Source organism: Ruditapes philippinarum, unplaced genomic scaffold (genome assembly GCF_026571515.1).
Source record: "Ruditapes philippinarum isolate M1 unplaced genomic scaffold, ASM2657151v2 ctg477_1_1_1_1, whole genome shotgun sequence".
Lineage (NCBI taxonomy): Eukaryota > Metazoa > Mollusca > Bivalvia > Venerida > Veneridae > Ruditapes > Ruditapes philippinarum.
Genome location: NW_026860213.1, coordinates 27,731 through 88,463, shown reverse-complemented (window position 1 = coordinate 88,463; position 60,733 = coordinate 27,731). Strand labels below are relative to the sequence as shown.

The 60,733-nt window shown below is 32.3% G+C and overlaps 3 protein-coding genes across 4 annotated transcripts; all 3 read right to left on the bottom strand.

Moving 5' to 3' along the window:
* Positions 1 to 4,921: 4,921 nt before the first annotated feature.
* On the bottom strand, positions 4,922 to 20,241 carry LOC132759262 (transmembrane channel-like protein 8). 2 transcript variants are annotated; one of them, XM_060751003.1, is made up of 8 exons: positions 20,137 to 20,241; positions 17,875 to 17,982; positions 17,480 to 17,555; positions 16,677 to 16,807; positions 11,388 to 11,543; positions 8,399 to 8,477; positions 7,777 to 7,980; positions 4,922 to 6,541 (listed from the first exon to the last, which is right to left on the bottom strand). In XM_060751003.1, exons 3-8 carry the CDS (start codon positions 17,480 to 17,482, stop codon positions 6,515 to 6,517), a joined length of 600 nt encoding a protein of 199 aa, XP_060606986.1. In that variant the 5' UTR covers positions 17,483 to 17,555; positions 17,875 to 17,982; positions 20,137 to 20,241; the 3' UTR covers positions 4,922 to 6,514. The 2 variants fall into 2 exon arrangements, with proteins under 2 accessions (XP_060606986.1, XP_060606987.1); XM_060751004.1 differs by lacking the exons at positions 17,875 to 17,982; positions 20,137 to 20,241 and having other exon boundaries at positions 17,480 to 17,868.
* Positions 17,871 to 26,736, bottom strand: LOC132759261 (transmembrane channel-like protein 7). The gene is made up of 5 exons (XM_060751002.1): positions 26,533 to 26,736; positions 25,631 to 25,787; positions 22,028 to 22,189; positions 21,491 to 21,663; positions 17,871 to 17,982 (listed from the first exon to the last, which is right to left on the bottom strand). The coding sequence occupies exons 1-5, from the start codon at positions 26,700 to 26,702 to the stop codon at positions 17,871 to 17,873; spliced, it is 774 nt and encodes a 257-aa protein (XP_060606985.1). The 5' UTR covers positions 26,703 to 26,736.
* A 3,430-nt stretch (positions 26,737 to 30,166) lies between these two features.
* Positions 30,167 to 36,369, bottom strand: LOC132759266 (uncharacterized). Its single transcript, XM_060751007.1, has 3 exons — positions 35,897 to 36,369; positions 30,954 to 31,023; positions 30,167 to 30,238 (listed from the first exon to the last, which is right to left on the bottom strand). The coding sequence occupies exons 1-3, from the start codon at positions 36,172 to 36,174 to the stop codon at positions 30,167 to 30,169; spliced, it is 420 nt and encodes a 139-aa protein (XP_060606990.1). The 5' UTR covers positions 36,175 to 36,369.
* Between the last annotated feature and the right edge of the window lie 24,364 nt (positions 36,370 to 60,733).

Genomic DNA, 60,733 nt, shown 5'->3' with positions numbered 1-60,733 from the left:
CAGAGTTATGCCCCTTTTACTTTGAAAATAATATGAAATTTTCAGTTTCCATTCATTAACTCCCCAATGGTACAACACATTCAACTCAAACTTGACATATGGATACGTCAAAGGAATGCGCAGGTCAAGTTCAAAATTGGTCATGGTTCAATGATTTTTTGCAGAGTTATGCCCCTTTTACTTTGAAAATAATATGAAATTTTCAGTTTCTGTTTATTATCTCCCCAACAGTATTAAACATTCAACTCAAATTTGACATATTGATACGCCAAAGGAATGCGCGTGTCAATTTCAAATTTGGTCATGGTTCGATGATTTTTGGCAGAGTAATGCCCCTTTCACTTTGAAAATGATATGAAATTTTCAGTTTCCGTTCATTATCTCCCCAATCGTACAACACATTTAGCTCAAACTTGACATATCGATACGTCAAAGGAATGCGCAGGTCAAGTTCAAATTTGGTCATGGTTCAATGATTTTTAGCAGAGTTATGCCCCTTTTACTTTGAAAATAATATGAAATTTTCAGTTTCTGTTTATTATCTCCCCAACAGTATTAAACATTCAACTCAAAATTGACATATGGATATGTCAAAGGAATGCGCAGGTCAAGTTGGAATTTGGTCATGGTTCGATGATTTTTTGGCAGAGTTATGTCCCTTTCACTTTGAAAATAATATAGATACATCTTAGGAATGAGCAGTTTAAGTTTGAATTTGGTCGTGGTTCAATGATTTTAGACAAACTTATCTTTCCTGAATGTTGGAAAAATTTTGAACTTTCAGTTTCAGCACTCATACTTTTGTGGAAATGTATATAGCCATTATGTTGGCTACAAATATGCAATATGCTATTTTTAAAAGGTTAAGACTGAATAATTTCAGTGCCTTGAACATTGTATAAAAATGGTTAAGACTGAATAATTTCAGTGCCTTGAACATTGTATAAAAATGGTTTGTGTTAACATTGAAAAGTTTAAAGGGCTTTGAACTTAGAATGAAAAAAATAATTTGTGCAAACAAATTTGGAACTAAATATTATAACATTTGAAATTTTGGCTGCATGCGGGGGCATCCGTGGCATGATGACACATTTCTAGTTCTATCATTATTTTACCGTTTAAGGTGACAAAAATTGATGTATTTGAAAATTATCAATATTCCTTTAATATCTTTTGCAAATTTTTCAAAAAAATTCTTTACAATGAAAATCAATAAAATTAAAACAGACGTAGTTGAATCTTCCATAATAAGGTTTTTTATTCTGTGTAAACTTGTGTATTTACTTTATTTTTTGTATGGAATTATTCATACAATGATATTTAATTTTTTTCTTATAAAGAAATAACTTTTTTTTTCCAATTTAATTTTAAAAAAGGCCGAAAACATCGAGTTCGCTATCACACTCCAGGGAAGGGCCCACGATAATGTTGTTAGAACTTTTGGCCCAACCCTTTTGTATGTACACTTGATTATGTCTGTAAAATTATGAAATTGTATATTGTGTGTATATTTATACAATAAAATATTATTAAACTAAACACTCCATTAGGTGAATTCCCCAGCGCTATGTACAGAAAGTACCGGAAAACGGCGTTTAGCTAGGTTTTCGAATTCGTGAAGTCTTTCATAACTGACATTCTGTCATAGATGTCCTTGACCTTCAATGTAAAATGTCGTTTTTGCTGATTTTTGCTATATATGGCTTTATCATATAAACCACGGCACAGGAATGTAATAAAGCCATTTAATAAAACGATATTACACTATAGTCTGTCCCATTAAAAATGGAAATGAACTTTTGCCTCGTGTGAATTAACAAAACGAGGTTGAATAAAAATTAAAATATTTTTGTAAACTAAAAAAAAGTCACCCTCGAGATTTTTCAGGATTTTTCTCTAAAGTGTCTAATTTTCTTGTGAAAGCAAATTTTGATTTCTCTATGGTAAATCTCTGTTGTTTATTTTCCGTAGCCATTGCCGAAGTACTCTTCATTTGAAGATAAACGGGAGAAAGCACGTGTTATGTTTCTAAAATATACATGAGGTTCTCGGGGTCGTTTCATGATTATTTTACAAAGCTGGATCTACAAGATTAACAGTTTAGTTGCAATGCATGATGGAAAACTTTAAAAAATGAAAAATAAGCAACAAGAACACCGAGTCACACGGAGTAGGAAAAGAAATTGCACTTACTTTTAAGCTGAATAGAATCCCTATGAATTTCGAAATAGATCTTTATATGCACGTCACCACAAATTCGCATTCTGAAGATTCCTTCATTGCAAGTTTCTATCCAGTTCCGTAGCTTCAAAACTCCTGCATGACATGACTCCTACACTTATGATGATCCAGATTTTTTTAACTGTTAATCCGTCTCTTTATCAAAACATTGTTAATTTTGTGGAGTTATCTGGGTTAGCAAATGAAATATGTAAATGAAACATATCATAATTCAGCATGTTCCAAATCCATAATTCAAGAACGGCCCATCAATTTTAGTTGTTAACATCACAATGTTTATAACTCTTGAAAATGGATTCCTGACGAAAAACATTATTACGTCAACAACAATTTACGAAATATATGACGTAACAAAAATGCCTCGCGCTTCCAGTTGCGGCATTGACAGAGGGCGGTTAGGCCAATGTAACCTCAAACAAATAATTTCAAGCGTTGAGATAAATATGCCTTGATTGCATTTCAAATAATTTTTGTAGACCCAAATGTTGCAACTTAACTATAAAAATGACACCTTCAATTCATATATTAATAATAAAATTTCGATAACATTTAAATACTTTAAACTCACTTAATGACATGAATCTTTAATTACATATAACATTCGTTTTCATTTTATGTTTTTAAACTATTTTATATATTTCTCAGAAATGATTTTCCTTATTATTAAAGACTTCTGTAAATCCTACTCTTTAATTTACAAAATATACAATACGCGTTTTTTTTTTCTGCCGCGAAAAATATGCTAGATCTATTGTTTTTCACTGAATCTTTTCAAAATTTAGGAAGGCTAAAATTATTGAGGTTCTCTTTGACTCGACCTTCCCTTCATATTAACATAATAATTATATGTAACACTTTGAGTCTGCAATAAAAACCGCACTTATTGTCGCTTATTGAACGCTCCAATTCAAACTTATTCTTAATAATGTCAAATCACTGCCGGTATTTCTGGACATTTTGTTGAATTGTGAGACGGCAAGTTAAATCTGAATTTACGAGCTTAAAGTGTATAGGCCCACGTTTGATTGCTCAAACTAGAAAGCATGATATCATATTCTTATAATTTACATTTTCCTCGGACGCGAATCTGTGTTCTCTCGTTAGCGAGGGGGTATGTTAAAGTAGACACTGTGGTAACAAGCAAACCAATGCTGAACGTAAAGTGAATCAGTTCTCTTTTCTATATATTTCTTGTCAGATTTGCATGATAATGCAGTATTTGTTGGCGATTTCTTGTGAAGGAAAGGTTTAGCACACGAACATCGCACCCGAAATAAGAAGGGTAACATATTTTTGTATCTCATCGAACCTGGTCAATTTTAATTATTTTTGAATAGACGTGACTCATACTAATGGACAGAATTCAGACAACTACAGAATTATGTAAATTAAACATTACTTAGCGAATAACCATTTTATAGTCTTCTTGCTAGTGTTCCCGCTCCCATTCGACGCGTCGCGGTATTCAAGATACGCGCTTGATTGAAAAGCTATCTAATCAAATCACTTCATTGTTCTTTTTCTCTTAAAAATAATATAAAAATACGACAGTATAAAATACGACAGTATATCATGGTAATTATAGAAATATTTGTGTGTTAGAATTAATAAAGCGGTAACTGATATTTTCACTTCAAATGATTTTGATTATTTTAAATAATGGTTTGCTAGTAAAATTGTCTATTTGACACCAACTTTGTTTTCATTTTAATGAGAACATTTAGCTATTGATCAGTAAGTAAATAAGAATAATCATTTTTTTATAATTACCGAGTACATTTCACGCTAATTGTGAGACGAACCCTAAATGACGTCTATATGGGCGCCGCCATTTTGAAATGGACGTCACGTCAGATTACAACGTAAGTCAACGGGGAAAAATATAATTTTAACATTTCGACCATAATAATAACTTTATGAAAAAAATGAAAAACATGCCTAGAGATATTGACATCAGGGTTAACATGACATTAATTTAAATGATTTTACTATTATATTAAACAAAAAATGGAGTATTCAAATTTGATGGGACAGACTATAGTGTAATAACAGTTTGACGTGACGTCATTTGCTTATATATAAACAGCGTTAAAACGTGCTAATGTTTGCGTTACACTATAGGCGCATCAACGAAAGATGAATCTTTTTAATTGTTGTAAGCTATTCTTATTTTGAATATGTGATAGATAGAATATTATATTTGTGTAGATTCAATACTTAATTTATTGAACTCGTTGAATTAAACAATTAACAAGAGGCTTGCACAATATAATTTTATTCAGCTCGTTAAATAGATTCAATATTAAGCCTACACTCCTTCAGTATCCTCTATTCTAACACGACCCGCATTTTTGTATTGAACATAGATACTCGGCCGAAGTAAAACTGGTTAACTTGCATATGTTAGTTTTTAGTTTTCCATGTAAAGAAATGTTAGCATAGCTTGCATAAGAAAGACATAATAATTTCTTGTCGGGTTCTTGAAAAATTGAAAAATGGAACACTTTAAGATGTGTGTCTAAATGAAACTGTTGTGGTTCGGTAAGTGAACTCAGTTTCTTACACCAACATCTAAGCAGTCGAGGTAGGCAATTATTTTTATTTATAATACTTGATTAATATGCAAAAATATATGAACATTATAAACATTATATCAGTTGACATATATAATATACTAGACACTCACTGAACATCATACACTTAGGGTACCTTATAATTTCTGCTTTTATTCTCCTTATTTTGGACAAAATTTATAACTCTTGTTAGTAATTTCTTACGTACAATAAACTGTTCACTCTAAATGTATTGAGATTGACTGTAAAATGTTTTGTGGGAGGAAGTATTTAACTAGAAAGTTAAAGGCCCATTGTGCCTCCGTTTTTTTACTCAAAATCCTTGTATTTCTAGTGCCCTGTTATGGTTCCCAAAAAGTTAAAAATTAGCCAATTACTTCAACCATATTTTGCTTCTATTGCTTTTCTAGCATTAATAAAGTTATATTGTTTTATTTTGTATGGAAGTCAAAATACTACTTTGTTTACAATTTGTTACTTTTATGACAAATAATTTTATATTCAGCACTACATTCTGCAGGTGATAAGCATGTATCATGCTCTTAAACCATTACTAGTATTTAAACATTATAAAACTCATTCCTGCCTTTTCTAAAGATAGAAAACCATATTTGTTTCTGAGAAATAATGTGACTTTAAAGAACCACTAGTATCCTGTACATTTTAGCAGACTTTATTTATCAGAGGGGTAGAATTGTTTAAAAAAATACACAAATAACGAGTTATTGGAAAGGTCATCAGATGAGAATGTTTGCTGGCGGCATCCATCCGTATCGAATTGCTACTTCTGGTATGACTAAATTACGCAACGGAGATCTTTTGGCGCAAACTTTTCTCAAGTTTAATTTTCTTGAAATATTGTGGTTGGAGGCATGCAGCTGAATATACAGTTTATTCCTTATACAATTATATTGTAAATCTGGGACTTAAAATTGTTTGATTAACATAATTTATGCCCGTTTTGGCAAATCTCTGGTTCCTTTTATGAAAAAAAATCTCCAAATATTTTCGAAATAAACCAATCGTCAACTGCTGCAAAAATACCTATCGCATGCTTCTTTTTAAAGAAGCAAATATGTCCATAAAACAGTGTGAAGATTTCCGTATTGACTGATATCCACCTGTGGCGTGGATTTCTTTAGAGGGAGTTCGTTGGTTCTGTTCAGGCACCCACTGATTTGATATAATGAGTATCACAAAGAGTCTTTCTTCACTATTAAAGCTGCCGGAAATTCTCCACTTGCCTTTATCAGCCTGATCAGTAACGTCTTTTTAACTTGTTATTGATAATTCAAACGTTTTGAAAAGCAATGGATTCCTTTTATTTGAAATATTTTTTTTATTACTCTCATTCATCCATCATGATCTCGAAGAAATTATAACATGTAACATATACTTTCAAAGGTTAAAAAATAACAGTTGTGCATGTTTCAATAAAAGATAAAGATTCATTGTCTCGTTATAACCAGGCGATAATCTACGACTCTGCATATCTTTCCTGTTATATTTAGTGTCATTTTCATTTTAATGATCAACTACTGTTGTTGTTGTTGTTTTTGTACTTAAAAATTCCGATATTTTGCATATTTACTGATTACCAACTAGATTACATTATAGCGAAACAATCTCTAACATAAATCATGTTGATGTAACAAAAGGTATTCTTTTGAAAGTGTTTTTGTTGACACTGTCATCATGTATCACCAGTCCGCATCTTGCGAGTTTACCTTAAAAACAAAGCAAATATCTCAATTAAAATGTGTCATATGAGTCTAATGTTGACTATAGTAAAACAATAAATAATAATTTAAGAAATAATATACCACAAACTGTGATTTTATCGCTCAATAAAATCACAGTTTGGAGTTCGGATGCGAAGAATTATATCAAGAGGGCGTAGTTTAAATTTACCGTTTGGCGGGAGGATCTGCAGACAACCGGAAACGAAAAAGATTTACTCGATTAATTTTTTTTGGATCACTGTAGACTTAAATTAGGTTATGCAGTTAGAAAAAACAAATAGTCGACGGTTCACAAATACCCGAAACCCGCTCTAGTTGGACTATATATTTGGTAGTTAAATTTGTTTTCGCCTCAGAGTTTCCAATAAAGGCTGTTCCAGGCAGTTGAAAAAGACTGTTGGTAAGTCTACTGTTCGAAGACACAGTTTGAGAATTATGAATTTTGAAAACGTTGTTAAAATTTGTGCGTGTTTATTTTATTTCATTCCATATTTTTCAAGCGAAATACAGAGTATCTATAGTGAAATAAATGTGAAATTTAACTGGTTGCGACATTGAAGTAGCGTTCTTGTTTTGACTGTTTTTGCTCGCGCTGTTTGACGCTACATTGTGACGTCACTGTATTGTACAGCTTACGGGACGTATTATGGGAACGCCCCTGGCGGGCGGGCGGGCGGCGTCCAATTTTGTCCGGAGCATATCTCCTACATGTATGGAGGGATTTTAATGAAACTTCATAGAAATGTTCACCGCTATGAGGAGCAGTGTCGCACCAGGTCTCTAGGTCAAAGGTCAAGATCACACTTAGAGCTCATTGAAAAATGCTTGTCCGGAGCAAAACTTCCACATGTATAGAGGGATTTCAATATTACTTGGCACAAATGTTCACCATTGTGAGGCAAAGTGTCGCGTGCAAGATTCAGGTCCTTGCGGCCAAGGTCAAGGTCACACATAGAGGTCAAAGTTCAGATAAAAATATGAAGATGTGTATATGGACCATTTAGTCATCATTTATTGAGGGATTGTAACACAAATGGTCATTATCAAGACTATGGCAATGTCTGAAGCATATGAAAGCATTATTATTCTATTGTAAGGCACTGGAAACTTCATGACTGATTTCTAATATAAGACAATTTATGAAACCTCGTGAAAACTTTATTATGGCTACTTTCCATTTAATTGTATGTTCTGTAGTGATTGATAAAACTTTGCATTACCTGTACAACAAACCCTTTTGGTGACCCAATTTTCTCCGGGACCTGTGGCAGCTCATTGCGTCTTTCCGATCTTACACCAACAGGTGTCGGTTCCGGTTTTAGATTGTAGTTTGGTGGCGGAAGCTTCTTTGTTTCTGGGATGTGCTTCGGGTTTCCAATGTATTTACTCAGTTGCAAAACCAAATATTGTTTGTCTTTTTCATCCTTTGAAATGATATCTTACATGAGAATTCACATATTACAGATTCAAAAGGATTTAAGATATAACGGGCTATTGTGACTGCAACCCAGAGTTTATTCAAATGAAATCATCCGGTCTGTGCTCTAGTTTACTGAGTGATAGGTTGAAAATAGGTAAATCAAGACATCATATATGATCTTATTATTCCAAGGTGTTGTTGGTGCAACATGTTTTCATCAAACTTATTGATTAAGACTTACCACGTTTCCCCAATGCATTTAATTATAAAATGATTAACTTGCACACCTTTGATTGAATATAGGATGTCCCCTAACTTATCTAATTTATAATTTGTTTTTCTGTCTAAGACAGCTGTAAGAAGTTGATTCTTGTTCAGTAAGGCTGTTTAAATTTGATATACATAATATTAATAGTACGTACCTGCAGGAGTTGAGCCTTCATTCTTTTTATAAGCTTCCAGTTAGATGTACGCTGTGCAGAACAATATGACAACGCCAGACTGGAGTTTAAAGTTAAATTACGTGATAAATAACGTAAAAATAGTTACCTATTCAAAAACAAAATTTCATTTTATGCTTACTAATGAATTATAGAAGTTTATCAGTGAATTTAAATTCAATATTTCATTGTCTCAAAACTACCACCTTGTTATGTTTTACTGTTTGACGGAACAACGTTTTCAATTAAAATTCCCCGTTACTTTATTTCATTTATTACTTCTCTTTGATATTCATATGAAATGGATTTTAAACTTAATCTAATCATATTCTGTGATAAGATTCATAAGAGCAGCTGTTTTACAATGTTTCATAATAGACATATAATCAAGTAATTTCAAAAATAAACAATATCAATATTAAATATAACAAGACCAAATTTATACATTGATTTACAGAGCATTTAATAATTCATTTCATTTCTTTGTAGCATAATTTAAATATTTACCTAAACCTATTATTTCAGACTTGTTTTCAGTACTTAATAATTCAATCAGTTTGAACATACTTGATCTTCTGTCATAGTATGGTTAAGTATAAAGAGAACGTACTCGTACTCGTATATTAGAGTAACTATTCTACCTGTTTCAATCCGAAATTTATCTGGCGATAATCTTAATCTTGCTAAGCCATTTTTATAAGTTTTGCTATGAAGAATTTTCAGGTAGTTTTCCATTACAAATTAGTAATACAAATGCACATATATAAGATTTTATGCTCACATAAAATTTTATGTCATTGGCCGCTGTTCTACTTACTGCACAGAATTTTACCCTTTACGTGTCTGGTTTTAGCTTAAGTACATGGATAAAGTCTAAGCCAATCAATGTCCAGACTTAAATCACGTGATCTCAATTAACCAATCATTACATTAGATCCATCTCAAAGAAACAATTTTACAATATTTGCAATAATGTTTGGCAGAATGTTGAACGGAAATGAAAATGAGTTTTCGGAGTTAATTATATAAAGAAGAACCTCTTATGCCAGTGGTGATAAGAGATGCAGCGGTTGTTATACTCGTTATAACCGTTAATAAAAAATAAATCAATGAATAAATAAGTGAATGTGAAAATAATTTTAAAAATTAATTAATTAATTAATTAATTAATCAATCAATCAATTAAGAAAGAAAGAAAGAATAGATAGATGAGAATGAAAGTATGAATAAGTTTATATAAGTCAATAATTTAATAAATATAACTTAATTTGTAAAATTTAATAAATAATCAGGAAGTATATACAATTTCATTTGTTTTCATCATTATGTTCATTCTTGTTTTGAGTGGAATGGAAAATGTGAACCATAGAAACATGTACCGCTAAACAGTCTGTAACTGTAATAGAAGCTAATCCGGGAAATAATTAATTTATTGAAGTAAAAAATGTGATAGGAATTCTTCACATATACATGTATATACGCCTTTCCCATTATATAATTGCGATGCAGATGTTGGAAACGTTTCTAATAAGACAAGTCATATCTGATTTTCTGGTATTCTATCCTTATTTGTGATGGACCTCTTTCTTTTAAAGGAACATATTAAGCCTAAGAAATAAATAAAATTTCCTTTCTTTAGAATGGACAAATATGCATTTTATAGCGAGCTCGAAGAGCAGGTCCGAAAGCCTGCTCGCAAAGCGAGCTTTACGGTATTGCGAGTACCTGCTTAGTGATGGTTTTGAAAACTTTCGTCCGAAGTACTGAATTGACAAATCGCAACTTTTCGAATTTAAAAATAATGATAAAAACTGAGGAATTCTGACTGAAAACGGATGTGTAGACTGGTCACCCGCGCACTTCTATGGGAACCATAATTGGACAGGGAACCAGAATAAACGGAAGCAGTGTATAAAATACCGAATGACAATTTTAAAATGGAAAATGTAAAATAAAAATGAACGATTATTTTATACTATTTCACGGTAAAAGTAAACCGAGCTCGCTTTGAGGCTTTGCCTTTTTCATATTACTGTTTTTATAATGTGTAAGTATGTTTCCATCTAAACCAACCTTTCAGAGCTCAGCCATAAAGCATTCCTGTACACAGAATCAAAGGTCTTCTTTATGTATATAAAAGCGCAATAAAGGCGTAAATTCTGTGATGAAAGATTATTTAAAACGAAAATCGCGTCAACTATACTAGCACCGTGACAAAAACCGAACTGAGCATCTGACGACACGTTAAAAGGACTATATACAGTAGATATTAGTGTCGTAAATGTAAAAAAAATAACAAAAAATTTGCCCAATCTCTAAATATTGTCTTACAATATCGACCTGGCACTTCATTAACTTTCGAAAGAGCATACCATGCAGTATCTATCGAATATAAAGAGGGTATTGAATGAGTGTAAGTTCAATACTAAATGTATTGAACGAGTTGAATAAAATCATATTATGCGAGCCTCTGGCGAGCATAAAATTGTTTTATTTAACGAGTTCTTGAATCTACACGAATATAATATTCTATTTATCACATACATGTATATAAAATAAGAACGGTAAACTGTTATAAAGAGTCTACGAAGACAAGGAAATGTATACTTTGTTTGATATATACGAAGATGTGCTGAATTAAAACAAAATTATAAGGTAGGATGTAGGGTGGCTTTACTTCATTTTTATCAGTGTGTATATTAATAGCATTTATTTTATTTACGATATACATGTGTTTTCATTCAATCAAAGCTGGTATTAGGTATTTTTCAGTTCGTATTGTGAATGTGTTAGTTAAAGGGTATACACTTTATATTATAATGTATAAATACCCTAAGTCTCGTATAAGATAAATGGAAATGTAAATTTTTTATGTTTTATTTATGTTATAAAAGTGGTGTTGTAGATTGATGAGACTATGATAAACTATACAGTATAGATGTACTACACGTACAATTTTTCATGTACTTACCCGAGGATAAGAATAATCACTGTTATGAAGGCAGAGGAAGTTATGATGACCCACGTGGTCCTAAACCAGTCTGACGACAGGTCTATCTGGATGTCAACAATTTCAGTCGGTTTTGAGTATATCCGAAAAGGTCCACATATTGGCGACGGCCGCAATCTAAAATGACATTTCGCATTATAATGTGATGCACTTGAATTTCAGTATCTCATTTTATTATGCTGTCTGACAAACGTTATAACCATGTTATTTTACTTTGCTGTCTGACTAACGTTATAACCATGTTATTTTACTATGCAGTTTGGCTAACGTTATAGCCATGTTACTTTACTATACTGTCTGGCTAACGTTATAACCATGTTATTTTACTATGCAGTCTGGCTAACGTTATAACCATGTTACTTTACTATGCTGTCTGACTAACGTTATAACCATGTTATTTTACTATATTAAACCTCATTTGCATACGCCCTTCTATATTTAATATGACGTCATCCGGTCCATAAACCGCATACAGACCGGGGGCGGTCCATAATTCTTATATGGACCGGATGACGTCATATTAAATATAGAAGGGCGCATGCAAATGAGGTATAATATTTTATTTTGTTGTTAAATGAGTCTTTTTACTTAATTTATTGTTTTGTTTCAAATAAATTTATTACATGTTGATCAAAAGTCATGATTTGTCTTTAAATTGATTATAAATTTTATTTATACAAGTTTGAGAAAATCTGAAAGTTCGGGAGTTTTTTTTTGCCTGTTTAATTTGATTAACAAAAATTGAATAACAAAAGAAGAACATGATTTGTTTTTTGCTGTATCGCTTGAAAATAATAATAAAAAATTCGACTAGTGTTTGAGATATTTCACACACTGAACAAATAACTTATTATTTGAAAGCAAATTATAGTAAAAATGACAGCAACAAAAGGGATGAAAGAATTTAGATTCGGTATAATATAACAAATAAAACATAGCCTTTCGGGCAAAATGCAAGTTTACGGACTGGTTGGTCAGACCTCGGAAGGTACTAGTATATGACCCTCAGCTGCGCTTCGGGCCATATACCTTCCTCAGTCTGACCAACCAGTCCGTAATCTTGCATATTGCCCACAAGGTCATGTTTTATTTTTTAAATGCTGTCTGGCTAACGTTATAACCATGTTATTTTACTATGCTGTCTGGCTAACGTTATAACCATGTTATTTTACTATGCTGTCTGACTAACGTTATAACCATGTTATTTTACTTTGCTGTCTGACTAACGTTATAACCATGTTATTTTACTATGCTGTCTGACTAACGTTATAACCATATTACTTTACTATGCTGTCTGACTAACGTTATAACCATGTTACTTTATTATGCTGTCTGGCTAACGTTATAACCATGTTATAATACTATGCTGTCTGGCTAACGTTATAACCATGTTATTTTACTTTGCTGTCTGACTAACGTTATAACCATGTTATTTTACTATGCTGTCTGACTAACGTTATAACCATGTTATTTTACTATGCTGTCTGGCTAACGTTATAACCATGTTACTTTACTATGCTGTCTGACTAACGTTATAACCATGTTATTTTTTACTATGCTGTCTGGCTAACGTTATAACCATGTTATTTTACTATGCTGTCTGGCTAACGTTATAACCATGTTATTTACTATGCTGTCTGACTAACGTTATAACCATGTTATTTTACTATGCTGTCTGGCTAACGTTATAACCATGTTATTTACTATGCTGTCTGGCTAACGTTATAACCATGTTATTTTACTATGCTGTCTGGCTAACGTTATAACCATGTTATTTTACTATGCTGTCTGGCTAGCAATGTTATTTTACTATCCTGTCTGACTATCGTTATAACCATGTTATTTACTATGCTGTCTGACTAACGTTATAACCATGTTATTTTACTATGCTGTCTGGCTAACGTTATAGCCATGTTATTTACTAAGCTGTCTGACTAACGTTATAACCATGTTATGCTGTCTGACTAACGTTATAACCATGTTATTTACTATGCTGTCTGACTAACGTTATAACCATGTTATTTTACTATGCTGTCTGACTAACGTTATAACCATGTTATAATACTATGCTGTCTGGCTAACGTTATAACCATGTTATTTTACTATGCTGTCTGACTAACGTTATAACCATGTTATTTTACTATGCTGTCTGACTAACGTTATAACCATGTTATTTTACTATGCTGTCTGACTAACGTTATAACCATGTTATTTTACTATGCTGTCTGACTAACGTTATAACCATGTTATTTTACTATGCTGTCTGGCTAACGTTATAACATACTATGCTGTCTGGCTAACGTTATAACCATGTTATTTTACTATGCTGTCTGGCTAACGTTATAACCATGTTATTTTACTATGCTGTCTGGCTAACGTTATAACCATGTTATTTTACTATGCTGTCTGACTAACGTTATAACCATGTTATTTTACTATGCTGTCTGACTAACGTTATAACCATGTTATTTACTATGCTGTCTGACTAACGTTATAACCATGTTATTTTACTTTGCTGTCTGACTAACGTTATAACCATGTTATTTTACTGTGCTGTCTGGCTAACGTTATAACCATGTTATTTTACTATGCTGTCTGACTAACGTTATAACCATGTTATTTTACTATGCTGTCTGGCTAACGTTATAACCATGTTATTTTACTATGCTGTCTGGCTAACGTTATAACCATGTTATTTTACTATGCTGTCTGGCTAACGTTATAACCATGTTATTTTACTATGCTGTCTGGCTAACGTTATAACCATGTTATTTTACTATGCTGTCTGGCTAACGTTATAACCATGTTATTTTACTATGCTGTCTGGCTAACGTTATAACCATGTTATTTTACTATGCTGTCTGACTAACGTTATAACCATGTTATTTTACTTTGCTGTCTGACTAACGTTAAAACCATGTTATTTTACTATGCTGTCTGACTAACGTTATAAACCATATTACTTTACTATGCTGTCTGACTAACGTTATAACCATGTTACTTTATTATGCTGTCTGGCTAACGTTATAACCATGTTATAATACTATGCTGTCTGGCTAACGATATAACCATGTTATTTTACTTTGCTGTCTGACTAACGTTATAACCATGTTATTTTACTATGCTGTCTGACTAACGTTATAACCATGTTATTTTACTATGCTGTCTGGCTAACGTTATAACCATGTTACTTTACTATGCTGTCTGACTAACGTTATAACCATGTTATTTTTTACTATGCTGTCTGGCTAACGTTATAACCATGTTATTTTACTTTGCTGTCTGACTAACGTTAAAACCATGTTATTTTACTATGCTGTCTGACTAACGTTATAACCATATTACTTTACTATGCTGTCTGCCTAACGTTATAACCATGTTACTTTATTATGCTGTCTGGCTAACGTTATAACCATGTTATAATACTATGCTGTCTGGCTAACGTTATAACCATGTTATTTTACTTTGCTGTCTGACTAACGTTATAACCATGTTATTTTACTATGCTGTCTGACTAACGTTATAACCATGTTATTTTACTATGCTGTCTGGCTAACGTTATAACCATGTTACTTTTACTATGCAGTCTGACTAACGTTATAACCATATTACTTTACTATGCTGTCTGGCTAACGTTATAACCATGTTATTTACTATGCTGTCTGACTAACGTTATAACCATGTTATTTTACTATGCTGTCTGGCTAACGTTATAACCATGTTATTTACTATGCTGTCTGGCTAACGTTATAACCATGTTATTTTACTATGCTGTCTGGCTAACGTTATAACCATGTTATTTTACTATGCTGTCTGGCTAGCAATGTTATTTTACTATCCTGTCTGACTAACGTTATAACCATGTTATTTACTATGCTGTCTGACTAACGTTATAACCATGTTATTTTACTATGCTGTCTGGCTAACGTTATAGCCATGTTATTTACTAAGCTGTCTGACTAACGTTATAACCATGTTATGCTGTCTGACTAACGTTATAACCATGTTATTTACTATGCTGTCTGACTAACGTTATAACCATGTTATTTTACTATGCTGTCTGACTATCGTTATAACCATGTTATAATACTATGCTGTCTGGCTAACGTTATAACCATGTTATTTTACTATGCTGTCTGACTAACGTTATAACCATGTTATTTTACTATGCTGTCTGACTAACGTTATAACCATGTTATTTACTATGCTGTCTGACTAACGTTATAACCATGTTATTTACTATGCTGTCTGACTAACGTTATAACCATGTTATTTTACTATGCTGTCTGACTAACGTTATAACCATGTTATTTTACTATGCTGTCTGACTAACTTTATAACCATGTTATTTTACTATGCTGTCTGGCTAACGTTATAACATACTATGCTGTCTGGCTAACGTTATAACCATGTTTTTTACTATGCTGTCTGGCTAACCTTATAACCATGTTATTTTACTATGCTGTCTGGCTAACGTTATAACCATGTTATTTTACTATGCTGTCTGACTAACGTTATAACCATGTTATTTTACTATGCTGTCTGACTAACGTTATAACCATGTTATTTACTATGCTGTCTGACTAACGTTATAACCATGTTATTTTACTTTGCTGTCTGACTAACGTTATAACCATGTTATTTTACTGTGCTGTCTGGCTAACGTTATAACCATGTTATTTACTATGCTGTCTGGCTAACGTTATAACCATGTTATTTTACTATGCTGTCTGGCTAACGTTATAACCATGTTATTTTACTATGCTGTCTGGCTAACGTTATAACCATGTTATTTTACTATGCTGTCTGGCTAACGTTATAACCATGTTATTTTACTATGCTGTCTGGCTAACGTTATAACCATGTTATTTTACTATGCTGTCTGGTTTACGTTATAACCATGTTATTTTACTATGCTGTCTGGCTAACGTTATAACCATGTTATTTTACTATGCTGTCTGACTATGTTATAACCATGTTATTTACTATGCTGTCTGACTAACGTTATAACCATGTTATTTTACTATGCTGTCTGACTAACGTTATAACCATGTTATTTTACTATGCTGTCTGACTAACGTTATAACCATGTTATTTTACTATGCTGTCTGGCTAGCAATGTTATTTTACTATGTTGTCTGGCTTACGTTTTATAGCCATGTTATTTTCAAATATGTAATTTCTAAAATTTCTTATATGCTTTAAAATATTTTTCAAAAAACAAATAACAACACTAAACAATGCACTTACTGAACAAGAACATATCCCATCGGTATTGCGACGAGAAAGAACGTGATAAGAAGTACAATCATGAAGAATGCGTTTGATCTTGCCGCCTGATACGGTTTCTGTGGAGGCACCGTGTTGTACAAGGCCGACAACTATAATTATCAATATCAGAATACTTATTTTCATTTAACTCTAACAATATCCGTTTTGTTGTAAAGTTTATTCAGACAATTTACTAGGCACAACCAGTGTCTTTCGAATAGATTTTTTTTAAAAACCCCTAGTGATAAACACAGCTTTTTTTCAGACATTTTTACTATTAAATAAAATTTTTAACGATGTTTTTAAAATACGGGTTAGCTTTTATAAAAAGGGTTTCAAAAATACTTTTTTTTGTATCATCTGAAAATATAATAAGCAGAAAATTTTTTAAAAAATATTGTACTTAAAATGCAAAAATTTTTATTCTACAGGGCGAGTTTTAGGTTTTAAAAAAACCTATCCAATCCCTTTTTAAACCAAACTAAAACCTTAACTTTTTTGAAAAATTTTGGGACGCTTTAAGGAAATGGGAACACATTCGCTTCGGGTTGACAGAATTTAGTTTTTTTAAATGGTTGACTACATAATTAGATAAGATATAGGAAATGTATTCCTTAAAGTACACTCAAAACTGCAAAACTGGAACTCTTGGACGGTAGTTGTAAGTGCAGACTACTGGTCATGCCCCCTAGCACCGGCTTAAGCAGTAGTCAATTTTATAAATATGAAATGATGAAAATATGGAAAGGGAAGCATATATATCTTATTTTATTTAAACTTGCCATTTTCAGGTAAAACAGGATGATGAGGCGGATCACAGTCAATGCTGGAAGAAGAGGGACAAAAAAGAACCCAAGCCTGAAAGAAGAAAAAGTTTATAAGCATTTTTCAGGCAATGTGTTAAGAATTGAGACATAATCACAAAATCTGGAAATATTGTAGCTTGTGAAAATTGTTCATAACAATCTTCTTGTGTTTCTTCTGTTATATACTCAAATATAGCACGCGACATTTACTTGTCTGATATTACACGATTTACTTGCTATAAAACTATCAAGTTGCCATTAACGTGTAGGCGCATATAATTATTTTGTAAATGAGAAAAGAAATGACGGGGAAAATTTTTTGTTACAAATTAGTTATTTACACTACAGACTTGTCGACGGAATTATCTCACCAACAAAGTGCTTGTCCGTACACAAGGTCAAGAACGCATATCGCTATGTCAAACTCGGCCGGACCAATTTTCTTAGCTAAGTTCCAGTCAAATTTTGTTGTTATCAACCTATAATGTAATAAATACATGTTTTTGAAATTATTAAAGATCCTGTATGTTGTGATCAAAGTGGTAAACCATACCATGTGACATTATATATGTGTACATAATTATGCATATAAAACAATTTTAAAACATCGAAGAATATGTAAAATATGTACTGCAAATATTTATGCATATTATATGTAATCATTAAAATATATGCATTCATTTTTCATTGTAAAATTTGACTGAAATTTTAGAGAAAATAAATTTCTAATTACCTCCCTTTATTTACATGAAATGTTAAATTCGGTAATATCTTTATAAACAATGCTTTTTGGAACCTACATTACTGATAAAATTTAATTTGTGCATCATAATTATGATTTAAAACCATAAAAAATGTGTTACAGGCCAAAAGACCAATTATGACCGTATTTGCGCTTTTCGGATTGCTTCGGTCACCAGACCCATTTTATGGCTAAATTTAAACACACAGACGTCCGCCAATAATTCTGAACTCAAAGTTTTCAAAATTAAAACAAAGGGCCATGATGGCCCTTAATCCCCATCTGAGTAGGGGGTTCAAATGATCATTACACATTGGTAGAAACATCAATTTTACAAATTTTAGTGTGCAGGAGTTGATGTAAAAGTAACAAATTTGTTGAATTGATACCTTTCATATTATTATTACGTAATGGACTCTACACAAAGAATATTTACACTTTATCAAACTTTTAATTGGTAACTTAACTTTTTAAAAGTTTTTTATATTTAGCTCCGGCGACAATCTTGATCAGCAGACCGGAACCATTTGAGCAAATTTTAAAGAGGACCATCCAACATCAATTTATGCATATGTGTAGTTACATCAAAATCGACCCAATAGTTAAGGAGGAATTGTTGTTTAAAGGAATTTCTAATTTTATCTCTGGCAGTCATTCTATTCAAGGCTTTGAACGAAACAAAACGTTCAGCAGACCGGAACCATTTTTACAGAACACTAGCCAAGCATCATTCATGAACAGTTACTGTTCAAAATTTTTTTCTTTCTATTATTAGCTGTGGAAGCCGTTTTGTTCAGCAGACCTTAATCATTTGAGTATTTTTATATAAAACTAGTCAAGGATCATTCATGTACAGTTTCATCAAAAGCTACCAATCAATTTAAGGAACAGATGCCGTTAAAGGTGTTTTTTCTCTCTATTTTTTGCTCTGGCGGCTATCTTGTTCAACAGAGCAAACTTTTGGAGGAGACCAGCCAAGGAGGTTAAAGAGGAGATCACACACATAATTGACAGCATTATAGATTAATCAATCATTGTGGTCGGATTTTAGGACACTTAAATAATATAATAAAAATTAAATCAAACTTTCATATTATTACAATACATTTTTATAAAGCCGATTACGTGTAAAGTCATTTTTTATTTATTTTACAAATCTTCAGATAATTAAGCAAAATCACATTTGTTTATGAAAATGGTAAAATACTTACAAGTTCAAGTACAAATTTAGAAAAGGTATCGTGAAGAAAAATGATTTTGAATGTATATATTCATAACTTCCTCCAAACTAAAAAGTTCTCTGAGTTTGCAACTTATTTTCAATATCATTGTAAATTTTTGTTGTTATCATTGGAATGTTTGTTATAATTTATCCTTGACATCACCTAAAGTCAGTTATATATCGCTGTATACAGAATAACCTCTGCAGTGCAACGCCGTTTCGGAGACATTTATAAAATGTTGGTGGTTGCTGGGAATGTTGCTCTAATGAGGCTAGATTTGGTGTCAAGTCTCACATCTGGAAGATTTGCGACTATTGTTGTAAAGAGTTATTAATTGTTCTACAGAGGGTCGTTTTACAGAGAGTGCAGTTTATATGTATATTCAATTAGTAAGCTTGCCATCATTTGGTTCGACGCAATACGCAATTATGATCAATTACTTAAAGATATACTATGCTCAAATTCGATATTTAAAATATTGATAATTGCTACAGTCTCTTTATTAATAAACATGTTTTGACTTCACACAAAGTAGATATGTTATGTTTAAAATTCTACATAAGTGGTCACAATATGAATATATAGTGTCATTAAAAAGCAGTCGGGCTCTAAACGTTTGGTCCGCTTAAATAATAGAATATTCTCATTCATGATATTTTTGTTCTTACTTTCTTGGTAATTCGTATAGAAGCGTCAGCAATATATCACATGCAAACTCAACCACAAAGAACTTGTAGATCTGTTGTCCGAAATATGTCTCCCAGCACTAAAAATATTGAATGAGCTTTTAATAGACTTTAACAAAAATGATACTTAAAATAAGTATGTTGACCACTGATTTTATTTTTATAACGAAATCGGTTTTATATAGAAAATCTACACTTCAGAAATTTATTTTCTACAAGAATGATGCCAAAATATCCTCCAAAATACATCTACTTAGCATGCCTCAAACATACATGGTCATCTAAGAAAACATCACGTGACCCGGTAATTAAAAAGGCCTAAAAAGTACTACATGTATCTGAATATCCTATACATAAAATGTTAAATTAAACACGTTTCCTCTAGTGTCTTCATTTCCTTATAAAGTCTTTAAACTAATATACATAAATTTCTTAAACTTTGCATGATTAAAAAGAATCACAATTGACACAAATTTATGAGAGAAAAAAAAATATTCGTGATCTCCATAAGTCTTTTTGAGTTATCCGCCCCTGAATGAGTTGCAAATTTTCAAAGCAGATTACTCAAAACTGTAGCAAACAACTCCTGTTTTAAAACGTGTTTTTACTTTATCTCTAAACCTGGGGCAACTTTTCTGAAAATTTTAAAATTTCAAAAAGATTTTTTTTCTCCTGTTTTGCCACCTTTTAAAAAAAATGACAATATATTTACTCGTGAAGTAAAAGGGAAAAAAGTACTGTTGCTTTTATAAGTATTTAAAAAAAACTTTTCAAAAGAATTAGAAATAGTTTGAAATAAAAAAAAGGGATCGGGGTTTTCGTTTTGTGCAAAACTGTCCTTGAAATGAAATTAAAAAGGGAAAAAACAGATAAAATTTAAAAAAAGGAAGGAGACGGGAAAAGGTTTAAGATAATAAAACGGGGTACAAACTTTTATTTGCTGGCATTTTTCCCGTCCAATGTTCATTCGTTGTGTTGAAAACGTACTTCCCACCTAAAAAGGGCTGTAAAAAACCATTAGTTTCAGCCAGGGCGTACCCAAAATACAAACTCTGTGAAATATTATAAAATCAATAATAAAAATACTCAACTTTTCACAAATGATACAATTTTACTGACAGTACAATTTCGTTTTCCAGAAAATATGTTTACACTGAAAAAATAACCAGGATGCATTAACTATTAATAATATAACGTGTTACGAGATTGGTATTACTTTCAATAAGAACACCCTTTGTCACATAGCATATGGTGTCACAAAGCATCCTGTCACCATGGCATGACGTGAGCGAAACTTTATATTTAAGTTTCCTACAAAATATAAAAGAAGACGTACCGAAGTAGAGTTATTTGGATGAGTGACGATGGTCGGTATTTCTCTAGTCTTGCTAGAAGCAGGAATATTATAGGATAAATGGCGTTCACTGAAGCTATAAGTAATGATGGTAAAAACTGAACGAACAGACGGACAACCATATTGTATTCCTCCTTTTTGTCACTTGTTATGAACTGTAAATAAAATAAATTGTTGTCAAGGCGGTCTATCTTTCAAGCAAGGTGTCCGCTTATGCCTAGTTTCTGAACTTAGAATTGATAAATAAATGAATGTACTGCGACGCCTAGTTTAATTTTAAGTTGACTGTATATGCTTTACTCTTAAGAAATCCATATACGGTAAACTACATGTACTAGTAAACTGTAGCAACGTGATTAGATTGCTGTTAACTTACTGGAATAAATCATTTTATAATATTCAACATCTCTCATTGTTTTCAGCGTTATTTATTCAGGGCAAATTCTTAGCATAGGGTGATATGACGAAAATAATAATCATTTGTTAAAAAAAATATGAAATCGTGCTTATCATCATTACGTTTGAGGAGAAAGTCTGAGCAAAGTAGATTGCGGCTGCAGTGGCCCCTAGCAAAATCAGAATAAGAACGTTGACAGCAATACGTATAACCCATAGACAGAAACGAGCACAGCTTGAACTTTCCTTCTTCTCTATTTCATGTTTCTGATCTTCTAATGCTCCCTGAAATATATTCGACTTGAAAATACATTAATTCACTACATGCACTTACATTTGAATACTTAAACCCATTCATACCATTGATACATTTCTTGCTGATAAATTTTTAAAGCATTTATTATTTGAAAAAGGGAAATAATTTGTACTAACAATATGCAGCTGTGTTAAACGTTATACATTAATGTATACAATCTTACAAATAATTAATAAAGACAGCATGATGAAAGTACGGAAGAGCATTAGTGCCAGGTGTATGTTTTTTATTAACTCGAAATTTCGAGTTACTTACTCGAAATTTCGACTTAGTAACTCGAAATTTCGACTTATCTCAAAATTTCGAGTTACTAACCCGAAATTTCGACTTACTATCTCGAAATTTCGAGTTACTAACTCGAAATTTCGACTTACTAACTCGAAATTTCGACTTAGTAACTCGAAATTTCGAGTTACTTATCTCGAAATTTCGACTTAGTAACTCGAAATTTCGACTTACTAACCCGAAATTTCGACTTATTAACTCGAAATTTCGACATACTAACTCGAAATTTCGAGTTACTTATCTCGAAATTTCGACTTAGTAACTCGAAATTTCGACTTAGTAACTCGAAATTTCGACTTATTAACATTACAAGAATGGCCAAAGTTATTAGTTAGATGATATAAGATATAGTAGGGAGTGCCGTTGAACGATGGAGATGGAGGAACGGGTGCCTGGACAAAAACTATTGAAATGAAACTTAAACTTAGTAATGGCATGTACACACCCGACCTAAAAAACACAAGGCTTCCTTTAATTTGTACGTTCAGGCGTTCTTCACACGTTGTATTGTATCCCATCTGTTCGAACATATCTTTTCGCTAATCATATTCTTCTCATCCCTGTGAATAAAACGATCCTATACTTCACGTGTGGGACATCTGAGGAAAGTATCGCGGCGCGGCCAAAATAGGGCGTGCTGAGGCCTTTGTCAAAATTGTTGGACTGACTATATTTCTTGTAAAATCGGATGCTTTTCTATTATTCCAATCATATATATAACAACAAGTTCCACTTTTATCAACTTTTATCAACACAATATGAATCAAAGTATTAGTAAATAATGAATAATGTTACAAAAACATTATTAGTATAAAGAAACGTGACAGACTAACTGGCGTATACACGCCATTTAAAACTTATTTAACACATGATATTGCACAGTTTACAATAGGGTAGGTTTTTGGACTTGTTGTTTCTCTACATGATGGTTGTATGTGTGCTTAAGAAAAAGAAACATCCGGTTAACACGGAAATGTGGAAAGTGTGATTTTACACCCCCACCCTCCACAATAAGCGAAACATATGGACAATTTGACCCTATTAAATTGCTCTGTCAAATAAATGTTAAAGGTGCTCTATCAATGTGCAACGGCTAAACACTAAAGAAAGCATCTTGAATTCAATCCTTGCTTTCACCGGCAACCAATGAAAGTCGTGCAATGTAAGTCGAAATTTCGAGTTACTAAGTCGAAATTTCGAGTTACTAAGTCGAAATTTCGAGTTATTAAGTCGAAATTTCGAGATAAGTAACTCGAAATTTCGAGTTAGTATGTCGAAATTTCGAGTTAATAAGTCGAAATTTCGGGTTATTAAGTCGAAATTTCGAGATAAGTAACTCGAAATTTCGAGTTAGTATGTCGAAATTTCGAGTTAATAAGTCGAAATTTCGGGTTAGTAAGTCGAAATTTCGAGTTAGTAACTCGAAATTTCGAGATAAGTAAGTCGAAATTTCGAGTTCGTAAGTCGAAATTTCGAGTTAGTAACTCGAAATTTCGAGTTAGTAACTCGAAATTTCGAGATAAGTAAGTCGAAATTTCGAGTTAGTAACTCGAAATTTCGAGATAATAAAAAACATACACTTGGCACTAATGCTCTTCCGTATGAAAGAGTATCATACTGTTAATATTTCTTTGATGAGTTATTGTTTGCTTTGATCGGCTGTTGTTGCAAGTTGCAGCTGGTTGCGGCCATTTCAAACCCGCGAGTAATATTATCGTTTTAATATAAAACTTACAAACCCGCGAGATTTTCTGCCGAAATCGTACAAAATGTCGCGGGGAACGTATTGACCCCAATGTTTTATAACAGTTGTTGAAATCAGCAAGCAACTTTTTGACTATCGTCCATGGTTTGATCCTAAATTTTATCCCTCGGCTGTCTATAAAAAGCCGATGAACAGAAAGAAATCCGCAATATTTTTGTTAGTGTTAGAGAAATTCTACAAAAAGTCAATGGAAAAGATTATAGGCCGCGATTTTTTGTCTCATAAAATATCGCGGCGAGGAAAGCTGAGATTTATTATCCCGTCATATTTAGTCGAGGCTTAAAGCTTAAGCTCGACTTTTTACAAGGTATGCATCAAAACAAAATATCGGGGATTACAATCGGCCACCTAAAGGAGGCATATGTTTGCGTGGCTTAGTCTGCTATGTAGACAGAAAATGTCGCGGTTTCCTCCATAAAACTCGACTTTTACGATAGAAGAGTGACAGAAAAACTCGAGAGTTTCTAAAGGCCACGATATTTTACACAAGTTCGAGAGAGAAAAATACAACTAGAGCTATCACTAAAGGTGATTAATACCCCCACCAGCAACTTTGAATTTTTAAAAATAAGTGTTCTGAAGAAAAATATAAACTTGCTTTATACTAAATTTGAGTATAATATCTCTTTCCTAACTCTAGTTCTTCTCCGAAACCATTTTTCTATTTCTGGTCATAGTGACCCTTGACCCTAAGGGGTCCAAATACAATCCCGAGCGTGGTTTCCACACAAGGTTGATTAATACCAAGTTTGATTACAATAACTCATTCTTAACTGATGTTATCGTCCATAAACCATTTTTCTATTTTTAGTAACAGTGAGCTTGACCCCCAGGGGTCAAAAAAGCAAACACAATCGGGGTCCTCATATAAGTTTGCAATAAAAAAAAAAGTTTGATTACAATATCTCATTCCTAACTCTAGTTATTGTCCGGAAACCATTTTTCTATTTTTAGTTACGGTGACATTGACCTTGATCCAGGGAGTCCAAATGCAATATCGACCGGGGTCATCATATAAGGTTGCTATAGACCAAGTATGGCTTAAAGCTCAATCTCGACTTTTTACAAAGTATGCATCAAAACAAAAATATTGCGGATTACAATGGCCGCAATCGGCCACCTAAAGAAGGCATAAATTATGTTTACGTGGCTTAGTCTACTATGTAGACAGAAAATGTCGCGGTTTCCTCCGTAAAACTCGACTATTACGATAGAAGGGTCACAGAAAAACTCGAGCGTTTCTGTGAGCAGCGACATTTTATACAATTTTGACATAAAATAATGCCATTTTATAAACTGACGGTAAAGTTTTTCGTGGCTTTAAAATGAACGTTACCAGTCACCAATAAAAACTTCTTACACAAAATCTTTGGAATATGTGTCTATGTTGAAGAGGTACAGATTTTTCTTCAAATATCCGGTAGTCCCATCCGCAGCAGACGGAAATGAAGAAAGCAGAAGAATTGTGTGACGCTATGTCAGTAGATACTATAGTATCTGTGTACTTCGTAAACGTGCTGGATGAAACATAAAAGTGATGATGATGCAAAAAAAAATGGTAGAATGCAAAAAAATAAATATTTTTATTTAATCAAATATCTGGAAACATTTAATATAACTTCTATTTTATTTATATATGAATACTGATTTCAATAATTATCATTTTACTAACGATCCACTGCTTATGTCTTAATTAATTTAAACACTTTTCAGTAAAGCAGCATGCCTCCAGAGTAATGATATTTTCTAAAAAATTTGAAAATGTACTTAAAAGTAAAATGTTGTGAAGATAACAAGGAAAGTAATTAACACATTGCAAACGACACATACAACCACATAAATTACCAAAGGTCAAATTATCAAAAAACCCCTTTAAAATTGTTTTTTAGTAAGGGAAAGTAGAAAAAATTAAAATAATAAAAACTGCAAAACATTTTATTTAAAGCACAAATGTACATTTTTTACTTAAATTTCTTAAAAAATTTTTTAATTTTAAAAAGAAAACGGGTGACCTAAAACCTTGATCCAAAGGGGTCGTAATTCAATACCAGCCAGGGTTTCCATATACCAAGTCTGCCTACAATACCTCATTCAAAACTCCAGTTATCGTACGGAAACTATGAAATGGACCGACCGACCGAACATATGTTATGTTTTTAAGTATTTCAAATAATAGTAAAAATGTTCAATGTTACCAAAATTGCCTTCGTTATTCAAAATTGATATTTGTTATACAAGCAAAATAGAAAAGGTGATACGTACTAATGAACCATCACGAAGAGACTGACGATCAATATGATTAAAGTTGTTAAGCAATATGCTAATGGAATATTGTACTCTCCACCCGGAATTGATACCTCAGTGTTGCCATAGTAACCATAAAAAAACGATGTCGTCTCCATCCAGCCCTGGAAATAAAATTGTGAACGCATATCTCTTGAATACCTATACTTTTGCCCGATAGAGTTATTAAAAATATCGTATGACACTGCTTTGGCACAAAAGTCTTAATATTAACTATTCAAACTACACCGGGCTAAGAATGCATCCCATTGGCAGTTCTTCGTATATGTATATATATATAATTATATTATTTTCGATCATATGGAAGATTATAGATAGAGCCAAAACAGTAAGTAGGGACAAGTGGTATTCAGTCAAAGAATAATCAATAATGAGATTAGTTCCCTACTAAACAAGAACCGGTTGAACCGGTTGATGCTCCCCGAGAAGGTTCTGGACACAGGAAAGTATAAAAAAATGAACAAAGGGCAAAAACTCCAAAATTAGGCAAGGCGGAGTTATGTTTTTTTGCACTGCACTTCTATTCAATGAGATCTATCTATCTATAAAGTTTCCTGATGATATCAGAGTTATGTCTCGGGTAAAATTCAAAGTGTAAAAATGAACAAAGGGCAATAACTCCAAAATTAGACCAGGCTTTGTTTAGGTTCTTTAAACATTGCAGTTCTATCCAATTATTTCTAGCTACCTACAAAGTTTCATGTTGATATCTCTAATAGTTTTAAAGTTATGTCCCGGACAAAAGTCAAAAAGTAAAAATAAACAAAGGGCAATAACTTCAAAATAAGGCAAGGCAGAGTAATTATTCTTAAGCACTGCACTTCCACCCAATGAGACCTATCTATCTACAAGGTTTCATGTTGATATCTCTTGTAATTTTAGAGTAATGTCCCAGACAAAGTTCAAAGTGTCAAAATGAACAAAGGGCAATAACTCCAAAAGTAGGCAAGACAGTGTTACAGTTCTTGTGCACTGCAAACCTACTTAATGAGATCTATCTACCTACAAAGTTTCATGTTTGATACCTCTTATAGTTTTAGAGTTATGTCCCCTGGACAAAGTTCATAGTGTGAAAATAAACAAAGGGTGATAATTAAAAAAATAGACAAGGCAGAGTTTACGGTTCTTGTGCACTGCACACCTACTTAATGAGATCTTTCTACCTACAAAGTTTCATGTTGATACCTCTTATACATTAAGAATTATGTCCCGGACACAGTTCAAAGTGTAAAAATTAAACAAAGGGGGATAATTAAAAAAATAGGCAAGGCAGAGTTACGGTTCTTGTGCACTGCACACCTACTCAATGAGATCTATCTACCTACAAAGTTTCATGATGATACCTATTATAGTTTTTAGAGTTATGTCCTGGACAAAGTTTTTAAATTTTAAAAAATAAAAAACAAAGGGGGAAAATTCCAAAAAATTAGGGGCAAGGAAAAGATTCCCGGTTTTTCCTTGGGTCACCTGCCACCTATCTTTTGAAAATTAAAATTCTACCTTACAAAGAAAAAAATGTTAAAAATTTCCCTTTTCTTTATTTTTAGAAACTTTTTTTTCCCCCGGAAAAAAAGTAAAAAGTTAAAAATAACAAAGGGGGAAAAAATAATTTCATAAAATTTTAAGGAAAATTTGCGAGTTAAGGTTTTTGGGTGCACGGCAACCTTCCCTTCAATGGATATCTATTTTTTACCTTTTTAAAGTTTATTTTTGATATTTTTTGTTTCAATTTTTGCCCCAGAAAAAAAAAGGGGAACAAAAGGGAGGAGGGAGGGAAAAGGGGAGGGCGACGAGGGGACCGGGACGGACGGCCCCCGGGACAAGGGGGCGGCGACTTTTGGTTTGCTCCCGGGAAAATTTTTCGTGGGAAAAGCTTTTAATAACACATGTTTTTTAAAAGGAATGATAAAAAATTTAAATTTTTAATAAAAATTCGTATAATTTTCGAAATAATAGGGGAAATAACAAACGCGGGACGGTACATACTTTTCCCTTGAAATCAAATCGGGGGAAGTTAAAAAGCCAAAAGTCTTTTTTCACATGGTATCTACCCCTTTGCAATTTTTGAGAAAAAAATGCCCCCGGGAACTCTGGGGTGTTTGTTGTCAAAAACCTGTCGTTTTCCTTGTTAAAACCCCGTACTGTCAAATTTTAAATTTTGGAAGAAAAACGACAACATTTTGACCCTTTTGTGAGGAAAATAAACATTAAAAATAGGAGGAACTTTAAAAAATACAAAGTAGGGAGAAAAAAAAAAACCCCCCCCCCCTTGGTTTGACCTGGGGGAAAAAAAAAAATGTGTTCCTTATTCAAGGAATTGCTCGAGGTGTTCATTATATTACTCTCTAAATAATCGTTACATAGAATTTATCAATTCTCACAGTTCGTGATGTATGTGGGCAGCAAAAATGAGCAAATGTATTACTATCAATTTTATGTTTATAATCCTGCAACATCGCTTTTCATAATCGTTTCGTTTATATTATTAAGAGATAAATACACGGCAGAGTAGGGCTTATCACTATGACGTGTATTATTGTCATTAATTCACCTGATCTAAAAGTAGCATAAAAAATGCTTTGATATTTCTTTCGTTGAAATTCCTGTCTCTGTAAATTTCTTCTGTACAGTACAGTAATTTCTAGACTACCGAGTTCATTAATTCCCTTATGCTTATACATACATAGTAGTACACTAGAATCAAGAAAAAAGTTTTATTTTTCTCGGAATAAATTAGTCGTGTTTTTCGTTAAATTTCACTAAAACTGTGTTTGTACGAAATACGGCATAAAATCAAGCGATTCATGCTCATTTTTACAGCAAGTTGTTTTGTTGACTAAAATGTGACGTCATTGTTGTACTCATGTATGATTTTAAGTTTTCGGCCCCGAGCCGCAAACTCATAAACGGCAATGTGACACTCATTATCAATTGAAATCAGAAGCAATTTTGTTACTATATATAGTAACAAGTGCATTAATAGTTACAAAGATTTTTTTATACAGGTTGTTTGTCTCTATATAATCTTTTTTTTTGCAAACAACCGTTTATATAGATCTTCGGTCATATAACCTGCTAGAAAATTTTTGTAACGAATTTATAATACAGCAAACTACTTTTTTTTTAGAAAAACACCCGGAAATTTCTTCATAAAATGACATCACCCGTGCATATATAGCCTCATAAACGTCATGATAATCCAATAAAAAGCGACGTTACAAACGTGCAGTATATAGAGGATATTGACTGAGTTTTTTGTTTTAATACTTTAATTTATTTTACCAGTTTTAAAGAAATAAAAATTATCTCGCCCCCCTTTTTTCATTTTTTTTTTAAAAGTACTTGCTGTATTTTTTATATGCGTTATACATAAAATTAAAGATTTTTAGGGCAGCTTATAAAGGGCCCTTTTATAAACGGTAAAAAATCTTTATTATTTAAAAACATGTTTGGTAATAATTTTTACTGTAAATTTTTAAACCCAAAAGGAAAAAAAAATAACTTTTGAAAAAGTTGTTTTTTTTTACCCTTTTAAAATTTTAGGGTTTTTTTTTACGTTTTTTAAATTTAACCTTTTCTTAAAAAAGGGGGTTTAGAATGTCTCAAAAGCTTTCCATTGATGCCCTCCATTCTCCCCCATGACAACTTTTATACTGTTCAATCTCTATAAATTGTAAACCAGTTCTTTACTGACTTTAAATGTTAATTACAGAATTAAGCCTATTTCTATGGAAAATGTTATCTCTTTTAAGCTGTTTCTGGTAAAGATAAGCAGATTTATATTATATACTTATAAATGAAATATTGATGGAATAAATTGCGTATTTTCATTTTTCCGTATTTTCAACTGTAAAAATTTATTTTTTAAGTGAAACATATTTTCCATATTTTCACTGATATCTTGCCGGACTACTTTCTTCTTAATTCAGCCAATATACAAAAATTAAGTGAAAATCTTTCAAATTGTAAATGTCAAAGAAGACAAAAAATGTATATAATTAAACAGAAAATTCAAGTTTTTTTCCTTAAATACAGAATTTACTTTCATCTTGTGGTATGAAAATTATCATATTTCACTCGTGGCTACCGCCAATCATATAAATATTTATTTTCATACCACTCGATGAACTTAAATATTCTCTATATATGTACGTTAGAATTGTTCTCATAAAAAATACAAAATTAAAATAAAAAACACAAAATAATTTAATTATCCTATGTTATAGTTTCTACAAATCGATAGATAATGCGTAAGAAATTTCAGAGATTGTAATTAAGTTTTTAAGTTTTTTTGTTATTTCTTGTGTGTGCGTGCGTGCGTGTGCGTGTGAAATTTGACGCATAAGAGTTTTAGTTTCAAACGTACATTATCGTATTACCATTTTCTGTCGGTATTTCCAGCCCTTCCAGCCTCTTGTCGGATTCAAGTTTCCATTCAAACGCTTATCTCTGTAAAACAACAGCAAAATCAACACAGTTAAAAATTAAAATACATGTACATGCATAGCATCATTCTGTTGTTGATAAATTCATGTTCAAGCTTTTGTTCTTCTTCAAACTAATCGTTAATTAAGTGACTTGGGAAAATTGTGTGGGTGCAAAGGGCCCATCTTAAAGAATTTTAAAAAAGGGGAAACCCTTTTTTTGTCAAATCTTTTTTAACAAGTTTTGGGATCAATTTTATTTAATTTTATTATGTTTGGGTGCATCCTTATATTTAAATTAATGAAAATATATGTTTTTCTGGGCCCCCTTTTAAAAAGAGTCGCCCCAAACATTATACGAGTGCATTATTTAAAGTTTGGGGGAAACCAAAATTTCATTTTTATTGTCAATTAAACAATATCATGGGAAAAGGGCAGACTGACATAATAAAACTGTTATTATGACCCCTATTAAAACCCTTTAAAACATGTATATTTCATTTAAAGTTTCACATCGTATAAGGGAAAGATTGCATAAATAAAGGAAACATTGACATCATATATTGTTAAGTTGACTCTATATAAGGATGATTCCAAATACTATACTGGTATTTTGACTCTACTGTATATAAGGTTTGTTTCACACAATATACTGAAAAATGCACATCTTTTATTGATAGATTGGCATAATATAAGGAGACATTGACATAATATATTGTTGACTCTATATTAGAATTATTTCGTATAATATATTCATAACTTCACATCTTATAATGACAGACTGACATCATATAAGGTCAGATTGACATAATTAAGAGTTATTTGACCTTATATAAGGGTGGTTCCACATAATATATTCGAAAATGCACATCGTATAATGATAGATTAGCATCATGTAAAGACACATTGACGTCATATATTTAAGAAATAACATCGGCCGGAGAGGTGTATATCGGCTATTTAACACCGGTTTGGAGTTTTGATGCGTAGGAATTGACCACAAAGGCCGTAGGCCTGAGTGGTTAATTTTGTTATAAGACAGTGAAAAAAACGCGCATGCTTTACATAGGGTGCGTTCTTGCATGTATGTGTATGTGCGCGCGCGCGCGCGCGTGTGTGTGTGTGTGTGTGTGCGCGCGCGCGCGTGCGTATGCGCGTGCCTGTGCGTGTGTGCTGATTCTATATTGTGTTGACAAAGTGACTAGTTATGAATGATCCTTTTTGAATTTAAAATGTTATAAGTTGCTAATGATTTTGTTTTATATTTGAACAGTTACTACATGTGATTTTTTAGGTTATATTAATAAAATGATACTGTATGAGCTTTAGTTGAGAGAGTAGCTAGTGGTGAATGTTAAATATATTAATTATAATATAAAGCTGCATGGTTATCCTTTTAATCAAGCGTTCGTATGTTTCTTTAAGCTTATTCATTTGTATAGTTGTAGTAAAATTAAATTTGTAAAGTTGTAGTTAAATTATATAGAATTTTGTTTCTGTTTTATTACAATTTCCATTTTCTATATTTACATATATTTTGTAATGTCGTATTGTACAAACTGTAGAAATCGCATTAATATACAATCAAATTTAACTTTTCATTTTATTCCAAAATAGCGGTTTAATCTTCCTCCAAATATTTTGGATAGAAAAACCTTAATAACTAGGCCAGTAACAATGCCTGTCACGAAAACATTTGATCTGTATTAAAATTAAATACGTCTTAATCTTTTATATAGGATTTACACTTGTACTTATTATATATATGTGTACATTTCAAGTACATTTTGTAGTTTCTTTTACAACATTTATGTACTAACATGTCACTTTAGATATTTGAACTATGTATCTAAAATCTACCTTAAATCTACTTAATATAACTTGAATTTATGTATTGGCTTTCAACATATGACCAACTGCTTGTATCATAAATATGTTATATTATAGCACTTTGCTACATAACATTGTTATAATAGTTCTTATCACGGTATGTTAGCGTGCAATTCCAAAATGATGAAAATACTTAAACAGGTTATAAAGAAAATCACGTTGAATTTTGTATATGAAAACTAAATATCTGTTGGTTTTTTGTTTTTGTTGTTGTTTTTTGTTGTTGTTTTTTTTCGTATTAAATATAGAAAAATAACAGCAAAGCTTTAAAGCAAAAAAAAGGAGGGAAATAAATTTTCTGTTCTGCTTAAAGCAATGTTTCATTAAGCGATAATCGGCCCGCAAAATTAATAATGCCCTCGGGGCCATTATAAAATTGTACTTTTTCACTTATTTTCAATAAATCTCTGTTGTTCAAAATAACACTTAAGCCGATTTCGGCCCCGATTATATTCACATTACTATGTTGGTGTATTATGATAACGACATTTTATATCAACATTACTATGGTGGTGCATCATGATAACAACATTTTATATCAACATTACTATGGTAGTGTATTATGATAACAACATTTTATATCAAGATTACTATGGTGGTGTATTATGATAACGACATTTTATATCAACATTACTATGGTGGTGTATTATGATAACGACATTTTATATCAACATTACTATGCTGGTGCATCATGATAACGACATTTTATATCAACATTACTAAAGTAGTGTATTATAATAACGACATTTTATATCAACATTACTATGGTGGTGTATTATAATAACGACATTTTATATCAACATTACTATGGTAGTGTATCATGATAACGATATTTTATATCAACATTACTATGGTAGTGTATTATGATAACGACATTTATATCAACATTACTATGGTGGTGTATTATAATAACGGACATTTTATATCAACATTACTATGGTAGTGTATTATGATAACGACATTTTATATCAACATTACTATGGTGGTGTATTATAATACGACATTTTATATCAACATTACTATGGTAGTGTATTATGATAACGACATTTTATATCAACATTTACTATGGTGGTGTATTATAATAACGACATTTTATAATCAAACATTACTATATGGTAGTGTATTATGATAACGACATTTTATATCAACATTACTATGGTGGTGTATTATAATAACGACATTTTATATCAAATTAGCTATGGTGGTGTAATTATAATAACGACATTTTTATATCAACATTACTATGGTGGTGTAGTTATAATAAACGACATTTTATATCAACATTACTATGGTCAGTGTATCCATGATAACGATATTTTATATCAACATTACTATGGTAGTGTATTATGATAACGACATTTTATTATCAACATTACTATCTTGGTGCATCATGATAACGAACATTTTATATCAACATTACTATGGTGGTAGTATTTATGATAACGACATTTTTATATCAACATTACATATGATGGTGCATCACATTGATAACGACATTTTATATCAACATTACTATGGTGGTGCATCATGATAGGGACATTTTATATCAACATTGCTATGGTAGTGTATTATGATAACGACATTTTATATCAACATTACTATGGTAGTGTATTATGATAACGACATTTTATATCAACATTACTATGGTGGTGTATTATGATAACGACATTTTATATCAACATTACTATGGTGGTGTATTATGATAACGACATTTTATATCAACATTACTATGGTAGTGTATTATGATAACGACATTTTATATCAACATTACTATGGTGGTGTATTATAATAACGACATTTTATATCAACATTACTATGGTGGTGTATTATGATAACGACATTTTATATCAACATTACTATGGTGGTGTATTATGATAACGACATTTTATATCAACATTACTATGGTGGTGTATTATGATAACGACATTTTAAATAAATCACTTTTCTATGGTAAGTGTATTATGATAACGACATTTTTATATCAACATTACTATTAGTAAGTGTATTATGATAACGACATTTTATATCAACATTACTATGGTGTTTTTTTTATGATAACGACATTTTATATCAACATTACTATGGTGGTTTTTTTATGATAACGACATTTTATATCAACATTACTATGGTGGTTTTTTTTATGATAACGACATTTTATATCAACATTACTATGGTGGTGTATTATGATAACGACATTTTATATCAACATTACTATGGTGGTGTATTATGATAACGACATTTTATATCAACATTACTATGGTAGTATATTATGATATCGACATTTTATATCAACATTACTGTCTTGGTGCATCATGATAACGACATTTTATATCAACATTACCATGGTGGTGCATCATGATAACGACATTTTATATCAACATTACTATAATGGTGCATCATGATAACGACATTTTATATCAACATTACTATGATGGTGCATCATGATAACGACATTTTATATCAACATTACGATGGTAGTGTATTATGATAACGACATTTTATATCAACATTACTATGGTGGTGTATTATGATAACGACATTTTACATCAACATTACTATGGTGGTGTATTATTATAAAGACATTTTATATCAACATTACTATGGTGGTTTTTTTATGATAACGACATTTTATATCAACATTACTATGGTGGTGTATTATGATAACGACATTTTATCATTACTATGGTAGTGTATTATGATTACGACATTTTATATCAATATTACTATGGTGGTGTATCATGATAACACCATTTTACATCAACATTAATACGGTTATGCATCATAAAACATTAAAATGATATGTTATCATAATAAAAAAAATGATATGAAATGTTACCATAATACACATTATAATAACCACTTTTTATATCATCATTAATATTACGTTGAATTAACTGTATCAACTGGCGTATTATAATAACGACATATATAAGCCAAGTTAGACTCCATAATTTGATACTGATGCAATAAATCAACAAATAACACTCTTAACGTCACACTCCACTTACCTTTTCCTTTCCCACAGAAATGGAGTCCATGCATGTCTCTTATTGAAAACCCTCTTCTCCACGTATGCCGCATAGTTATCCGAGCCAGGTTCGAAGGAACGCCGCCGTCGTCGACGTAAGGTTGATTCTGAATTTCCACCAGTTTCAGAAAACGTAGTGTTTTGTTGGCCGTATGCCGACTGTCCATTATTATCAGTCGTCTGATCGTGCCAGTCCGAGCTTTCTATATCTGCTAGTTGAAGTTGGTACCCGTCCTGGGTTGGACTTACCCGTGTCATGTTGAGGCTCTAATACTTAGAATTCCAGAAGATTCTAATCGTATTAGAAAACATCCTTGGTTTCAATTTCGCTCGTTTTATCAATATATAGCCTAGCTTTAGCCGTAAAATCAAGTGATCTACAAACTTTTATAAATTACAATCACTTATTATTTGCATACAAATATAATCCTCCACATTTGGTACTTTTACGCATTTGATCCGTGCTAACTTTGACAATTAATTCAAATGGATTTTAATACCCACTAAAAAGATTCAGAAATATCCGCTTAAAAATAAGTCAGTAAATACTAAATGCACTAACTTACATCGAGGACTGCTTGGCACACAAAGCAATGGACATCCGCTTAATATATAATGATATTAAGCTTGGGCCTCGGAAATAGAAATATAGTTATCTGGTCCCAGTCAGTGAAGAAGACAATAACAAGAAAAATATTACATACATTCGTAGGTAATATAGGTACGATTGCATACTACTTTTTATGAAGACTTTTTTTGCTTGCTGCATTATAGGTGTAATGTAAAATGAACAAACATGTCTTGAGATATTTTTGTATCTTTAAACATTTTCATGGAATGTAATAACTAATTAATGTATCATCATATTAAAGTTGCATGCCTTCAGATGAGAAAAATGATTTCAAGGAAATCAAAATATGAAAAGAAAATTCACGGTCAATTGACTGCTTTGAAGCATAATCACAGAATAAAATTACAGGAAATTAAAAACCTTTTTAATACACTAAAGGTAGAATTTCATTGTAAGTCATAGTCGCAGATTTGAGATATGATTATTTATTCATATTAACATCATTATTGGTTATATATTGATAAAAAAAACCCGAAAGACACAGTTTGTAAATAGTTATTACAATAAAATATGAAAAAAGGTATTTTCCATCCTATGCGACGCGCCGAGGTTAGCTATATTTATAATTCCCGCGCTAAGTCGCGGTGGTGCTTGGGATAATCACTTGATACTGGAAATGGCAGCCATTTTACGATACGAAAATGCCTGGCCCTCCTCGGACAGTTAATCCTGCCGAAAAGATATGAAAAAATACTTGCAATTCAATGTTTGTTTGCTACATAAAGATTATCGATTTACTCTTTGCAAACTTTTTCTCTGCCTGATTGTAATAATATTGATGTGTTTTCATCACGTTATCAATACACATAAAGGTGTGAACTAATTTCGTGTTTATTAAAATTATTCCGTAAATAGACATATAACAATCTTATTTACAAATGAATTGATAAAATATCAATCCCAGAAGCGTTTAAGATAATAACACTCATTGGAAAAAAATAAATGCATATAAATTGTAAATTTGTGTATGACAACTCACCCCCTAAACAAAACTTAATAGACTCAACCAAAACAAGCGTCTGCTTCTTAACCTAACTATGTAGTTGCATGACCATGATTAGAAATAGCAAACCAAATGTAAGAGGTAAACCTATTCTAAAAATAATACAAGTAAAACGGTTTCCTGCGGGGAACATATTAATGATATAAAGATATTTCATTTAACTATTTTCAACATTGTTTGGGGGGGGATAAATAAACGTTGGTATCAGAAATATATTTGACAATAATCGATCAATATAGAAGAAGGTCTTTGGCAACTGGTGACCGTTGATGACCATAAAACAATTATTTCTTTTAAAGAAAATGATTAAATAGGCCTACCATTTTATGAATAATTCCGAGCAAAAAAATATAAAATAAAGTAAACACACAAGTCTTCGCAGCAAATATCTCTATTTATTATGACAGATGCCACTACGAATATTTTAATTTTGTAGATTTTCAGTATAAACAATTTATTGTTTGTAACATTTTGAGATACATATTAAAGAAACATTGTTAATTTTCAAACACATCATTCAATTTTTTCCACCTTAAAGGGTAAACTAGTTATAGAAAATTAAAAATATCACGTAATAGTTTTTTTTGTTCTTAATTAGGTGTAATTCTGACTGATTCCCTTGAGGATTATCCGTAACGTACCGGCAAACGGTATTTAGCCAGGTTTTCGAAAAGGTCAATTAACCAATCATGTACGGTTTAAAGATCACATGCTCCTCCATGTACCGAAAACAGGTCACGTGCTCCTCCTTGCCTCAAAAGTTAAACGCGTACCAATACCCTGCGGTCTCCAGACCGCAGGGAACTATGACCACAGCAGATTTCGTACAGAAAATGCCATCGTTGGTAACAGAAAATCAAAGAGCTGAAAGCACTGGATGCGACGGACAAGAAAAGGGAATTGCATGAATGCTGTCAAAAAGGAGCAAACATCAGTTATGTTGCACCAAAATTTCTATATTTACAAAGGGCAGTAAAATTCTAAGTCTGAGTTTGATGGGCTTGGATAGAGACTATGATCGTAAGGTTTCATGTGAATATTTTCTGTTTTCTTTCGAAAACTTTTAAATGAATACCACCAGTATATACAGGTCGTTCTAAAGATTGATTTGCTTGCAAAACTTTAACCAAGAATTTTCTAACCTCACAAAAGGCTATTACCCTGTTAAAATATGTGTTAGATTCATGGGGTTCACAGAATAACCTCTATTTATGATCCCGAAAACATAAACATTTGTATTTTGTTTCATATAAATGTTTTCAGTTCTGAAAAATGATGTTACATACTAAAACTTAAAGGACTCTACCGAGGTAATTTGGCATGACAAGTCTGGAAATGATTTTTCGATTAATGTTCCATTAGATGTAGGTCTAGCTCAATATTTTGCATGCAAAAGTTCAGATCATGCGCCCTCTCTGTTTTTCCAGAATAATTATTGTAATTGTGGTAAGTAACCCAAAATTGAAAAGCAATTCAACGCAGTTCTCTCAAATCAGGCTAAGAAAACCACAAAGTATGATTTACAATTTATTTCTGAGTATATTTCTTAAAGCTGCCCGCCTCCAGATGAGCCAAAACATTTCAAGAAATTCAATCTTTAGAAAAATATATTGAGATCTTAAGAAAAGTAAAAAGATTCAATATTTAATTAATAAAATTACATGTTATGTGTGATTAACGATTGATTTTGCACTTTTAATCACTATAATTCTACTGCGTTCTACTAACGCAGTAAGAGGTATTTATGTATATTTTGACATCTTCTTGGTAATTGGATTGTAAATGCCGTTTGCAATGTCTAAATTACTTTCTTTGTTCACTTCACAGTATTTTACTTTAAAATTCATTTTCAAAATTTTCATGAAAATTTGCATGAATCTCGAGGCATGCTGCTTTAAAAATCTTTTGCTTAAATTTCTGAGTTAAGTGTCCCAGCTGATCTATGGAAGACATTCAATTTTTGTTTTTAGGCTTTTGGTCCGCTTTGACTATATTTTTTTAGCTCACAGGGGGCCAATGATCAGTCAAAATCAGTGTCAGAGTAATTGTCCTTAGGTAATGACCTCTATTTATGGTCACGAAAATATGCATTAGGATTAAAATAAATACCTTCAGTAAGTTCACAAAGGGCCATAATTCAGTAAAACCCATTTTAGAGTTACGAGTTTTGGATAGATTTTGTTTTGGAAATTGACATCCAATTATGACCCCGAAGACATATATTTAGTTTAATACCTTTAGTACACATGATCATTAATCTCCAATGATATTACATGAGAATAATAAAGCAAGATTAATTTGGTTCAAAATGGTCCAAAACTCTGTCAAAAAAACATGCTAGAGTTATTGGCCTTACATCTCCTATTACGGGGTATCACGAAATTTGTTGCTTTACAAGCTGGCCGTTGCCCCAAAGTGGCATGCCAACGCGAACACTAACACCGAGATGAGAAGGTTAGCACCATTATTCTAGTTGAGCTAAAGAGTCCATTGGCTCCAGTCTTTTTTTTATACAAGTGACACGAAACCTTGCAATATTCAGAATTTATTTGTTCCATATTTGGTCACACATAAATTATTTTATTAGAAAGTAATATTTTCCTCAAGAATCAGGGGTATTTAAAGCTACATTAAATAAATTTCATAAAAACAGAAATGGCGACATTTTATAAATAAATTTGGTTTCATATCGACTCCAGATTTTATTTTGGTGTCAAGACAACCAAAATAAGTTTTATAAGCATAAAATATGGGCAACCTCATTGTGGCGAAATCAGAAGTACAATAATAATTATTTCTGTTTGCATGAGAAACTCCGCCCTCGGTTCATCCGCACATAAATATTAAAACAACAAACATGACTATGTCCAGCAGTTCTAATCTAACGGTATATTTCCGCATTGTAACGGATGTTTTCATATAAATTTAATCCTTTTTATGAGATGATTATTTTTTTCTGAACTACAGGCCTAGTTCACCGTGAAGCTAAAACGAGAAAAGTGTGTTTGCACAAGAAAATCTCATATTTACTGTGTTCCGGACAGCAACTTTAACAATGTGACGAAGCGCATACACGAGCTGATTATTGTCTTCATTTGCACGCTAAAATTCGTATACGAACTTTAGTGTTACCTTGCGGTTTTCCATTTATGAACAATATTTGATGAGATTTACAACATAACTGTTAAAAAGGTTTATGAAACTGTATAATGCTTGTTTTTTAAGCCGACGGCAAAATATTTTTACATATTAATTAATGTAACTTTAAAATACATGTGGTGGAAACATATTATGCAGACTATAAAATAGGTCAATATTTGTAAAGGGGGAGAGTAACATTCGAATAAACTTACTCTGTTATTACAGGACCGGACCATAAAATTTCGTCGGGGGGGGGGGGAGAGGGCATATGTTTGAAATGTCCAAACTGGGGGTTCCCCAAGGGACAAAATGATGTTAACTGGTGGCTTGTGGTGCATTTTAGGTGCACATTTTGAAACTGAAGTGTCTACATATTTTTTCAAAGAAATTACATATCATTTATGCAAAGTGGTAGAAAAAAGGTAGTGTCAGCATATATGTATAGTGTATAGTCTAGAGGCCATTTTTATATGTCGTCAAATTGCAAACCTGACTGAAAGAATTTTATGACAGGAAGCTAAGCTGGGGTCCAGGTTCCAATTAACAAGGACTTAGAATTATCTGATATTTTACTCTTAATGAGCATTTTTGATAGAAAAAAATCAGGCCAGGGTGTCCGGGGGGGGGGGGTGCTTCAGCTCCTTAAGCCCTCCGGTGAATCCGTGCCTGTTATTATCACATTAGTCTGCTTAATATGGAAAAAAATCACATAAATAAAAGATCAATCCAATTTTATTTCTCTATCAAAAGGTTCAATTTGAGACATATCTTAGTCTTATAGCTTATAGTTATTCAACAGTTAAAATAATAGATATTTAAATCAAAGAAATAAACAATGCTCGATTTCAATGTTTAAAGACTTGTATGGGTTAATAGTTCGTTGAATGGTTTATGCATGTTATAAAGAATTGTGCCACCCCTGAAAAAAAGTCTTTGAAATTAAATCTCTAATGTTGATACAAATCATACGATATATGTACACCATTCATTCTTCAATATATGTCTTAGTTACCAAACGAATGAATAATTTTGAATATCTGTGTCGGGCTATGTTGGCTTTGTTGTAAAACAGTTTCCCGGGCATTACCAGTGTGGCTTCTCTCATCCGATACCCCGGACGGACTTTTTTTACCCTTTTCCACACGCTTTGCACATGTTATTCTATCTTGAAAACAATATAATTTTTAACATTTTAAACTCGATTTCAACCCAGTCAACTTCGTTATTTATTTGCGTTTATTGACTGTTATTTGTCGAGTAAACAATTTTCTATACTTTCAGCCACCCAAGTCATGTCCGTTTAACTTCTGGTCTTTCGGCTTCATTGCAATTTTGTCGTAAGCAATGCCTCCGAAGGGGCAACCCTTTTTCAGATTTTTACACACATTTTTTCAGTTATACTGTTTTTTACTTCTGATGAATTCGTAAACAAAATCTAATTGTAAATATAAAGGCACATCGACTCAAATAAATTGTTGGTAGCGTAAACTTAAATAGTTGGTCATGAATTAAAACAATGTTTCTTTAACTCTTTACAAATAGACATTTATTTCCTTTCAAAGTAAATATTAGAAACCATGCATGAAACTTACTATTTTGTTTTCGTGAGCCTTACTATCTAGAAATTGCTCGTTTTACTTCTTTTTTACTCTACAGATCTTTCAGCAAGATTTAATATGGAATGCTACGATAAAGATGTCAATATTATGCTTTGTTTTGTGTTTTTAGTGAAGGAAGAAAGCTTATTTTCATTCATTTTGGTACAAAATTAATCATATCGTGTGAATAACTATTGCTGCATTTGCAATTTTCTCACAATTCAAACAAAGTTACTGTGCATATGATAGGCTAGGTCTTGTTTGGATATAGGAAACGCTTCTCACCTAAATTTATTTGTGAGCTATTTGTGTTAACAATTTTTTTGTCCAGGGACCCGATTTTAATAATTTTATCCTTTCGATTTACTACCGGATACAAAATAACGGAATTATCCTCTATATTTACGTGAAGCAAGGTCAACGAGTCGATGATTCACCATAGGTGGTTTTGCAAGTGTTTTATTTCACTTGATTTATTTTCTTATCATACCATTTTCACTTTTTGATTTTTGCATCACAGATTTGAAAACACTATTTCGATTTCAGTTAATATTAGATATTGCAAGGATGAAAACATCTCGGAGCATGAATTATATAACATACAAATGCATATGCTGAAATAACAAGCACAATTCTTAATACCAAATAAACTTTTTACAGTTTTGAACTGCATACAAATATGTTAAGTAAATAGAATACATGTACTACGTACACATTAACATTTTCAAGGTAGTTATATATTAACAACATATATCTCATCGGTATTAAGGTTTTATAATTAATGTTATTTTTTTATACTTTTACTGGATGGTCAAGTGTAAAGAAATCAACCTTATTTTTAAATTAATTTTAACTACACAACGTACACAAAATTTATACAACATCATGATAAAGTGGATTGAGCTTATTGTAATTCTCTCCACAATGGATCACTAGGATTTGTAATTTCATTTAAACATGACTAAACAGACCTTTTCTAATTGGTGTTACGAAAGCTTTAAGTTCCTTCCGTATGTTTCCATTTACTCGTATGTTTTTTGTTTGTTTTGCTTTCTCCCCTGTTTCGCGTTCAACACCACCTCAAACCTAGAAGTGCAATATAGTCTGTGCACCCGTAGACGTCTTGTCTTCTATACTTATTCGAATAATAAAATGGCCATTAATGCTTACTTGCTTACCAATTTGTTGGCTGTGCTTTGTTTTTTTTGGTGTTTTTTCATAAACTCCTTTGTTTGATAGCAGATATTATTAAGCCATGGGTTAACGTTTAGTGATAATATCATTAAGCTACGGGTAAACGTTTATTAGCAGATAGCATTAAGCCATTGGTAAACGTTTATTAGCAGATATCATTATGCCGAGGGTAAACGTTTAGCGGTCTGTTCTTTCAGAAATTTAATTGCGAGATATTTTTGGATACGTTCAATTACATTTGTTGAGTTAAATAATTTTCAATAAATACTGCTTCACTTGGGACTACATATTTTTTTATGCTGTGCTTTTATTAAACGAACAGGGCTGTAGATTCCATTGATAATAGATCCACAATTTTAGGAGAACATAAATATTAGTTTTAAAGCGTGAAGTTTATTTGCAACATTAACTTCTTTTGATTAATAATAATAATAATAATAATAATAATAATAATAATAATATCTTTATTAAAGAAGGTAACACATGAAGATACACCATCGTTAAATACAAATAACATATCTTAATTTTAAATGTTGCCTTCTATATACAAATACATACACATAACAACATCATCAAACAATAACATGCAGCTATTCCATTTCTCAATTACGGTTTGGTCCTATAACAAACACAATTTTATTGATTTGACAAACGCTCTTTTTCGATATTAGAATAACATTCATACAATTTTCTTTTGCACATAATTAATAATACATATTTTAACATAATGACATAATGACTTATTAAGATATTTATTCGATCGGCAAGATATGTTTTTTTTTATCTATTTTAAAAGATGTCAGAGAATTAGAAGAACGAATATTAAAAGGTATTCTATACCAAATCTTTGCGCCATTGTAACAAAGTCTTTTTACCCTAGTTTGTGAGGTGTTTAGGTAGAAAACTATGATGCTGATCTGATCTTAAATAGTGAATTTCATTGCAGGAAAAAGTCAAAATTTCTGGCTAGATTCTTACAAGCTTTATAAATAAGAATTCTAGTATGAAAATTGCATCGTTCATTGAACGACATCCAGCCAAGTTCTTTCAGTATATATCTTGTTTTTTATTCGAGATGTTTTATCTAATTAAGATAATCATTTAGCTCTTACTTGTATTTTAACTATTTTATTTTAAGACCTTATTTAATCGACAAAGACTCAACACCGATTAAAATTTTATTAAATTTATTTTATTAAGTTTTTGGCGAAAACATTGCCGTGGCTGAGTATCATTTGCTTGATGAAAATTTGAAATGCTTATTAAATATTCATCTTTATGTAGTATACTTTGCGTTTTCGCTCCGATTACGGCAGCAAAAATCTGAAATTTATGCTATACATACATACATACATACATACATACATATGGCCATTTAATGCACAAATCAGTGACAATTCAGTAATTTACCCTTCAAGGTCAAGGTCATTAAAGAGCCCAAGTCAATTTGAGTTTGATAAACATGCAGGCCTTGTCCTTAAGAATGTTATTTTATAATATGAAGTCAATCCATTCAATAAAAGCAAAGTTACAGCCAGTTACAGCCCAAAAATGAAAATTTCAATACTTTGACCTTCAAAGTCAAGGTCATTTATGAGTGATGGTCAAGGTCTGTCTAATTATTTTTAAGGGCTATCCTTGAAGATTGTTATGTTCAAGTTTAAAGACAATCCATTCAAAAATAAAGTTACAGCCAACAATAGCAAGAAGAAGCAAATTTTGGACTTTTGACCTTGAAGGTCAAGGACATTTATGGATGAAGGTCAAGGTTAGTGTGATCTACTGAAAGGTCTTGTTCGAAGGGTTGTTGTGGCCATGTATGAAGACAATACACCAAGGACTAAAATAGTTATGATCCAGGTACAAGTTTGCGGACGGCAACGGCAACGCCGCCAGGACTGTAACAATATATCTACTTTTTTTAAAAAAGTGGAGCTAAAAATGAAACAAGTTACACTGATAACAACAACTTGCAAACGCTGCAGACAGCTGTTTGCCCAGGTTACTGTAGCAAAATTAGAGTTTTTGCACACTTTTAAAGATTTTCAAGAAATGTATCTTCTCGTAGTCCATTTGAAATATATTTCAATACACACGTGCTGGACTGGTCTCCCTGTCTGCCTATATACTCGCCATGACTAGTCGGCTAGTCTCTTCCTGAAATTATACAACAAACGGACAGCGAAAAACAATCTGAGGTGGGAGGGTGGGTTATAGATATTCTTATTATGTAAAAAGATGTAAACTAAGTTTTAAAACATAGCGTCGGTACAACTACCTTTTCGTTGGCTTCCAGATTGGAAAAGAATGAATATTAATCGGTGCAAGCGTCAGAGCACCGATGGAATTACATTAGACCTTTTTATATTAAGCTGTCAATAAAAAAGTTGAGATAATTTGTTATAAGAATGCCAAGAAAAAAAAACACTGATATAGCACACCATAAATCAGAATTTACAAAGCATTCGCGACAGCATGGATTAGCGGATATATGTTTTATAAGCACCTGGACGCCATCTACCTCTTATTTTGATATTACTGCTTAAACACCCGTCTTTAAACATGTTTGAGGCCCAGCCAATCCTTAAGGAATGCGACTTGAGAGTCTTTGTAAAGAGACCTATAAAATTCAAGGTCTTTCTTAATATGGCATTGAACTGAAAACTGGTTAATGAACCATGAAAATGACGGAAGAGTGGACCACAATGAGTGGGACGGTAATATATGTAGGACCTAATATACTTTACGCATGATTCTATTCTGGTAATCTATCAGAATAACGACAGAACAACCATTACACCTTTGATCAGTTTTTGAGGATTTTATTATCAACCGTAAACAAGTATCCGAGATTGTTACATCCTCGAACTGAGCCACTGGCTTTTTTGATCTCTTGCATAGGAGAGTAAACTCACTTACTCTGAGCAGCGCTATAAACGCTAATGAATATGCTGCTGCAAATAATAGAGACTTAAACTGAAACCTACAAATTAATGGTAATTATTGAATGATTTTCTCAAGAATATCGTGTGTGACTTGGTCTCGTTTTTTTTTCTTTTAACTCGACGCAAACCTTCGACCATTTTTCTAACGATAAATTGTTTTTTATTGTCAACAGAATCACTCATTTTGTTGATGTAACTAATTGCCGGTAAGTGGATATTCACATGTGAGTACGAAAATTATTTTAAAAACAGGAATGCTTCAATGTTTGGAGGCCAAATGTATTTAAAACCAATATTTATGCAGAATGCTTAAAACGCCGATACGGCTGAATGGTAAGACTTGCGAGTGCTGTCTGCCAAAGATGCATGTATAAGCCTATCTACTTCACGTTCAAGCGCAATGTCCGAAGGAAAGAGTCCGGGATCGAGCATGGCGTCCTTGACACGGAGTCCGGCAGAAGTCTTTGAAGTCTTTGCCACTGAAAACGACAAATAGCGTCACAAATTTCGGTATGTTTACCATGAATGTGCTTTGCTTTTACTTGAATGTTTCTTTTGAGAGGTATCAAGACTAAAGAACGTATGAGTACCATGACATTCTTGTTCTTTGGTGATTCTTTACTCAGAATATCAACCAGGGCAACGTTATCAGTCCTAAATACTATCTTTTCCCTTTCTAGCAACCGACCCCAGATATGTAACGCTACAGGTGGTATAAGTATACATGTAATGTAATATGTAATCTCTTTAAAGATGATTTCCTCCCAGGTTTGCGGCCATTTAAATACTGATCATGAACCACTGAAGTAGCAACCATATGGGGGCAGGGGACATATTCGAATGATGGCCCCGGTCAAATTTTTAAATAACTCAGACATGGTGTTTTGAAGGTACTGATAACTTCTGATATTTCTCTGTCATTGTAATTCTTTCTTGTTTGTGTGTAGGAAATGAGAAGTATTTTTGGGTTTTTACCCGAAACTAAGCATTTTGGTAGCTTTGTATGTATTTCTGACTCTCCGAATGGAGGTGAAAAAGTTAAAAAATCAAGCTTTGACAGTTGGCGCCAAACAAGTAAGAAATTTCAGATAAATTTTGTGAAAAATCTAAACGTATGACATACACTTTATTGGTCATTTCTGAAAATGCCATAGCTTGCACTGCGTGTTACTGATATTTTTAAAGGAATCGGGCGGATTCTGGAGTATGCTGCACCTTCATGAAGATTGCCCATATTGGTATATTTTAGGTGTGATTTTGGCTGAGTGGGGGTAAATATAAATTGCTGTCAGTCATTTTTTGAAGGAGCAATGCATGCAAACTATTATTTTCTTCAATGTATGTCATATATCATTGAATAATGCTGTGCAACTGGTTTTCTGCCTGTGAAACAGATTTTGAAATATTTGGAATTGTGTTTCTGGTCACACTGAAATACAAAATTTTTCATTTTTAGGTCCCCTGCCCCCTATCCCATATTTTTGTTGCCAGCAGCGTCCGTATATAACTCAAGAACGTCATTTCAAACCATTTGGACTCATTAAATATTCGTGTACTATTAAACTCTTCAATAAATTGTAACCAAGTATAAGCGTCGTCTCTCATATCCTTAGAGATCCTAACTAAGTGAAACGATTTTTTTTCACTTTCGACATTCTATCACAGAACCTGCAAATAAATGCTCTCCCTGACGGTAACGCTTTAGATAAAAAGTTTAGCAATTCGGTAAGCGCTTGTAGCTGTTGAAGCGTAACCCAAGATAATAATGCCGATTTTGCTTTATCAATCTTTCCTGAGATACCCATTGGTAAAGTTTTAAGTACCCAATAACCTTCATCTGATTTTATGCCTAGCTAAACAAATTCGCCTGGCCAAATTGGGCACAAATTACATGCTGACGAATGTCGAAAATATCGGCTTTCGTCATAAATGCGCATTTTCCAAGTTTACAGCATTATCAAACGAAGAATATGTCACGTGCTTATAATCTGAGTGGATGTAATCTTTCACGCTGTTTTCCGCCGGGAAACGACAAATTTTTTTTAATTCAAAACGAAAATCCACCGTCCGTTTTTGGGACGGGGCCCCGGACAAAATTTAAATCCTAAATTCGGCGTAAAGGGCCCGTGATTCTCCCAAGTTTGCAAAATTTTTTCCGTCAATTTTAATTTAACCCTTTCGTCTGATTTTTTTTTTAACTGAAGAAAAATTTTTGGTAAAGAAATATAAATTTCCTTGGGACCTTGAAATAAAAAAATTTAAAACCTTTTTAAAAAAAAAAGAGAATCAGTTTTAAATTTGATATTTTTCAATTTTCGTCCCTTTACTTTATTGACGTTTTTTTGGGCCTGGTCCCAAAAAATCTCCAAAACCTTGGTTTCCGGTAAACGTGCCCTTGGTGTTCCGACCCCCTAAAAATGAAAAACCAGAATATGGTTGTCCTGAGGGAAAATTGGGGGTTTTTTTCCCGAAAATTTAACGGGGTTTAGGGAACATTTGCAAAAACCGGTTAAGAAACGTTAATCCATTCTTTACACCTTAACAGGTTGGCTATTTGACATTTAGGTCTTGTGCAAGTACCAAAATAATTGTACTGAAAATACTGTTTATGCATTTACTACTATATTGTAGCGGTTTCATGGATAGGATCCAAAGCTCTGGGTCTATGTCATGCCAGCCAATACCATTCTATATAGATTTCTTTAAACGAAACTGTCTGTCATAGTTTGCCCAACCGTCGTGTCTTGTTGCAGCAAGCCTTATATTATTGACTAAATGCAGAAGGTTATGAATTTCATTAGGAAATTTCTGTGTGTATATGTAAATAAAAATAATAAATGCCTCCGACCAAGATTCGATCCTTTCGAGGGTCTTATCGGAGTGTTTACTTTTCTCCGTGATGATTAATTCACCATTGACTACATGTAATTTCTGTTCTGATTTTATATTTTTTGCAGCAGGTCATGAAGCTCGGGAAAAAATTTTTAAAATTTTCCCTTTAAATTTTTTTTTTTCTTAATACTTTCTTTAATCTTTTCTTTATAATCCGTAAACAAAACAAAAAAAATATCGGAATTTATTTGGGTTAAAAAATTACATTGGTAAAATTTTTCCCCTTTTGGAACCCAAAAACTGGAAAAATGTTAAAAAAAAAACATAAAGAAAATTACCATTTTTCAGGTTTCTTCCAACTGAAAAATTGGGGTTTTTTCCCCCTTCCCGGGGAAAAATTGTTTGTGATTTTTAAAGGCCTTTTTTTTTTACTTTTTAAACCCCTTTTACGGTTTTCCCTTTGGACAACCCCGGTGTTTTTTTAAATTTCTCCCCCCCGGGAGGTTTGATACAAATTGGTAAAAAGGTTGATAACAAGGGGTTCGAGGGGTAAAAACATGGGGGTTTTGGTACGGGGGTATCGCGTTTAAAACCATCGTGCCATCGGGTTTTCATCATCGTACCATCGCGCTTTCACCATCGTGCCATCGTGTTTTCACCATCGTACCATCGCGTTTTCACCATCGTGCCATCGGGCTTTCACCATCGTACCATCGCGCTTCTACCATCGTGTCATCTTGTTTTCACTTTTGTACCATTGCGTTTTCACCATCGTGCAATCGCGCTTTCATAATCGTACCATCGCGCTTTCACCATCGTACCATCGAGTTTTCACCATCGTACCATCGCGCCATCGTACCTCGCCTTTCAGTCAGTATGACAAGTACACGAACAGAAAGATGTCAGATTCTTACGGTGTTCCGTAGATTCTGTTACGGCAGATAGTAAAAAAACAAGTTTAGAATGCTTACTTATTAATTAGAGTTATAAATAATAAAACCTGTTAACTTTACATTAAATGTTCCATTTATATAATTATACTGTATATAGATCAAAGACTACATGTATTTGATAAATGCTTATATATGTATGTTATATGTTTGCATGTTTGCATTTTTTCTTTTGTTGTATTTAAGATGTCAACTTGAATCTTTATATGTACAGTGCAAAAGGGTGACAACTTTAATCTTTTTTTAATTTTTGAGCGATTGCCTTTTGTTATTTTTCATGTTTTAAATACTAAGATTTAAAAGATACGCACATAAAAAGAGCGCTGGGTTAAATAATGAAAAGGCATACATTGTTGATAAAAATGTACCATTGCGCATGACAAACGGAAGGCGATGGCACGATGATGAAATCGCGATGGTACGATGGTGAAAGCGCGATGGCACGATGGTGAAAATGCGATGGTACGATGGTGAAAACGTGATGGTACGATGATGAAAGCGCGATGGTACGATGGTGAAAATGCGATGGTACGATGGGGAAAACGCGATGGTACGATGGTGAAAACGCGATGGTACGATGGTGGAAGCGCGATGGTACGATGGTGAAATCGCGATGGTACATTAAACTAAACAAATTTTCTTTTTATTATATGCAAAGAAACGTTTAAAATGACATTTTAACCTAGTACTAAATGAAAAGGGCGCCAAATAATAACACAACGTCACTTCATTAAGTTGGTTTCCAGTACTGTGAACGCTTGTATTTCACTGAAACAACGTAACGGGCTCAAATATTCAAAACAGTGAAATTACCAAATTGATAATTTCACTGTTTAAAATAGTGAAATTTTCAGTTTTTATTTCACTGATATATTTCTATAAACCACCGAAAAGCATGGGTTTGCTGAAGACCTTAGCGACTATAGTCACTATATCCGGTTTTCCAAGTGGCATCTGAGTGTGCAATCGTGCACTTCTTACTGCCTTTACTTGTGCTGACAGCGAATTTGCTTTTCGTTTCGACATCTTGACTCAGTACAAAGTCGATATGAAAGAAAGAAAAATAAATAAATAAAGTGTGCGCGCTCTGACGTCAGAAATCAACATTGTGACGGCTTATTGACGTAAAACATTAATATTTCAGGCAGTCAATCCTGCACTTATCAGTCACAATTTTAGTAGATAAAGTAAATAAAAATTAAACAAAAAAATCTACTTTAATCTTCCTTTTGTATTTTAAGATTCTGGAATTTTTTTTTAAATATTTAGATCTAGCGTGCTCAATGTCAGTCAGGCCATGTGGCGTTTAAAAATATAACAAGTTACCTTTTTTATAAAAACACATATAGAGCTTATTTAATAATATCTTTCCATTCTAAAATAGAAATGGGTTTTAATGATTTACATGTTCTTAAAATTGACTTAAAGGCATTTTAATTATGTAAAAAGATTCGTTGGCTTCCAGACTGGGAAATAATGATTATCGATCGGTGATACGCCTTTCTTAGAAAAGTAGTACTTTATGTATCCCTCCGCTTCATGTATATAAAATTTGTACATGTATGTGATCTTTGCGATGTATAATAAGGTTAATAATGGACAATAATGTGCGAACTCGTTTTCTCACTTGTATGTACGATCAAATAAAGATTATAAGATTCTACTTGCCAATTTTCTCGAGAACTTTGTTTAGAGATACATCTGTGTCATTGTTATCGCGGAACAACTTAAATGGATTTAAAAACAATGCATTTTTGTTGAGATGATACATGGAAGATAATAACCCTCCACAAATGTAAATAATTAACTTATCCAAGCATTCTTATATTGTGTATTACTATGGTTTACTTTTGTATTAACAAGTAGCATTTGTAAACGTCAGTGAAGAAGTAATTGTGGGAAACATGTGTTATATAGCCTTGGTGATAAAGTTCTCTACACCTTTTAATTAATTCATGTTAATAACTTATAATAACTCTTGCATTTGACCGAGTAGTCGGTATATTCCGTAAACGTTACGATCTACTTGTAAGTCGATATGAATGAAAATATCCAATTGTTTAAATGGTGTAAATTAAAAATCCTTCTTAGCGCAGTTTGTATGAAGAATGTAGACTAGACTGATAGGTTCGAATCCCATTTCAGCGATTTATTTTCTATTTTTTTATTTTAATTTTAAAATTGCTATTCTCTTAGAACTGTTGCAAACCATTTTGCTGTGTGCACTGTCTGTGTAGTATTTTAATAACTGCCTTTATAGCGTGTATGCTAAAGCATAGATTGCATAATGACACAAAGAGATCCGTTGAAAGATACTGTTATGTAATAAAAAATATAATTGTGTATAAAAACATCACTTAATAGATATTCTTAAACCAGATCTAGTAAAACGATTTCAAATTAATTCTTGCAAGTAAATTTTTAAAAAAATCATAACGTGGTGTTGGTAAGGAATCGAACCAGAGTCCTTCAGATCAGTAGACCGACATCTATACCAATACACCACATCTCACTTACGAGTGAAGATAGCAAAAATATCGATATTTTCGATAGATACTGGTCAGTGTTTATTCAAATGACCTTTACGAAAGTTAATGAAGTGCCAGGTCAATATTGTTGGACAATATCTATTATTTATTCTTTATGTTCGTACACAACAAAAATGAGCCAATTCAATAACTGACATATGTACATGTATCTTATATAGATCTAGAAGTCATCAAGTAGAATCGGTCAGCCGATCAGATTGATCATTCTGGCGGAGACATTTTCTGGACACATCTGCACACTTTTTCCTTTGCATAGTAATTACTTATAAACGTACATAATACGGAATATTTAATTACATGAACAATTTGATTTTGTTTTTAGTTTAATTTCTTGTTTCATTTTAGAGAACTAGTTTCACTGAACTGAATTTGTTTTTTTACTCTTGCACGGTTTCAGAATGTTATTGCAATGATTAAAGCGGCTTGCCGCAAATATCTTTCACACATATCACGGTAGGGAATCACGTGACTTTTACGGTTACACGTACAGACAATATGGCGGCCTAAATACCTCGCTTCACATGTGTTTTTCAGATAATTCTTTATTATATCCCTTTTACTTACATACGAGACCTGTTGCAGCCTACGCGGAATAAAGAATTGTTGCCGCCTATACCTTATTTTCCACCCCTGTGCTCATAGCTTTTAAAACAAAAAAATTCAACAAAAATTTTCAATGTGAACATTATTTTTCGGGTAACTTCACGCAAATTTTGTTTTTTTATAAATTTGATTAAACTACGTCGAGTTAACAAAGAGAAAATGTTTATAGAATTTCTTTATTTGAAATGTAAATATTAGGCATCGTTAAATGTTGACTGGTCATTTTCTATTCCGATCACACGAAGAGAAAAATGATTTGGGTAACTCCCACGCCGTACTTTTATTGTTGATAAACTCCCACGCAATATTTTTATGTGCAAGCAATATCTTTGCAGGTTATAGCCCTAGATATTGATTGAACAAAATCATGATTGATGCAATTGTGCCTTTAAACGTTCAAGAAATTTTTGAATAATATTAAAAATAAGTCAAAAGGTCCTGGATAAGAATTAAGGGCCCCTGTGGATAGCAGAAAATTACATACTCACGTGAATATATTAAATTTGAAGTTTCGATATAGATGAATTAATCGCAGGAAAATTAAAATAAGTCTTCAAATATAAGAAGGCAGGTCGATTTCAAGTTAAGCACAATTACAGTTGTCATTTTTTTATAGTTTGCTTGATGGGAACCCGGTTCCAGCTCGGATATTTTTTGTGGATAATGGTTGGAAAGAATTTGTCTTAGTGACCCACATAAATGGCACTTCGGCACATGTGACCTTGTAAATGTTTGTGGCGTTTTAACTGTTATTTGTAATGTTTAAGATTTTTAAAGAATTCAAATCATTTTATCCACTTATTTTTTATGTAACCCCAAACTTTTTTCAAAATAAGTGTCTGTATTTTAACAATTTCAATTTGTGTTTTTTTAAATCTAAAAGCATAAAAGAAAACCCAACCTAAAAGAATGTCTGGAAGGGGTCTTTTATCTTACAATGGGAATAAAATCTAGAGGAACTTATGTTTGAAGGCCATCTTTAATATAACAGTAAACCCTGTTAACGTTTTCGGATTTTGCGGGCTAATTGCCACAACAATTTATAAGGCCCCTGTCCCGTGAAAACTGTTCATGTACATTCCGGGGAATTTAAAAATGTTTTAAACTTTTATCACAAAAAATTTTTACGAGATGGAAATTTTCCCATATCTAAAATTTATGAAAATGCAACTTTTTAATTATCCCAAAATAACAAGAGCGTAAAGGGAGACAGCAAAGCTAATTAAATAAAATACTGGACGCATTTGGGGGAGGCCCAAAACTAAAAAAAAAAAATAAAATTTATTTTTAAATTTTATGTTTTAAAGGGTTATAGAAAAAAAACATTTGTTCACTTTAAATTCCAAGATAAAGGGGATAAATTTTTCACACTAGAGTTATAACCCCCTTGTCACACAAAGGGTGTTAATGTTTAAGAAATATTTTTTGAATTTTAAAATAGTTTTTGTTTAAAAAGTAAAGAAATTAAATATTTTTTTTTAAAAAAGAAAATCCTACAAGTTCAAAGAGAGAATAAATTTTGTAAATATTCTAGCTTTCAAGGGAAGTTAAATGAACAGTGTCACCTTAAAATGTAATTGATGATAAGGAATAAGTAATTTTAAAGTTTTGGGTAATACCTTTTAAAATCTAAAAAAATTTATAGTTAAAAAAATAATTATTTTTTAAAGAAAATTTAAGTCAAGGGGAAGATAAATCTGAAAAATATTTGGTGCAAGAAGTTATAAAACCTTGTCACATAAGAATGGGGATGATGATAAGGGTACATATTTTTGAACGTTTCTGGAGGTTGATCCTTAACAAATAAAAGAAGTTACGAGTAAAAAATAGTATTTTTTGAAGGAAAAATTCTTAAGTTCAAGGGAGAAAATTTGGCAAAATATTTGGTGTAGATTATTTAACCTTGTCCACATAAGATGGGTGAGATGATAACGTACATATATTTTGAAGTTTGAGGTTGATTCCCTTAAACTAAAAGAAGTAGCCTTAAAAAAATAGGTCTTTTTTTGAGGAAAATTCTAAGTTAAGGGGGAGAATAAATCTGAAAATATTTGGTGCTAGGATTATAACCCATTGTCAAACAAAAGATGTGGTTGATGAGGAAGGAGATATATTTGAATTAGTTTGAAGTTCATACCTTTAAAAAATGAACAAAGTTTTAGTTTGAAAAATATTTTACTGCACCAAAAACTTTAATCTAAATTGGACGCGGCGCGGACGTGGCGGACGCCGGGGCGAGTAGGACAGCTCTCCGCTTATAATTTGTATAGTCGACTAAAAACAGAAATTTACAAAAAACCTCCTCCTAATATTTTTAGACTTTTTGTAATCAAAAGCGTGAACCTAATTGGGAATGATTTTGGGTTTGGGTAGGCCTTAAACGCGAAATTATTGATGTCCTTTGGCAATTTAAATGATTTTGTACAAGCCATTGCCTTTTTTGAAAATTTTATTTTATTTCATATTATTGTAACCAATAAGCAGATGAAGTGTTGTTCGGCCCCATATAATTTACGCCCCAAGACGATTCGTCAACTTAGCTGTATTTAATTTTTTAATATCTTAAATTGTAGTAAAATTAAGTGTTCGAATTAGTTTGGGAAAATACATTATAGCCATATTTATTTATCAAAACCCCAAATTGATTAAACTGTTTAAAGGTTAAATAACAAAGTGAGTGTTTAAATTTTAAGTTTAAGATTGCCGTGAATTTATAGGGAATATAAATTTCTATTTTTATATTTCTAATCTCCTGGTCCTGGCTGAAATTTTTAGAGTATTACAAGCTGTAGCTTGTTTTATTACATAAATTTAACATGAAAAGGGACTGTCTTTGGGAAAATTTGCTGACGAAACTGATTGGGAGCTTTTTTCCCTTACAATCATGGGTTTCTTTACTGTAGTTTTTTAAAAAGTTTTTTTTTGTTTTTTGTACTTTAAATTAACTTCCAAAATGAAACTTCAGCTGTATTTTAAATTTTTTAGGGTTTTTGTATTTTTAAAAACCCTTAGAGGTAATCTTTTTTAAGTTTAAAAAAAACCCACAAAGTTTGTTTAATAATTATATAAAATAATTTGAGTTGGGCCCAAGTCAATTTTAACAAAGTAATTTTTTTTTCTTAAAAAAATAAAAATTAAAATTTGGGGGGGGGGGGCGGGGGAAGCAGGTTAGAAAATTTTTTTTTAAAAATTTTCCCAAAAAACAAACCATATAAAAACACCTAACCCCAATTAAAAAACCCAGAGAGCTCTAGAGAAGTACCTGGTAGTTTTGAACAGATTGTAGTTTAATTTTTAAAACCCTTTAAAAGGACTTTTTAAAAATCTTTTAAAGTTTCACTTGAAACTGTTTTTTTAAAAGTATTTAAAATTAGTGTCTTCTTTTTTTTTTTTTAAATCTTTTTACAGTACTTTGCTTTATATTAAAATTTAAAAAGAATTTTAAAATTGACATTGAAATTTCCCAACGTTGTGCCAACGTTGAACTTAAACTTTTTTTAAACTTTAAAATTTCGAAATAAACCCCAACGTTTTTTTAAACTTGAAATCGGGGACCTTTACATCAACTTTTTTTCAACGTTGTTTGGCCCGTTTGGGAAAATTTCCCTTCAAGGACCTTTTTGGCTGTTTTTAATATTTTTTTCCAAAATTTTTTACATTTTTGATGCTAAATGCATAAAATCATGTTTTTTTTCAATAAAATATCTAGGTAAAAATGAATAGATATTTTTGAAATTTTAAAATTTTGGGCGTGGGAGTTATCAACAATTTAAAAGTACCGCGTGGGAGTTACCCAAATCATTTTTTCTCTCGTTGTGATGGAATAGAAAATGAACCAGTCAAAAATTTAACATGCCTAAAATTTTACATTTTCAAAACTAAAGAATTCTATGAACAATTTTTCTTTTTTTCGGCTAACAGCGACGTAGTTTGATTCAAATTCATAAAAAATACAAAAATTTTGCGGTGAATTTACCGAAAAAATTTGTTCACATTGAAATTTTTCTGTTGAATAATTTGAGTGTTTGTAAAAGCTAATGAGCACAGGGGGTGGAAAAAAGGTATAGGCCGGCAACAATTCTTTAAATTCCCGGTTAGGTATGACAACAGGCCCTCGTATGTAAGTCTTAAAAGGGATATAATTTAAAGAATTTACCTGAAAAACACATGTGAAGCGAGGTTTTTAGGGCCGCCATATTGTCTGTACGTGTAAACCGTGTCAAACAGTCACGTGATTCCCTACCGTGCAATGCTTACTACATACAGTGTAATTTAGTACATAACCCAATATAACAGATTAGTATCAAATAAAATGTTGTATTATTACCCACATTTAAAATTATATTGAGGTTTTTGAGAACAACATCTTAAACTATATTGGACCAAACGCTAGCAAGTCACAAGTTCATATCCGTCAGGGATCCTTAAAACTTCAAAACTGAAAATTGTTGCAAGTTAGGTTTGATTGAGACTGTTCATCGAAGACAGTAATAAATGCAAGATACTCATTATTCTATACTGCTTTTATGGGGGCCGTCACACCATGACGTTCTGGTCAAGCGTTATATGCGTTTTGGGAAACGTTGTAAGTCGCCCATGGTTGCTAGGATAGCGCCAGAAGAACGTTGTGTAAACGCCAGTGAACGTCTGTAATCGCCGGGAATCGCCGTAGAAACGCTGGTCCGGAAAAAAAGTTTTTGAACATGCACAAAAGTTCTCACTCCGACCAGCGTTCTTCAACTTTTAAATTTCAAACGCTGAAGAACATTTAAAGAACGTTCATGGAACGTTTTTACTTACTTTCACTGAGCGTTGCACACGTTCGTCTATCGGTAGTCAGTCATTAACTCAATTGCTACTTGGTTGTTACTAATTGTTTGCTTAGCAGTGAACGACTCACTGGCGACTCTCAGACGACCTGTCAACGACCGCTGAACGGGCTTCAAGCGCACAAGACGTGTGACTAAAGGTGAGGGAATGTTTTTTTTGTGTCCATTTGAGCGTCATTTTTGCGTTATTTTGATGTTTCACGAACGACTATATATGTAAAAAGCAAGGTTCATTTGATTGTGGGCTATCGTAGAGAACACCTACTATGGAAGATCCTGAAAGATTTAGTAGGCTATATATGTTTGCTATAGCCAAGCTTCAAGTAGATGTACTGAACTTAAACATAGCTGAATATATCGAGGGAAATCACCCGCAGAAGAAGACCCCGACATTTCATCCACACAGAAGACCCCGACAAAGAAGACATAGTTGGACTATATCATAAATATAAAATGACGTCACAAAATGTAGCTAAGTAGAAGCCCTCATTTCTCAAAATCTTTTTTTTTTTCTTGTTGTCATGATGCTGACTATTCAAACATACAAGAACAACTGAATTCACTATGAAATCCAGCGTTCTCTATCCGTTTAGCCGTAAAAATCAACATGCTATCAAGACGCTATTGTTCGTTATTTCACGCGTTTTCACACGGTCACACAACGCTCGTCAGGGCGTTGACAAATAGTTCGTCCAGCCCAGTGGCACGTTATCACACGCTTAGGGTTTCAGACGTATCTTACTTCGTCACTGTTACACGCTTCTCGTGCGTTAGACACACGCTAGTTATGCGTTAGACGCACTTTAATCACACGCTAGATGTGTCAACTTCATTCAGAACGTTCAAAAATTAACGATGAAAACGTTCAGAGAGCGTTGACCAGAACGCCATGGTGGGACGGACCCTTTAAGCATAACTCAAAGTGTTTTAAATAAAAAATGAAGATCCATCCGCTTTCACATTTATCAATTAATTGCAAATATACGATATGCTCGATTTTTGAACTTCACTCAGCAATGAGTCTAGTGTTTCGTACTATTAAAAGAAGTGTACGCATTTTAACACCATTGGCTTGTAAATAAAGAGTATCATGTCATTGTTTGACCAACAGTACGAAATATGCGACTCATTGCTGCTATTACCAGACACGACATTGTCCGTAATTCAACAAATGTTAATGTTTCATAAATGATTTTAAAAGCAGTGTTAATGTAGTAAATTGGTTGAAATTTTGATCACTTAAACCTACGTTGTAGTGAAAACCATTTACTAATGTCAAAACAAGAAAAGAGGCTTGGTAAACCTTTACAAAGACAAAGTATCGGGGAGAAAACGCATTTATAAAAATTAATAAACATTATAATAGTCAAGGTAAAAGGTACTGTTTATACTTAAAGCAATTTCCCTGTATATTTTGTATAAATAATAAAGGTAGCGTCGGCTGTAAATTTTCTTTTTCTTGTATAGTATGACATTTCAAATGAATTATGGGAATGCTATTTTTGTATGATCCCTCATGCCCACTATTAAGAACATATACCGTATACTATAATTTTGTCATTTTGAATATAAATTGAGATCACTAGTATCTTATATCTTATCTTAGATATCTTATTTGTCCTGTAGCGTTACTTTTTCTTCCATTCATTGTTTTAAGTTGCTGTTCATAATTCATTTCCCATTCAACTGTAAGATTTAAACATTTTTAGCGCATTATATGTCATTATATTTCCATACCAAAGAAATCCTGCGAACTGTAATGTGAAATCTTACAATTCTTACGTTATTCCTCAAACTTATAAAAATAATGTGACTTCATTTAAACACATAAAATGTATTATCATCTGCAGAACATAATTATTCTAAACTTTTTCACTAGACCTCTAAACGGGAATTGAACTGTATTAGAGCGAAAATTTATGTTATATTTTCCACAAGCTGACAATGTCGAAAACCCTTCATCCTCATATGTTCTATACGTAAAGTAAGAGGGATGGTGTTTGCAAAACACTGAGCATTTTTAAAAATTTCTAGTCGGCATTCCTTGTACACAGAATATACATGCACGGTCCATCATACAGTTTTAAAAGTGTTGACGACGTCATTACGAGTCCAAAGGCACAGTGTCCAAATTTAGTAATATGATGAAAGCATACGCTACTGACGTTATTATTATCGTTAAAAAATAAACAAAAACTAAGGCGTCGAACTTATAGGCATGCAATCTTTTTGCAAGGCGGCACTCAAAGACTTGTGGTTCATTTAGTGTTGGATTTTATCATATTTGACTATTGATAAAAATCTTTTATAGCAAGCTAAGGAAATAGCGACCACGCATATATAAGTGCCCCATAAAACAAGAATGACGCGCCGTTTTACAAGATCCGACAACATTTATACCATGGGGAAAAGGTTTTCCACTGTTCAGGTAGCAAAACTCCGAACCGGATTTAAAAAATAGTACCGAATACTAAAGACAATCCAAACAGGACCCGTTTACGATTTTCTTCACTCTTTCCGGAAAGTTATGTGCCCGCAGGTA

Excerpts from the sequence above, each read along its gene's own strand:
- LOC132759262 (XM_060751003.1), bottom strand. Across the intron at positions 11,544-16,676 it reads ATGGGATATGTTCTTGTTCA|ATTGCGGCCGTCGCCAATAT; the intron begins GTAAGTGCATTG and ends ATGTCATTTTAG. Across the intron at positions 7,981-8,398 it reads TGAAGGCTCAACTCCTGCAG|GATGAAAAAGACAAACAATA; the intron begins GTACGTACTATT and ends ATCATTTCAAAG.
- LOC132759261 (XM_060751002.1), bottom strand. The coding sequence starts at position 26,702 with ATGCGTTCACAATTTTATTTCCAGGGCTGGATGGAGACGACATCGTTT. Across the intron at positions 25,788-26,532 it reads CTCTTCGTGATGGTTCATTA|CACGTTTACGAAGTACACAG; the intron begins GTACGTATCACC and ends TGTTTCATCCAG. Across the intron at positions 22,190-25,630 it reads ACATATTCCAAAGATTTTGT|GGAGCATTAGAAGATCAGAA; the intron begins GTAAGAAGTTTT and ends AATATATTTCAG.
- LOC132759266 (XM_060751007.1), bottom strand. The coding sequence starts at position 36,174 with ATGACACGGGTAAGTCCAACCCAGGACGGGTACCAACTTCAACTAGCA. Across the intron at positions 31,024-35,896 it reads TTTCTGTGGGAAAGGAAAAG|AGATAAGCGTTTGAATGGAA; the intron begins GTAAGTGGAGTG and ends GTTGTTTTACAG. Across the intron at positions 30,239-30,953 it reads GGAAATACCGACAGAAAATG|AGATTGAACAGTATAAAAGT; the intron begins GTAATACGATAA and ends TACAATTTATAG.